The sequence below is a fragment of the Solanum verrucosum genome, unplaced genomic scaffold (assembly GCF_900185275.1).
Source record: "Solanum verrucosum unplaced genomic scaffold, falcon-dt-bn FXZP01000049.1, whole genome shotgun sequence".
In the NCBI taxonomy this organism is placed as follows: domain Eukaryota; kingdom Viridiplantae; phylum Streptophyta; class Magnoliopsida; order Solanales; family Solanaceae; genus Solanum; species Solanum verrucosum.
This window is the reverse complement of record NW_026020221.1, coordinates 6,708,196-6,780,284: the sequence shown is the minus strand read 5'-3', so window position 1 is coordinate 6,780,284 and position 72,089 is coordinate 6,708,196. Positions and strand designations below refer to the sequence as shown.

At 31.2% G+C, this 72,089-nt stretch overlaps 3 protein-coding genes and 1 pseudogene across 3 annotated transcripts; 3 read left to right on the top strand and 1 right to left on the bottom strand.

The window, feature by feature from the left end:
- The first annotated feature begins 35,011 nt into the window (after positions 1 to 35,011).
- LOC125831063 (uncharacterized) lies at positions 35,012 to 35,543 on the top strand. The gene has a single exon (XM_049510254.1). The coding sequence runs from the start codon at positions 35,052 to 35,054 to the stop codon at positions 35,454 to 35,456; it is 405 nt and encodes a 134-aa protein (XP_049366211.1). The 5' UTR covers positions 35,012 to 35,051; the 3' UTR covers positions 35,457 to 35,543.
- Positions 35,544 to 37,750: 2,207 nt separating this feature from the next.
- LOC125831030 (uncharacterized) lies at positions 37,751 to 53,769 on the bottom strand. Its single transcript, XM_049510220.1, has 14 exons — positions 53,257 to 53,769; positions 52,413 to 52,489; positions 51,784 to 51,942; positions 49,225 to 49,438; positions 48,812 to 48,898; positions 48,584 to 48,723; positions 47,820 to 47,900; positions 46,124 to 46,188; positions 44,322 to 44,497; positions 42,050 to 42,180; positions 41,884 to 41,971; positions 40,084 to 40,297; positions 39,724 to 39,830; positions 37,751 to 38,709 (listed from the first exon to the last, which is right to left on the bottom strand). The coding sequence occupies exons 1-14, from the start codon at positions 53,422 to 53,424 to the stop codon at positions 38,203 to 38,205; spliced, it is 2,214 nt and encodes a 737-aa protein (XP_049366177.1). The 5' UTR covers positions 53,425 to 53,769; the 3' UTR covers positions 37,751 to 38,202.
- Positions 53,770 to 57,510: 3,741 nt separating this feature from the next.
- On the top strand, positions 57,511 to 58,507 carry LOC125831062 (histone H3.3-like; annotated as a pseudogene).
- A 3,465-nt stretch (positions 58,508 to 61,972) lies between these two features.
- LOC125831037 (uncharacterized) lies at positions 61,973 to 63,761 on the top strand. The gene has a single exon (XM_049510227.1). It carries the CDS (start codon positions 61,973 to 61,975, stop codon positions 63,731 to 63,733), a length of 1,761 nt encoding a protein of 586 aa, XP_049366184.1. The 3' UTR covers positions 63,734 to 63,761.
- The last annotated feature ends 8,328 nt before the right edge of the window (positions 63,762 to 72,089 follow it).

The window sequence follows — 72,089 nt, the reverse complement described above, 5'->3', positions numbered from 1 at the left end:
TGTGATAAGATTCGTAATTATTTGAAAGTATAGGTAGAACTAATATATATGGTATAAATATATGTCTAATAAGGTAATTTCCCTTTTTCACAATTTAAATAAAAAACATCTAATTGTTTATTGGAAGTTAAGACATTCAAATGAAATACACCACTTAATGTGAGCATCTAAATCAAATATTTTGACAAAATTTAAGGGGTTAGATTATATATTAAGCCCAAAAGGAAAGAATATCTAGTGAACTCAGACTAAGCACTTTATCTCTCGATGAGAGACTTCATATATTAAAATTTAATCGAATTTTGATAGAAATATTAAATACAAAACACTCCGTAGGAAACTAAAAATTATAGACATCATTGAGAAACTCAATAGGTAAGTTGTAGGAAGATTGTAAGTGCATAATTATGTTTAAATGTTTACGATTTCAATTTCTTCTTTTTATCGTACTTAGATATAGTCAGAAGTGGAGCTAGCTAGAGAACGGAAGGAGTTCATTTGAATTACCTTTTGTCTCAAAATTGCTATAGACAAAGTGTAGTTTTGGATGAGAGGAATATTAACCCTAGTGTTGAAATTTACCAAAAAGAAAGATCCCCATTTGTTTTCTTCTCCTATATCAAGGCATACTTGTTAAGGTTTTTAGAGATGGTAACCCCCCCCCCCTTCAAACCCATGCACCCACACAAGCGTGGTGTGGGGGGGGGATGTGGTGTGGGGTCCAACTGAATTAAATTGAATGAAACTGATTTATTTTTTTAAAGGATAGGTGTGTGTAGAGTCTCTTGTTTACACACTTTGATTGGTGACAGCTAAACTACTACATTTGCAATATGCATTATATATCACCTGCTACCAATATGAATAATGATTGAGTGGTGAGATTGTTTAACTCTTAATCAGAAAATTTGAGTTTGAGCTTTGTGGTATATATAGAAAAAATCTTGTTGGGAGCGTCACTCCATAGGAGCTTCAATGCAGATTCGCTCCAAACAATTGAGTGAGAAACCAAAATAAAATAAAATATATATATACATCACCTACTACAAAATTAAAATAAAATAAAAAAGAAGAAGAAGAAGAAAGATTAAAAAAAATACTACAAAAAAGATTAATAAAATAGTTGGACACTTGTAACACTTTGGATTTAATTCAAAATTTTAAACCTTCAAAATGCACTCTTTCGTTTTCAGTCTAGATGACACCATTATTATCTTGAAACATTAACGTTTGACATTATTTTATTAATAACGTTACTTTATAGTACCGTTTAAGTTTTAAACTTTTTTAAAAATTCTTCTATAATATTAAACTTTATTGTTATCGTAATATTTAATCAAACATAAAATGAAATAAAAAGAATAGTCAATCATCAATTCTATAATGTTTCATTCTCCATTATCTAGTAAGCATGTGAAAATTAGAATTTCTTGTAGAAGGATGTTTAATTAACCACACTTTAATTTATATGGCTAACTACGTCATTATGAAGTGCGATCTCTTCACTTTCAACTATATATATATCTCGAATTTAATTTTGAGAATGAAAAAAATCTTGATAGGAAGCATTTTCACTTTAACGGATTCTATACATCATAAACTTGAATTAGTCGAACCAATGAATGCAGATAATTTAATCCAAATAGAATATATATCCCCACTTAAAAGAGAATATCATTGTTTCTTCCTACTTCTTAGGTAATGTTTACATAGGTTTGCTTTAGTAGTATGGTCTCTACCTCCACTTAATTAAAAGGTGCAATTAATTAAGAAAATCCACCACTTAATCAACTTTTAGTATGAATATCTTTAATACTTTAGATTCATTAATACTATAGCTAACACTTAAAGGTGGCATGCTCCACTTTGTTCCCTCCATATATGCTTAATACTATGTTGGAAATTTTATAACATAAAGAAAATGCATATAAATGTTATTATAGACTTTATTAATTTTAATTATAATGATATTAATTCAATTATTTAAATATAAATATTATCAGTACTAAATATCTCTGAGTTTTTGAAAACACATTTTTAACTTTTCCTTTTGAAGATTTTGAAATCTTTTAAAATTTAAAAACTCTAATAGGGGGGATTTGTTTTTGGGAAAAGACAAAATTAAGGATCAAAGTAGCTAGGGAAATGGGAATCAAATAATTAGGCTTTTGTTTCATAAAGCTAGTGAGGTTTGGCTTTATTGGTTTTTAATTTTTATAGGGATTTATAAAACTTTGTCAAGCTCCAAGCACAAGAGAACGGCGTTCTGTATAACCTAAAGTTATTTTTTGCAATTTAAAATTGTTTAATATATTAAGATCAAGTTGAAAAAACGTAATTGAAAATCAAAAGAATCCAGCTTTTGAGGATATAACAATATTAAAATAATAATAATAATAATAAAGTTGTGCTATAATAATTTTTTTTTAAAATATAAGATGAAGAAATATGACTTTAACGTGTACGATTACTTGTTAGTTTGTGGTTGTCAAAGGGTTAGTAGTGGTGCGGCGCACCTTGAGTATATCAATCTAATGATGATACAAAAGAATAAAAAAATAATACTTATATATATGTATAATATAAATATAATATGTAACAACTAACAACCATAAAAGAATACAGGCTTACAATATAAATTTGAAGAAAAAAAATTCAAATATTTGTTTGGTTATACGTTGTAATTGGTGTTGACACTCGCTTTGGGTCTCGGACTAATCAAAATTCACCTAGTATAAGATCTATGGAATGGAAATTTTTTTTTTAATAGAATGAACCATATTCATCTCACAATAATTTTTGATAGTTAATAACACATTGACATTTTCATCAGGTGTCCAACTTTTGAAAGAAAATTCAAATAATTGTTTGGTTATATATCATGATCAGTGTTAGTACTTAGTACTCATCACTTCAAGTCTGGACTAATCTAAATTTGCACTGTATTTCAAGATTTTTTTTCGTTCATATAAATTAAACATGGGACTTTGCGTTAAGGGTGTAAAAATCATATTTATTAACCCACGACCTTTGATGTTAAGTAACACATATATATGAATAATAAAAATAAAGGATAGAAGCTTAAAATATATATTCTAAAGTTTTTCTACCTAATCAAATTGAGAACAATAAAATTTACAAGCTAAGTACTAGCTTTTTGATAATGACTTAGGCATGGACGGATTAAGTGAGTTAAATAATTTATCTTGAAACTTTATCAACGAAAGTAACCTATCACCAAATTCACTTAAATTCAAGATATATAACTTATTATATTTTATATTTTAATTTTAAATTCAAATCTTTTAAAGGTATAAATGACTTTGAATTGAAATAAAAAAGAAAATTGTGTTATATAATTGAATTGAAACTCAAAGGAAAATTAAAATTACAAGTATGCATATGAGATAACTTTTACACAATGAAGTTATTTTCAAAATTTAATTACAAATAGTTGTTTTGACTTATCGGCTTAGAATTTTTATGGAAAATAGAAAAGGTTACCCCTTCGTTTTTCATTCATTAGTAGACTAGGTCAAATTTCCATCTCAATATGAAAAAGTAAAATAAATTTGTTCTTATCGACATAAATCTTGAATAATCGAATTTCAATATAGATATCATATGTCGAATGAGTGTTTCAAATTTTCATCTCAAATTTTTAAAAAGGAAGATAATCCATATACAGCACGAACCTGGATTAATCGAATTCTTATGCAGATATCGAACATCAATGAAAAACAAAAAGGCGAAAGGGTATTTTTGGTCATTTTTTCGAGTATTAAAATATAGGACCGTGATTCTCGTGAGCGGTGGAAGTCAACAAGTAAACGTATAGAACCAAACAAACAGGTCACTATACGACGTCGGATAGCGACAGTGATTGTTTACAATTGAATACGACGTCGCCGTGCAAGACAAAAACCATAAAGACATAAATAAATACATTTCCTCTGGTTCATTTTATGTGATATCATTTAATTTGATACGATATTAAAAGAAAAATACTTTAAAATATTATAATTTAAAGAAATTCTTAAATATTTATCTGAATATAAATCATTTTACTAATGATGATTTTAAAAAAATTTGAATTATTTCTAATTATAATAAAATGACTGTTTTGATAGGGAGGGAGAGTAATATTCTTTTGTGAGTGGAATTGTCAAACAAACACACCCATCACTCCACTTTTTTGACACAACATTTTTTTTGGGACCAAAATTATAACTTTGACGTTGATTATATTGACACGTAGCTTCCTATTTCTTGTTCAAATAAATAAAAAAAAAAAAGAAAGAATGGGTTTTCCCCTTTCTTGATAGGGAAAGAAGGTTAAAATAATTCATTTGTATTTTTTTTCTTATTATTTGGTCTTTGATATTCGCTAGATATGGATTAATTTGAATTTGCACGACATAATTATATTCGAGTGTAATATTCTCTATTAAGAAATTTTTATACTTTAGGTTCAAACTCAAGAGTATTATTATCCACTATATCATATTTTTTAAGATTTGATTTTAATTTTATTGATTCATTTTTACACGATTGGTAATGTTTTCTGTTCATATTTGGTTCTTTTGCTTCCTATTTAAATAGAACTTTTCATACTTAAAAGCTCCAATTCAAGAGCAATATCATCCACTGTATCATATTTTTTGGTGACTTTTTTAAAATTTTATTGATTCATCTTTACACGTTTGGTAATATTTCTTATTCATATTTGGTTCTTTTGTTTCCTATTCAAAGTTTGATATTTAGTTTTGGATTTGATTAATTTTAATGTTTCGTTTTGGATTTAATTAATTTTAATTTGTGAGAAGTATTTTACAACACTTCTAATTTCTGTGCAAATTATTAGTTTCTTTCCTGAACTATTGACAACCTTAAAAACACCTATTTACTTGACTAATTGAAATTAAATACTTTCGATTTTGTAATGTCAATAAAATACACTCTAAATTTTTGTCAAGTTTAGGGGTGTTTTCTACACTTCTCTCGGCTTTTTATTAAGAATCACATGCTCCTACAAGAGTTTGAGACCGCTTGTTATTTCATGTGGCATATCGGGAATATACCAGGGATTTATCTAAGTTTAGTTAGTCAAATAGATGGGCGTTTTTAAAACTATCAATAATTTAAGGATGAAACTAATAATTTGCGTCAAATTCAAAAGTGTTTTTAATATTTCTCAATTTTAATTTTGTAATGACCTGGACCCGAAAGGTCATTTTTGATAATTTTGAATAGTCATTTAACAATAGTTAATTAATTTGCGGGTAATTTATTTATTATTAATAATAATGAGCCAAATCTGAAATATTAAAATAAGTTACTAGGATTTATTACTTTTAATACATACTATCTTATTTAGTAAAAATAATAAGAAAGGAGTCTAGCAATAATTAACCTACGGCTTCAACATGGAGGCAGTTTGGTGCCGCAAGAAAATTGTTTCGTGCTTGAGGTAAACCTCAAGTTCAACTTTTATTATTTGTAGTAATTCTAGGATAGATAGTATACATTAGTATAATTATATATCTTTGAGAGAAAGTCTAAATTTTAGTTATTGTTGTTGGAAATTTCGGCCAGAAATAATGGTAAGTATATTATATTTATGAATTATGTAATGGTGGTATCATTTAATGAAGCTAATGATCTAATGATGGGTTAATCACTTTGAGACTACATTTTTGATAAATTTTTGAATAATATAGGCAAGTTTGTGCATATTGACTCGTTACTGTTATTATTATTATTATTATTATTATTATTATTATAATTGAATGTGAAACGAGTTGAAAGTTTGATTGTTGTAAATTAACTTCTGCCACCTTATGTACGTATGTTTGGAATTGGAAAGGAATGCATCAGCAGCCAATCATTATGTAATGATGGCCACATGATTGTTAATTAATTATGATAATCAACTGATGGTTTTGGTTTTGAATTTTATGTTGTATGTTGTAGTTAAGTTTAGTGGTTATGACATTAATTTTTGGTTTCACAATTTTCTTATAGTTATCAAATTATGATTCAAGTTTGATATATTGAGATATGTAATTAAATATCGGGTGTATTATATTATATGAAAACTATTAGAGTTGTAGTGTTTGGAGAAGTTATGACTTAACCCTAGACTTTGTTATAGATTGAGTGAGTTTTTGGGTCAAGGCTAGACACATATGGGTGTTGTTAGTTTTGAAATCTTATTGTGAATATTTGTTTGAATAGATTGCATTCATTTGGAAGTCAAACGAAAGGGGAAGACTCAACTCCCGGAGTGAATTGTTGATTAATTGAGGCAAGTGGATTTCTAAACCCTTGTTAAGTGTATGTAATTCGTGTATTTCTTTGTAATATGTGTTTGGGGATAATGAGACTTGGTGATGGGTTGATTTGTCCACATTGATTAATTTTAATGATGAAAAAGGGGTAATAAAAGGCAATGTGATTAATTGTTTATGTGTGATTGTGTTCTTTATTGAACCCGTATACTTGTTATAGCTGAGGTGATTACATTTCATATTGATATTTGATTGAGATCATCATCCCCTTTATTTGAAATTATATTGTGCACATGCATTGACATGAGATTGAGTATAAATTGGGCACGTGGAGATCGTCCGTGCTGGGGATGGTGAGATGTTAAGATTATAATTTGGGCATGTGGAGATCATTCGTGTGGAATTTGTTTGATTTATGATAGTGCGTTGAGATCGTCCGCACAGACACGTGGAGATCGTCCGTGTCGGTATATGGACCTCGCGAGTCCCCCATGGGTCATGAACTCTCTATGTATTTTCGAGGAGTATCATGTATATACAGTTGAGAGAGTACTTGGTATTTTGAGGCATATCATTTCATGGTGTCATATTGCATTGCATCCCATGACATCCTTCATTCTTGATGATTATGTATTTTATTTGTGATTGAAAAGTACTTGATATTTGATTACCTCTATTTGATGAACTTGATCTTGTGTGCTGCTGATATTTGTGAGTGTCTTTTTGTGGAAGTTGTGATTGATGAATATTGAGTTTGTTGTTGAGGATATGTAATTTGTTAAAGTGATTGTTGTTGAGTTGGGTGCTATGTAACTGTGAACTGTTAGGTTGGGCTGGTTTTATGCAGGTTGTAGTTGTGGAGGTTCGGTTGTTGTGTAAGGAGTACCCGTATTCTATCCCCTTAGCTTGTGTTTAGAAGTTTACTTGCTGAGTACCGTGTGGTTTGGTACTCACCCCTTGCTACTACATTTTTTTGTAGGTTACTAGCCCGAACTTTTGTGATATTTTCTCTTCTCCTTGTCTGAGGCTTCTTGTGGAGGTTTGTGAGGTAGTTGTTTTTCATTTAAGCGGACCTTCTTTCTCCTTAATTATGATCATGTTCTATTCTAGAATGTCATTGAACTTGTATTTTCCTTCAATTTTGTTATAACACATTAGAGGCTTGTACACGTGACAACCAGATTTTTGGGGTATTATTGAGTTGATTATAAAAATTTCCTCATTTTATTGTAAGAGTTGAGTTTTAGGCTGACTTGTCTTGGTGAGATAAGACGAGTGTCATCACGTCTACTTTTGGGTCGTGACAAATTTTCATCAAGTCATATCAATAAAAAAAAGAAATAAAAGAGGAAATGTTGTCTCTATCAAAAAAACAAAAAAAAACATGTAATCCACATGGCTCAAAACATTTAGTTAAAAATGGAGGAATTATATAAAATATTGTTTAGTTGATACCTTTTGACTGTCTTAGATTAATAATTTCCATGGTTTATATATATATATATATATATTATTATCCTTATCCTTATTTAGAAGTAAGAGTTGGAAACGACCAACACTGCATTAATACTCTTGTACAATATGCATACAATTTTGTACATTAACTTTTGACTGCATTAATTAGTTGTACAACGTGCAAAAAGAATTGTACATTAATAGAAGGACTAACACCAAGGACTAATATTGCAATTATTATTATTACTCATTACCTAGAAGGACTAACATTGCAATTATTATTATTACTCATTACTCCTTATTAGAATTATTATTATTACTCATTTGGCTCCTTATTAGAGTTGACACTTTAAAGCACGAACACGGCACTACCATGTTGTACACAAAGCATTTCAAATTGTACTATAAAATTAATTGTGTCTCATTAATTGTACACGTGCCTTTCTACATATACAACAACCTACATGAAGAATTAATTTTCTGACAATTTTGGTTATATTTTTCTTTAAAATAATTATTGCCTCGATTTTTATTTTTATTTTTAACATTTATTTTTAATTTTAAAAGATTGGAAATTTTATGTTAAAAATTTAAATAATAGAAAAAAAGATTTATTTAACTTTTATCATCATCAATACTACTAATTTATTTGACGTTTTTTCTTAATCTTCATCTCATCATTAATGTTATTTATATATTTTTCTTAAATCACTTATTTTTTCCTTTTTAACACTTTTATATTTTATTTTACTCTTATTTAGAAATGGGAGTTTGGAGGACCAACATTGCACTAAAGAGTTGGACTAAAAGCTATAGAAATTGTACATTGAGGCCCACTAAAAAGATCAACTAAAGTAACTTCATCTACTTCTATTTTTTCTACACATATTTTTCTTTAATAAAATAATTATTGCCTCCATTTTTATTTTTATTTTTACCATTTATTTTTAATTTAAAAACATTGGAAATTTTATGTTAAAAATTTAAATAATAGAAAAAATGATTTATTTAACTTTTATCATCATCAATACTACTAATTTATTTGACGTTTTTTCTTAATCTTCATCTCATCATTAATGTTATTTATATAATTTTCTTAAATCACTTATTTTTTCTTTTTTAACTCTTTTATATATATAAAAGTTGGATATGTAAATGATGATGTCACATTTCTTAGAAGCTAAGATTACTATTTATCTAATTTCTCCAAAAAAAATTTAAAAAAATGAAGATATCATACGCAAATTTATGGTTAAACTTAAACTATTTGATTCTCGAGAAATAAAAAGTCTCACATAAAATGGGACAGACGAAGGATAACTCTCAATTAAATTTATTTCACTTTTTATTTTCCATTTTTAACATAATTTTTCAAGTTGGATTTCTAGGAATTCTATAGTAGACCCATTTAAATTTTACTTTTTTGTTTTAAATTAGAGAACTTGGCCGCACTTCGCGTGATCATTTAAATTAAATATTTTTGATGAATTTTATATTTACTTTTTGTTTAATCGTAATATTATTATTTGTCTTAATAATATGAAGATTGTGAAAAATAATAAAGCTTCACAAATTTTACATCTATTAAATGAGGAAGAATATATTTTTTATCAAATAAGTTAAAATATATTTGCTAATAACAAATTCTTCCATTGCATGAAGTTCATCCTTTAATATATAATATATTTCGGTCTACCATTCTCCTTAAATGTCTAAGAAATATCTCATAATGTCAAATAACAATGTAGTACTCCCTCTGTCCCTAATTACTTGTCCACTTTTAAATTTACACATTTATTAAGAAATCAATTAATGACATAGTGAGTTTACCATTTTACCCCTATTAATTATGAAGTAGATGAAAAGTTCTGCAATTTTCAAAGTAATTAGTCATTTAATTGAGGGTATAATAGGTAAAAAAATATTCTTTCTTGATTTGTCAAAATGAACAAGTAATTAGAGACAACTATAAAAGGAAAAGTAAACAAGTAATTAGGGACAGAGGGAGTACTAAACAAATGCATCAACAAATGAAATTTATATTAAAAATATATTGAATAATGACGTAATGATACCTTAATAGAATTTCCTATCCATTTAAAAAAAAAACCTTCACCCTTTCAATTTCGTTATATCTTCTTATTTAGTAGAAGAATCATCATTTATTATATTCTACTCCACCTTAATTTGTACCATCAGAGTTTTAAGAATAAACATTAAATTTTAAATCGAAATAAAAATTCATTGAAAAATGACAGAAAAAGTAATAATAGTATATGAAAATTAAAATAAGGTGCAAGAAAAGCCTTTTCACGATAATTTTTTGAAATATATTGACAACAATTAAAATGAAGCTGTTATTTTATCTTTAAAATTAAGTTTGATTGAATTGAATTAGTACAATGAGAAAAAATATTAAACTAATAACTTTTTCATGTTATTAAATGCATTTTATTTTTAATTGAGTAGTAGATTAAAAGTTCCGAATTAGGATATTAAAATAATATCTTACTCTCTCCTTAATTATTATGGTATTACAAACATTTATTTTCCTTAAATCGTGATTCATTTTCCATTTACAATTATATCCAATTAATTTCTAATGTATTGAATGTGGTTATGGGATATTGAAATAATATATTTATTTTTCCTTAATCATAATAAAATTATAATTTAACATTTATTTTTCTGAAATGATAATTTTGTTTTAATTCCTAGAACATGTTGTTTACTATATTGAATGTAATTATAATAAAACATATTGTATTTAGTATGACAAAAGAACTCAAAAAATGGAGAAATTAGATAAATAGTAATCTTAACTTCTAAGAAATGTCACATCATCATTTACATATCCAACTTTATATATATAAAAGAGTTAAGAAAGAAAAAATAAGTGATTAAACAAAATTATATAAATAACATTAATGATGAGATGAAGATTAAGAAAAAACATCAAAAAAATTAGTAGTATTGATGATGATAAAAGTTAAATAAATAATTTTTTCTATTATTAAAATTTTTAACATAAAATTTCCAATCTTTTAAAATTACAAATAAATGTTAAAAAAAAAATCGAGGCAATAATTATTTTAAAGAAAAATATAACCAAAATTGTCAAAAAAAATTAATAAAAATAAATAACTATCTATTCGTAAGAATGGTGTCACTACATTTTCTATTTTAACTTTATTGTTACGTATGGATAGAAACTTTTACAAGAAGAAATGATCCAAAAATTTAAAAATAATGATTCCTTAAATGGTGATTCCTTTTCCATTTACAGCTTTTCAATTAATTTTTAATGTATTATATATGGCTATGGATATTGGAATAATAATTTTATCTTTCCTTAATCATAATAAATTATATTTTAACCTTTGTTTTTGTGAAATGATAATTTTCTTTTCATTCGTACAACATATTGATTAATATATTAAATGTAATTATAATAAAACATGTTGTATTTAGTATGACAAAAGAATTCAAAAATTTTAAAAATTAAATAAATAGTAATCCTAACTTCTAAGAAATGTCACAAATATATATATATATATATATATATATATATATATATATATATATATATATATATATATATATATATTATATATATAATAAAATGATATAAACTACATTAATGATGAAATGAAGATTAAGAAAGGAAGTAAAACAAATTAATAATAATATTGATGATGATAGGAGTTAAATAAATCATTTTTATATTTTGTAAATTTTCAATATAAATTTTTCAGTCTTTTAAAATTAGAAAATGCTAAAAAATAAAACTAAAACTAAAAATTCAGGCAACAATTATTTTAAGGAAAAAATAACAAAAAATGTCAGAAACATTGATCAGAATAAATAAGTATCTATTGCTAAGAAGGTGTCACCCCACATTTTCTATTTTAGCTTTATTATTACATATAGATAGAAACTTTAAGATGAAGAATGATCCAAAAATTTTAAAAATAACAAATCAATTATGTAAAAATACATGTGTAATTCTTATAAAGTTATAATAACTAATTTCTTCAAATAAATAATTAAATCAAAGAAAAAAAAGTAATTAAGAAAATAATATAAATAACACTAATTATGAGATTAATAGCATTGATGAGGAAAGGAACTAAATACGATCATCTTTTTAAATTCTTTTTTAAGAAAATATATATAAACTTTAATTAAAGATAAATAAGAAAAAAAAAATTAATTAAAGATACAAAAAATCAAGACAAAATAAAAGAAGAAAGAAATTAGAAGAATAATGAGGTTGAAAGAAATAATATCTAATTTTCTCTCTTTTCAAATCACAAAATAAATTTTTGCTTGTTCTCCTCCTAATTTGATACGAATTCCATAAATAGAATGATTTTTTCTCCAAATAATTTTTCTTACCCTTTAAAACACTAATTAGGCTTCTTATAAATTTCTCAACCACAATGAATTTTCTCTCCTTGTAGGAGGAATAAACATTTTTTCAAAAAGTCTTTTATTTTGAAAAGAATTTTTTGTTACATAATCTCTTTCTTTACATCAATGTTTTCACAAGAATCATGAGATATTCTCTCTTTCTCTTTTGTTAAAAAAGTCACATGACCTAGAAATTTGATGGACATCTTAGCGACAAAAGTTGATACCATATATTGATCATTATCGTCAGAAGAAGAAGAGCCAAAGTGAAGAAATTTGTTCTTATTTGTTACAAATGCTCAACTATTTTTTTTATAGGCTAAATAATTATAAACAGTTATAAAAAATGAATAGTTTTTATCTTTTCACCTTCCATTTTCATTTACTTAAATCTATATTAGTGTAATGGATGTTATAAAGGGCATAATTAATCGGGTATGACATAAATACTTTTTTTTTAAATACAAATAAAAAATACAAAACAAAGATAAAATGTCAAAAAAAGAAAAAAAAAGATGAATAGAAATACTGGTCATAGAGAAATGCCACATCAAATTGTCAATATTCAGCTTTATATATACATATATAGGTTCATGCCCTTAGATGTTATTTTATTACTTTAGCTGGCATCGACATTTTTGTAAATCTGATATCTACTTTGGAACATTTTATAATGTGGTATAGGCTGACAATTGAGATCATAAATTTAAAATAATAAAATCTAATTTATTATAATACTAATATCAATATCATATATATATCATTTAAAAAATATTATAAATTGTAATAATTAACCGCTTTTTTTAAAAAAAATCATATAACTAATTTGATTTACACTCCAAAATTCATAGGTGTCACATAATTTACACATTAATTCTTCATTACTTAATATAGTGATTATATCAATGACATATAAATTGAAATAAAAAAATACATATTTTATTTGAAAATCACGTAATAGTACTATAAGGTATAATAATTAACAACTTAACATATTTTAAAATTTTAGTTGACTCTCCGAATTCCATATGTCTCATGTAATTGAGACAGAGAAAAACATATATTGGTTTAAAATTAATAAAAATATTATAAATTATAATAATTAACAACTTAAAATTTATAAAAAAAATCCTTTAAAATTTTTTAGTTGGCTCTCCAAATTCAATCGGTATTACAATAATTAAAACATAGAAATTAACATAGATTGGACTCCTGCTGACATTTATGTTTCCTTTTTCTAATTTTTTTCTTTTATACTTTATATAAATAATTTTTTTATGTAAAAAGTATTATAAATCATAATAATTAATAGCTTAAAATATTTCAAAACATGTAAAACGTTTTTGTTAACTTTCAAAATTTCATCTATACCGCATAAATTGGGAGAAATATAGATATATAGATATTTTAAGTTGCTAATTATTGTGAGTTATAGTACGTTATATGTATTTTTCATATATATTACTCGGTCCTGATTTATGTGATACAAATGAAATTTCAAAAGTCAATGAATTTTTTATAAGTTTTTTTTTTTATATTAACTTGTTAATTATTGTAATTTCTAATATATTTACGTAAAACATACTTTAAATACAAATAATTAGCAACTTAAAATATATAAAACATACTAAAAATTTGATTAACTTCAAATTTTATATGTACCACATAAATTAAAACAGAAACAGTAACATATATTGGGCCCCGTGCTGGCACGGGGTCCCATATCTAGTATATATATATATATATATATATATATATATATATATATATATATAAATAATATTTCTTTTTTTGGTTTTAACATTATAACACAAATTTCTCATTACTGCAAAAATACACGTGAACTAAAACATGAACACGTTCATACACTAGAATAGAAAAAATAAAAATATGTTACTAATATAATTATAAGATGATTCTCTTACCAGGGAAAATTGGAAATAAGATAAGCAGATATTGAAATTAATTAACCTCAATTTCCAGTTGTTCAATATAATGTAAACACGTCAAATTATGTTGTGGTTGTTGGTTAAAATTATGCGAGGTGGCAGAATTAATTCATAAAATTATAATTCGTCTAATTCATCTAGGTTTAAGTTGATTATTGACCTGCCTATCTATTGGTTCAGCTCATTAAAAATAGGCTAATATTTGTGTAAATTTTTTTCATATTCCTCTCTATCCATATATAGGCCATGAACAAATTCATTGTATAACATCTCTGAATAACAACTATGTATAAGTTGTCCTTTTGAATGATATTTCTTTAAACCTAGATAATATGTTAGGAGGAACTTAAGTTTTACGTATTAATGGTGACGAAGATGTTCAAGACACGTTTCAAACAAATTACCAACGATTGAAAAATCATCCATGAATACCTTCATTGAGTCCTCCACCATATCTGCAAAAATTGAAAGCATACATCATTGAAATGTCGCCGGAGCATTGCATAGCCCAAACGACATCCTCTTGAACGCAAAAGTCCCATAGGGGCATGTAAACGTAGTTTTCTCTTGATCTTCCGGTGCAATGGAAATCTGATTGTATCCGGAATAGCCATCTAAAAAGCAATATCATCCACGTCCCGCAAGCCTATCAAGTATTTGGTCCATAAATGACATTGTGAAGTGATCTTTCTCGGTCCATGCGTTCACTTTCCGGTAGTCCATACATACTCGCCACCCGGTGACCGGCTGCATAGGTACAAGTTCTCCTTTTTCATTTGCAACCACTGTGATCTCCTTTTTTCGGTACACATTGTACGGGACTTACCCATTTCCTGTCTACAATAGGATATACCACTCCAGCGTCTAGCCACTTGATGATCTCTTTCTTCATCACCTCTTGCATAGGAGGATTTAGCCTTCTTTGATGCTCAACACTTAATTTGCATAAAACAAATTCAACATCTATTATATATAAACAAAAAATAAATTTTAATCATATATAAATAATATAATTTTTAACTGAAAAAAGCTCGGATGAATTCCTCAACTTATAAAAAAAAAAATCAATCCCCAGCAGGCTATTTTATTAAGTGAAAAAGTCTGCATAACTTCAAAAATAAAAAAGGAAAGTGCCTTAGGTTCAAAAGCAGAAAGAAAACCATATTCTAAAGTGAGGAGATGCCATAAATTCTTCCTTGGTAGCTCGCCAATATGATCATTGCACCAGCTCCAGCCTTATTTTGTACATCAGTCATTGTTGTTGCTTCGTATTTCTGCAGTTGTACTTTCTTGCTCTGTTTGATAGGTAATCCTCTTCCATTTTCTTGTTTTTGTTGATGGCATGTGTTCTTTTCGGATCTATAATGTTTTGATGATTGAATTTCCCCTTTAAAGATTATTTCTAGTGTAGTAATTTTGATTCTTCATTTTTGCTTTTAGATATGTTTGCTTGGCATGTATGCTTCTTCAAATGTATATGATTTTGCCTTCCACTTTATCTTCTGCACTATATGTTGTCTTTTAGTTATTTGTTCAATAGAATGCGCACTCGAAAATACTAATACCACACATCGAGCAATTATCCATCAGACTAGTATATTGCGAGAAGATTTTATGTTTGCAGGTGACCTTTGTGTTTTTCACCCTGTGAATCAACATTATTTGCATTTGTTTTTTATTAAAATGTTCAATAGATTGAGCACTCGAAAATACTAATACCACACATCAAGCAATTATCCATCAGACTAGTTTGCGAGAAGATTTTATGTTTGCAGGTGACCTTTGTGTTTTTCGCCCTGTGAATCAGCATTATTTGCATTTGTCTTTTTTATTAAAATATCTTCTTGTTCATGCAAAATTAAGCAAAGTGTTAGATAGAAATGTCCTCATGTTCATTTCTGAAAGGATTTGAACATAAAAGTTACAAACACTCCTTTCGAAATTCCAAAACTTCATCATCTGCAAGTTCTCCTTCTTAGATTTGGAATTTGAAGTTTATCATTGTTAATAATCTTTCTCTCCTCTACCTCTAATTGGTGAAAATTGGTTATCTATAGGCTTCATATACCAGACTTTATTCATACATAGTATGATAATTTTAAAAATATTTATACATTAAGTTAGTAAAAGAAAAAAGGTACGCATATAACTTCATATACAATCTTTTGCATTAGAATTTGTAGGTCTATTTTGACTTGATACATCATTTATATTTGACTATTTTTCAAAGTTTAGTCTAAGTCATTAGGTGATTGTTTTATGATATATCCTCCTTTATATCATTGAACTATGAATTCTATATTATTTTTTCTAAAATAGCTTCAAATAAGTCCAATTGAGTAGATTCATGCAAAGCAAGATCTACGTGAAGAACCTGTGGGCTATAGGCTACCTGATAAGGGCATTTCAATAAAATTAGTGGTCTAAAATTAAATTATAATAAGAGATATTAAATATATAAATATATACATAAACACAATAAATATTTAGAATGATAGTTTTTGTTCTTACATATTACTTGTTTCTAGTGTAGTATTTTTAAAAGTCATAAAGTATTTAACTTCATATAGTAATATTATTATTATTTATAAAAGTAAAAATTAATTTAATTAATAAAATATTAGCCATTTGTTTGAAATGCACTACTTTGGATGTTCTTGTAAAAAAATTATTTATTAATATGAAGTTTGAGTTGTTTAATTTAAAGTCTTAAAATATTTTTGATAAAAACTAGATAGTTTTTCTTCTTTTTTTTTAACAAGCTTCAATATAATATTAACTGAAACTAAAATGATAAAACACTTTATTAAAAATTTTGGAGTCTCAAAATTTTGGGGGCATAAAGCAAACACTTTACTAGTCTTACCTTGAGTCATCCCTAGTACAAGGAGTTCATTTTTGAATGAAAAAATTACATTATATATACAAAATGAACGTTATTCATATGTATATATATTAAATGCTAAATTTCCTTAGTTTGTTCTTGATTTTTTATATTTTATTATACCTTATTAATTTTTTTTTATTTTACCACTAATAGTAAATGTTAATAATTATCCAAGTTAAGGATTCCTAATTAGGTTTTCATCTTTCTTAAGTAATCCTTACTGACTTTCAAATTGGACAAGAGGTTATTAAGAATTTGCCAAGTTGATTAAAAAGCATGATAATTATATTGGAAAGAAACATTAAGATGTTCCAAGTGTTGGGAAAAATACTACAATATCGATATTGGATTGGAATTACAAAGTAGTAAATATCTTATCATAAACACTGTGTCGTGGCAAGCCACTGCCTTAAAAGCGATTTCGGTCCGACTCCGGTACAAATCGTAGTAACCGATCGCTCCCCAAGGTTCCACAGTTACTCTCAAACACGTGCACTCGTGGCTGAAAGTTTGGAGATTGTCCAAAATCAATTGCCCAAAAATATTCTAATTAGAAAAAGCTTAAGAAAAGAAAGGAGGAAAAACTTTTTCTCTTCTTTTGATTTTTGTTGTATATCTCTTATGCTCATAAAAGGTCATGCTTATATAGATATTTCAAGAGGAGGAGTTTCAAATAGAAGAGTTAATTTTTCATTTTGAGAAATGGATTGTCAAGGTTAATGGTATTAAAGGCCATTACTTCACTTTTACAGAAACCCCCTTGTTTGTCTTTTGGAACGGATATATTTTCTCCTTTGAAACGTATTGTTATTATATCTTTGCATTAGACTTAATTAGCATAGTTAGAATTAACTCAACTATAGAATTTACTCAACACCAAGTTACTATCAAATTAAAATAGTATGTTTGAAAACACTAAACAATTGTCATTTGATTTTGGTTGTGCATAGTATTAGGAAAATATTTTTCATTCAAAAACGTTAGAAAATCATTTTTCATAATTTGACTGAAATTATGAACTTCAAATGTCAAGGTGAATTCTAAAGTGCCTAAATCATTGAGTTAATTTCTAATTTTATGTTCAGAGAATTCAAAATTTATATTTATACATATCAAAAAATTATTATATATACAATTTACAAAGCGATTCGGGTGAATCCCTCGTGACCCCTAGATCAGCTCCTGGTCGAGGATAGAATTAATATGTACACATTATCATAATAGTATCCTGATCTGGTGATAAGGTTTAATTAATGCAGAATATACCAATCTCATAAATTTGCTATTAAATTTTATTTAATATTAAACTGTAACATGTTTTAATTTGAATATCTGAATGCATGATAAAATGTTCATATTAAATACTTTTGACTCAAATTTTAGAAAAGCTTTAAGCATATTCTCAAATTTATTACGTAAATAAATTAACCAGTTATAATATTATGAGACAATACAGATATTTAGTGTTTTTTTAATAGCAGGTTGATCCTAGGATTATTCTCTGGAAATTTCTCAACACATGAACCCATGTGAAATCCAAATATGAAAACATAAGTTTAGTATCATTTCGAGATTTTATGGAATAAAGTAAAAACAAATATTCGTTACAAATTACAATATGTATATCTCGTTCACTGTCTGGTCTTTTAATATTTGATTAAATTATAAATTGTTGAGAAGAAGGAGACAACTAGATTATATGATCAGCATTGCCCTTTATTTTATTTTTATTTTTTCATAGATTCAAGTGGTAATTATAAAATATTGGTACAAAAATAAAACTAGTTGCTTGAACAATAATAGTAATAATACTAATAAAACTAGTTGTGGAATAATATTAATTAAAATCATGTGTTCACGATAATTCGAAAGATTTACTTAGTAGATTTTTCAACGCGAATTTAAATTTAGTCGAACTTCAGTTCATATATTGAGCATTGAATGAAAAAAAAAAGTAATAATTCTAAGATAGCAATTTTTCTTTGATTCTTCGCTAAACTATAAAATAGTTTAATCAAATGCCTCTTATAATTAATAGATGACTTATTTTAGTGAGTGCATCAAATTAGACATCGAAAGATATATAGAAAGATTTTTTTTCCCCATATGATGTATGATATTTGTGATGGATTTCGATTAAATGTGAATTTGTATTTGAAAATTCAACACTAGCACGCTCCGTAATAAAGATACGCACCAAACTTGAATTCAATATTTTTAATTTAAAATAAAAAATTACTTAGCAATTGATCACGATCCCTCGTTATAATACATCACTTACTAAGGTCCTCCCCTTTGTGTACTCTCTTTCTTTCTAAACTAATTAAGGGTCCTATGCCCCTAATAAAAGAACAAAAGTAATTTATTTCATTTTTCAATTTGTTAACTTTTTTTAATTATTATTACTATTATTTAACTAATTTTAATCAATTTTGTTTAACTTTATTTAGAAGAAAAGGAGAAAAAAGGGAAAATGCATTGAAATCTAGGAACATGGGAAAACAGGAAGTAAAAGGAGCCAAAAAGCTAGGACCCACCTACAATATTCTTTGGGCCAGGTCCATATCATGGCCCATCAACTCATGCAGAGGAAAAGGAGCTTTAAGTGGGCCAGCCCATTAAGATTCTTTTTCATTGTGGGACGTATGGGCCCAGTACACATGTCTAAATTTCTAATGGGCCAGGACAAAAAGGGGGCCTTATGAAAGGGACATGTCTATTGATAATTTGATAGCCCAACAAAAACTAGGGTCATTCGCACAAATATCTTTATTTTGGGATGGTGTTTAACTACCCCTCCTAAATTTGTAGTAAAAATTTCTAACATAATTATTAAAAACATCTACACTTTAAAATAATTATTAAAAATGTCAATATGTCAATATTATAGAAAATAAAGTGTATCCTAGTTTAGTTCCTAATTTATTTCACAATAATAATTCCTTTTAATCTTTGTACTTTAGCACTTTACGTAGCAAAGGTCGAAACTACTCTCACATCGAAGTAACAATAATTTTCACGGGGTAAGTATTTATATTTTCATATCATAATATAACGCAAGTAATGACGATTAATTCCTTCTGAACTAATCATGATAGAGGCAAAAGTTTACGACATAACTTAATTCCTACAGAACTTAAGCCAATAGAGTCAAAAGTTCAATTCAGAACACACAAGTTATGTCATTACAGATATTACTTAGTTCCTACGTAATTATGTTGATAGAGGCAAAAACTTTAGTTTCAGAACACAAAAGTTATTTAGTAAAAAATATAACTTAGTTCCTTATGAGAATTATTCCCCTGAAATTTAACAAATATAAAACATAGGAGCAATTATCTTTATCAATTTAATTTTTATTACTAAGAAATCTTACGAATTTATAAATAGTCACATAATTTGAATATTTGTAGTCGTTAGATATTAGCCACAACTTTTAAATTCATAACTAAGATTTATTGCCAAATAAGCATAATATTTTGGTGGCAACCAACTTATATGAATTAAATCTGAAAAAAATATCAATCAATCATATCATAAATCGAAAACCAAGTCAAGTGATGATTATTCACACGGCATTGATTGAAAACCATATAATGTATCACTCCTTTTTCTTTTTCTTATATATCCATCTGTATTTAGATGACATTTTCACTCATAAAGTTTCTTAATTAGGAATTTATGGTCATTAGCTAAGTTGCATGGACTCTTCATTTACGTTACTGTATTCATGTTGGATTTTTAAAAAATATATTGTTTTTGGAGAATCTGATACGCATCTGCAGACATTTTTGAAGATTCCAAACAACACAGGTCACCAGCATATGCTCAAGATTTTTGTATAATTGATGTGATCAGACTTATTAATTGAATTTAACTTTTAATTGAGTGATTTGCATTTGGGACTTAGGTAGTTTTAATAGTTTTGCATCATATTTCAATTGATATATTTTCTTTAACAACGCCAACTTAACATATATTCATAATATTTTTTTTAAAATTATATTGAGCTCGAACTATGTATATACACATGCAATTTGGCTTGAGGGATAGGTCTTACAAGTCAACCTCCTTCTCTCTTTGCACTAAGAGCCAACTTTTGTCTTGTTCGATTGAGGAAACTTTTGCACGCTTCCATTACCTTTTAGAATTATGAGGTTAACATCACAAATTAAATATGGGGAACCTTACGTGTTTCTTCGAGCTATAATGAAAGTTTTTGTCGTATCAATATGGGTTGTGGTGTAACATGGTGAGACTGCTTCATTCGTAATTAGAGGTTTTAAGTTTGAGCCTTGGATATGGAGAAAATCTTGTTGGGAGTGTCACTCATGAATGAATCGTCAGGGCTCCAACGCGAACTCCAGACATCAAGTGGGAAACAAAAAAAATAAAATGTTTTGTCCATGAATATAAATAGATGGCAAATTGTTGTAGGATTATTAAAGATGAAAGCTCCATTTCAATAAACATAATGGGCCAGGGAACTCATGGACGGTGCCAAACCCGACCCACAACCGACAAATTGGCTAACGATGGTTAATTGTGGGTCGGATTTAAAGAACTGATACACACTCTCGATTTTAATCATGTTTTTAGATAATTACTTTACTAATAATTATTATTTCAGAAGATCACCTTTTTTCGAGCAATAATCTTGCTTACTAATGTTAAATTACAAGTGTCCACGAGCAGTGGCGGAGCTACACTAGGAATTGGACACCCGTCGTCGGAAAATTACATCGTATATATAAGTAAAATAATACTTTAGATGGTTAAATAAGACATTTTGGACACCCTTAAACAATAATGTTTCTTAGCCTAGTGGGTTTCTGTTGCTCAGCCAAAACTGAGGCGTTTGCAACTAATTATGCCTGAATTCGATTCCCCCGATCTACACTTTTTTTTACACTTTCAAAAAGGCTCTTATTAACTTCTAAATCATAATTAATAGATCTTTTACTTTTAAAATAATATTATCTTAAATTAGAGACTTGCAGCTTAAAAAATTAAGGGAAAAAAAGTTTAGTAGCCAATTGAATTTTTAATTGATTTGACTTTTGATTTTTATGCTTTTCCTAGTAAAATTTAAATAAAATTCAAAAGTAATTATTTAATTTAAATTTAATAAGAAAATCCTATTTATTTTTTTTATTTTTTCTATAAAGCTACTAAAAGTGATAAAGACTCCATATAAAATTTCTTTTAATAAAACTCGTTTAATTCTACTTTTTATTTTTCATGTCTTATTGTTAGTCATCAGAGGTTCGTGAAATCTTGAAGCATAAAATAGATTTCATTCTAAACTAAATTTTCTCTTCATCCATTCACATCCTATTAAATAAGTATGAATATTAAAACTAAATATTATGTAGTTGATTTTAAATTTTTTGGTATATTTTTTAATTAAGAAATTAATTATTAATGTTAAGTAGTTTGATTTACAAAATTTTAGTGCACCCATTCATTAAATTATTTTTATTTACCTATTCGATTCTTGAACACCCTTTGTGAATTTTCTGGCTACGCCATTGTCCACGAGTAGAGTCTCTTTGAAGAATAATATAGTATATGCTTGATAAGATATCTAACATATCAATCCAATTTTCGTTTAGACTAAATCAAGACAAAATAAAGTAACAAAATAGATAAAGCAAATTATAACACAAATGGTAATGGTACCCACTTTGTAATGTCTCAATCAACAATTAAGGGCACCCATTTTGAATTTGACGTTGGGCCTAATTCAATTCAAAATAGGGAAAAAGGATAAATATATTTTGAACTATCATAAATTGTATGCAGATATCCTCCGTCATATTTTTGGGACATTGGTGCCCCTGTCGTCCAAAAACTAGAGCATATATACCCTTTATACTAACAGACATACATGTGTTATAATCTTATCCACCGATCCGACATTTATTACATATCGGATCGACGGATAAGATTGCGCCACGTGTCCCTATTTAGTTTTCCGTTAGAGTGAAGAGCATATATGCTCTAGTTTTTGGATGGCAGGGGCACCAATGTCCCAAAAAGTATGACGGGGTAACTGTTTACCATTTACGATAGTTCGGAGGTATATTTGTCCCTTTTCCCTTCAAAATATAAAATCATGAGATAAGTATCGTTGACCTTTATTTGTGATGTCATGATAAAAAGTAAATTTTTAGATATATAGATTCAACTTTAAAGATCAACTAATCAAGTCTAATACCATAGAGGTACATAATCGCACCTATTAATGCGGGACGGTACATTGTGAGAATTATAAGGGTAGAGGTAGACATTGCAATAATTTGTATTTTATCTTTTCATTTTTTTTATTCGGTGTTTGATACTCACTTTAGAGTCTGATTAATTTGGATTGAAAAGTTCCACTTTGTATATAAACGCTTTGAATTATAATTTGACAAATCTTTTACTATACTTGTCTATAAAGCACTATATATATAACATGATATAAAGCAAACTCCAATTATTATTTTGTTCTTTTTTCACACCAAACTCCCCACAAAAAAAAAGTCAGTTGGTTTACAATTTTATCATAAAAAGATCTAATAAAAGGTTGACAAAAAATTCAAATGAAAATGGAAAAAATTGGTTAGCTAGGATGAAATTGGATTGCGTTAGGTTGAAAAGGCCCATGGGCTTTCTGGTCCAAAGGGTATCAAAGCCCATCAAATTTTGGGCTGTCCAATTGAGTAATTTGGGCAAATGAAAACTTGTTATAACTTAACCACAAATTAAGGAAAATCAATCATTTTAGTATCATCCGGACCACTTTAATTATCGTCCTTATTTAAAATAGACGGTTCAAAATATTCGTCAATTTAGAAAATCAAAATATAATTGAGTGCATTCTTCTCATTTATGCCCTTATGAATAATTATTCTTGGAAATAATAACCACCGACTAATTAGCAAAGAAAACCTAAATGAAGAGCACATATCCATACTCTAACATTGTAATTATTTTACTTATTAGAAAATTAATAAAGTTTTATATTATTTTTTTCGTATTACTCTTAGTATTAAATAACTACATAATAGTAGTCAAATTTAGAGTTTCACAGCATCATTAATATTAAAGATAGTTTAGTAACATACATATCTAATGATGTTTTTATTGATTATAAGGGGTGTGACAAGTCAACTGGATCAAGTAATATAAAAGAGAGACTAATAATCGATATAGTTCTTTTTCGTTTATTACAAGGAATAAATATAGATGTACTTAGCTTCTACGTTATATACAAAGAATCGTCTGGTTTCGATTGCTATTTTCTTCACATGTGTGGTACTAAAATAACACACTGCGAAAATATATATCTTGGAACTTGGAATTGTAAGAAATTATATTCCAAGAAATCTTTCTAGGAAATAACACAATACATTCATGGAACTTGTAAACCAAAAGGCAAAGTGGCATGAGTTTTGCTTGCCTTTTCAATTAATCTATGATCACTCACTATCACTATTGGTACGACATATGTCTTTTAAGTTAAAGTCATTTGACCACAATGATTAGAATAATGAATTACTCACTTATCAATAGGGAAGAATTAATATGTGCAAGAAAATATTTCAAATTTAAGTCCAAGGATGTTTACCTCTACTCTCATCTCTTATATTCCCTCTGTTCCAATTTATATGACTTATTTTCCCTTTTAATCCGTTTAAAAAAGAATGACGCATTTCTATATTAAGTCCATTTTATCCTTAATGAAATGATTTATAGTTACACAATTTTCTATCAATCATTTTAGATCACAAGTTTTAAAAATCTTCCTTCATTTCTTAAACTCTATGTTTAGTCAAAGTACCTCATATAAAATGAAACAGAGAGAATAATATTTTCTAAATTATATACATATCCTTTTAATAAAGAAATTATGACTGTCGATTAATTCTAATTTGCATTGTGCTTAAGTCAATTAAACTATTAAAGTGTACGTAGAACACTTTCTATTGAGATATTTTCTATAACCAAAGTTGATCACCTCTAATTAATTTAGGACTTTTTAAGTTATAAACATTTTTAATTTGATTATTATTTCCACTATTTTGCCCCTGATAGTATCTTTTATAGTTCTTAGTACCATTGCTAAAGCAAAATCCTTATTTCACCAAGAAAAAAATTAGTGACAAGACAATTTATATATCACTAAACAACAAATATTTGTTGCTAATTTTAATCATTCTTTAGCAAATTCTATTCAAAAGTGTGGTCTAGTGGTCAAGAAGTGGTTGAGAACCCGAAGGCTAGGTATCCCGTGGAATTAATTGAGGTGTGCGAAAGCTGACTCGACCAGATACAATTTAATTACCACAAATAAAAAACAAATAAAAAGTGTCCACCAACACATCAACTACTTATATATTATCATTTCAATACTCATCATATACACAAATACTTAATTACTTATTCATAAAATTAATTATTTGAGCAAGTGAATTATATCATCTACTTTCAATTACGTAAGGTAAATGTGCTGTTTGCCACTTAAGTAATTATATCATCTGACTAATTGACTTCTTTCTGAAGTGTCTTAATCTCAAACCTAAATATAATTAATATCCCAATTAAGTAACGCAATAGAACTTTAAATAATTAAAAAGGAGGTCCAAGTGCATGTGAACTTTATATATAAGAAAGAAACTTATCACACAAATTATTTTCTCTTTAATTATTCTCTATCTGTATTGCACCAACACCATTAAATACCTTTTGACCAAATTTTGGAAAATAAAAAAGTGGGCTACTCAACTATTTTATAATTTTAAAAATATTTTTTAGTTTGAATATATCTTTTACAATTTTATTTTTTTGAACAATACTTCTATCTAAATAAATAGTCTATATTTATAATTAAATTAAGCACTAATTAATAATTTTAGTGCTTGATATTTATTAACTACTATGTTTTATCAGCTAATCAAAATGGATTTTAAATAATTAATTTATGCAAAGGCTACAGTTGGATCGATCATAAAAAGGGTAGCAAAAGCCGGTCGTGACCTTTATGACTCATCTTTGAACCACCTTCTCCAAATTTGACCTAATTTTTGGTGGTGGATTCAGAATTCAGAATTCAGAATTCAAAATTTATGAATTGTTATATTAATTTTAAATTAATATAAATTAATATTTTATTTATTTTAGTTTGTTTACCATATTTTACTTCTTAATCTATTTTAGAAAAGAATGTTTTCTTTAGTTTCAACTTTCAAAGTTTTTTTTACTTTTTAAATTTGTGTCATGTCAGAAATAGACAAATAAATTGAAAAGAATAAAGTAATAATATTTATAATTAAATATTTTAATATTTATGCAAGATTTTTGAACTTGAGACTTCAGGGTTCAAAAATTCAGCACTAGGTGATTCTTCAAATCTGTTCTAATCATGGTGAACAGAGTTACTTGATACTGCATGTTGTTGGTGGGAGATGACAAATATATTGTCGAATTAGTCAAGGTACGCGAAAGTTAATCCGAACACTACGATCATAAAACTAAATTCACGTAAACTCATATATTATAGAGTAGATTCATCCCACTACGTGCGTACCCATCCCCTAACCCCTAACATCCGCACCATCTATATGTCACTACAAATAACCATATATGTCTTTATCGTTTATATATAATTCCCCCTCACATGCAATTTTTTGGCCAGTAGTCATTCATTACTTATTATGTGACTAGAACAACTATAAGCTAGCTAGGCCAAAGACGATATCTTTCAACCAATCAAAAAATATGAATTTTACTTATAAGTCAGAAGTCATATGTAAAAAACATTCCGATCATAAACAAAATCTTGGAGTTTGTTCTTGTTGTCTTAGAGAAAGACTCATGAATCTTTCTACTAATGCAACAACATCAACAATTTCTTCTTCTTCATGTACCTATTCTTCTTCTTTTTCTTCTTCATCTTGTGATCATTCTCCTCGTGGCGGTGTCGGTCATCGACGGATGAATTCCGACGTTGTGGGACCCTTCTCTTTTGTTAGCATCATTAGTTTGAAGAAGAGTAAATCAATTGCTTTTGTTGCAACAAGAGAAAAGAAGAAGAAGAAGAATGAAGGGTTTTGGTCAAAGCTAATAAGGTCAACGGGTAACAAGACCAAAAGGGTTTTTGTGAATTGATATCTTCTATTTAAAAAAAAATCAATTTATATACGTTGATCGTATAAATAAAATTTTATATTGTCAATCGATTTCTTATCAGTTAGATATGAGTCTGAACTTCATAATAAATCTTTTTTTTTATTTGCGATGATGAATCTAAGCTTATTAGATATTGCCTTTTAACCGATCTTAAATTTGACCAATTGGATAGATCAATTTTTTTTTAATAATAATAATGGACCGTTTGCTCATATTTTCACATGAATATGAATTAATTGGAAGTCATATTCAATTAATTAGTTTTTTTTATAATAATAATAGACCGTTTAATAATATGATCCTTTTTTTTTAGGGTGTGAACAAGAAAAAGAAACGTCAACGATAACTTTAATCATCTTTTGTATATTAGAAAGTTGTACTTACTATACAAAAAAGTGCATTCTATTTTAATGTTGATTTTTAAATAATATGATAATGTAAAACATTATTTATAATATCAGCATGTAATAGTTAAACTCTTCTAGAAAAGATTAGGCAATGTGTTAGCTATTGGTTTTCCGAAGCTGTTGTTGATCACTAGGGGATTGAACTGTTACATTCAATGTCTAGATGATAATCTACTAGAACTAAAATACATTAATACAAATAAATTGATTAATCCAACAAAACTGAATCTTGAATTAAATTCATATTTATTGAGCGTAAATACTAATTTATTTACATTAACCCACAACATTTTAAATTTGAAAAATTATTAAGATTATTTTATAATGCCTATTTTACTAATTTAACACAATGTGAATATAACTTGGAGGTTGGAAATCTTCCAAGAAATTTTTCTAGGAAATAGTATTTAGAAGTTGGAACCTCTCCAATGCATTCATGGAACTTGAACCTCAATCAACCAAAAGCCAAAGTGGCATGAACTTTAAATCTTGGATAGTGTTACAAAGAAAAGTACACACAAAAAGAATAACTTAAATTTATAATTCCCGTTGTTTCGATTTGTTTGTCTTACTCTTTTTAAGTCTATTTCAAAATGAATGTTTCTTTCCTTTTTGACAACTCATAAATTTCAATTTTTCATAAGGCATATTAATTAACACCACAAGATTAAATGATATTTGATATATTCTACTCCCTCCGTCCATTACTTGTCAATACTCATTAAAGAGTAATACATAGAATTGCAATTTTACTATATCACCATTATATTTAAATACTTCCTCTGTCCAACAATACTATCCACTATTGACTTTGCACACATCTTATGAAACTACAAATAGAAGGGTAATTTACTATATCACCCTTTGAGTATAATAAATACAATATCTTAAAAAATGTAATAGGGAAATGACTATAATTAATGATAAGGGTAAATTAGGAACTAAGTGTAAAATTATTCATTGATTTCATTAAGTGGACAAGTATTGTTGGACATCTCAAAATAATATAGTGGACAACTAATGTTGGACAGAGAGAGTATAATAAATTCAATGCTTTTAGAAATGACTATAATTAATAATAAAGATAAATTATAAATTATCTCTTGATTTCTAAATTAAATTAGACAAAGTAAAAAGTGAACATATATTTTTAGTATATATATATATATATATATATATATATATATATATATATATATATATATATAGTATTGGAGAAGTAATAGTGAAAAAGAATAAAGTACACCATTCAAAAGTTTTCTTTATTAACTTTATAACATTATTCATTAAATCACTATTCATTCAAGTGAATCTTTATCCCCCGTTTATAAAAAGCATTTAAGTGCATGAATATATTTTAGAAGTGAAAATTATAAAAGTATACTACTTAAGACTTTATTTAACAAAATATCAATGTACTTCTGTTTAATTACAAACATAGTTTTTAAATTACATACATAAAATAATTAATTTTTGTATTTAAGTTTATTTATTTTTACAGATTTTCCTCTCTCATGCCTTTTGAATTACGTGCATTTAACGTGGAGATTAATTAGGGATATTAAATTTTTCCAATATTATCTTTCCTATTACAGTTCCATATTTACACGTTTCATTGATTATTATAGGGATCATATTTATTTTTTTCCTTTTTTGATATTTTTTTTATTTTACCAATAAAATCGGTGTTGTTATCAATAGGAGAGTTATAGTTCCTAGGAAAGTTTTACCATTTTTGTTTTTTGCCAAACGTCTAAGCCCTTCCATATTCTTCTGTTCAAAAATTTTAACCCTTCCATCTTCTTCTTTTCACATTCTTTGTTGAACAATTTTCACTACAGTTCATTTCTATACTATCCGATTCACCATAGTTTCGCCATGGAAGACTCCGAGTTTGATTTATAATAAAACATTTCAACATAATTTGTGTGTGATTGGTATAGATTGTATAACAATGTGTGAGATTGGTGTGTAATATCAACATGTCAGACACTATATACCAACATTATTACATATTATATCTTAAGTAGTTGTAAAAAGATTCGATGTATGTTGTTGGTATATAATAACAACATTTCATTCAAACCAAAATCTTTTACTTTAAGTAGTGGTTTTCAGATTCAATATTTTAGGTTGGTATATGTTACCAAAATATCAGCCAATATATTTACCCATTTTTATCATTATTTGTGTTTAAACAACTATATCAATTGTGTATGTTATGGGTATTATATAGTATAACCAATCATTATTTTAAACATTTTTTAGCATTTTCAATGTTTTGGTATATATTACCAGAATATCAGCCAATATATTTATCCATTTTTATCATTATTTGTGCTTAAACAACTATACCAATTGTGTGCGTTCTGGGTATTATATAGTACAACCAACCAATATTTTAATTTTTTTTTAGCATTATTCAAATATCATATCAAATTATTACGTTAATGATGTCTATTATAAATCAAACACTCACTTTAACTAGCTTTAATTTTATTCAATGTTCTTTTTTCACCATAAGTACATCAATTGTGCTAGATTTATTTGTATGTTACACTAATATTCACTCATAAGTTATAGCATTTTTTTTTTAACATGTTGTCAATTATCTAAGTCACCCAGAATGCAATATTGTATGACAAACACGAGAATACCAAACATGTATGCCAAACAAGAGAATACCAAAGAAATGTCAATTCAAGAGTAACCAAAGTTGGATAGAAGTGCATTTATCAGTTTTAAAAAATTCTGAACTGTTGGAAGAAAACATCAACAATAATAATTGAAAATAATACAACAATGTTAATTCTGATAAGCAAATTTGAGGCAAGTCTTCTTGTTATGCCCTGATGTACCACATTTACTACAAGTGACTTTACTCTTGTATTTTCTTTCGTTGAATCCCTTCTTTCGATCGTTACTTGGTGGTCTGTCTGGTTGTTTTCTTGCAATTGGTGGTAGCATTACCTCTTCAAAATATGCGATGAAATATTCCAAGTGCTTTCGCAAGGCAATGGTTCTATTCGAATTGCATAAGTATCTTGAAAATTCTTATTACTATAATAGGAGGAATAATAATCTTCGCGATGTTTGTTTCTGTATCTGATAGTTGCAACTGCATATGTACACCATCATTATGTACTAAAAAAACACCACTATGAATGACACCAAAAAAATCAAAATCGCACCAAATAAAAACGATACATTACACCAAATACCTTATCAATCTAAAATATTCAACCAACATAGAATTAATTTGCAAACCATCATTATGTACCAAAAAACACCACTCTGAATGACACCAATAATAACTTAATTACACCAAACTGGTAGACCATTATGTTCACAAATTAAAAACTACCATTTTCACCAAATAACTTAACGATATTTTTTACCAATTAACTTACCAAAAACCATAATCAATAAAACTGATTTCTACTCCTAACTTACAAACCATACAAAACAAACCAAAGAAAAAATACCCCAGAAACAAAAAAAAAACTTTGAATTGTTGAATAACAACAACAACCTATTTTGAAATTATGGTATTATATATTAGACCAATAAATACACCAACTCATACATCAGAGTATTATATTGGTGTCATTTACCACATCACATACCTAAATCAATTTGTGATAATTCACACAATCAGTTAAACCATACAATGTATTACACCAATCAATGTACCAAAAGTAATCTGACATTTAATCCAAACATACACCAACACATTGATCAAAGTTAATTTACCACCAATTTATAGAAACAAATATACCAGATTAAGTACATGATCACATATGACCAATTTTTTAATTATTATCTACACCAATTCGGATAAATACAATACACCAAAAAATTAATCAATTTTTTTTTTGGAAGTTATATTTTATATACCAAATAATACAACTAAATACACAAAAATATGTACCTGAAATTTAACTTTAAGTTGGTATGTGTACACCCTATCACATACCAAAAGAAACTATTGATAAAATCTGTTAACATTCGGCATGCAACATACCAATTAACCTAATTTTTTTTATAAAAAACTTATTTGACTCATCATATTACAATCAAAATCATATGATGTTGTTGTATTACACCAAAAACGTTAATATAAAACAACGGATAAATACCAAAAAGAATTAAAACACAGATTATGTGAAAATCCTAATAATATTCCACAAACAATTGCTAAATCTTAATATCTATTTAATAATTAAACATTTTACAGTTGCACCAGAATATTAACCAAAATCTTATGAATGTATATTCCACCAAATTCGACAAAACCAAAGGAATTACTACCAAAAAGATTACCTGATGAGTCACAACGCCCGCTGTGATAAATTAAAATTGAAAAATTATTGGTCTGCATATTTGATCGTCGATCTTAGTTTGGAAGAGAAGTTTTATTTTTGTAGAAAACCTTTCTTTATGGGATATGATATATAACAAATTGGAGTAAGTCAAGGAAAGTAAAATAATTAGAGAACTTTAAGGGATATGGATAATTGTGGCTGAAAACGTTTTTTTTTTTTTTAATAAGAATTCCATTTTTTTTTTAAAAATATTGTTATTCAATTGAAAAAAAGTAATGCTATATTCGTGTAATTAAAGTTATTAAGTTGTATACTTAAGTTTTTTCCCATTTTAAAATCCAAGAATGTTTATTGTCCACCAGCAGAGGGAGCAAATGTGCATATTAAATCATATTCATTCCAAAATAATTTTTAAAATGAAGAAAAAAAAACCTCTAATGGAAGCTTCCAAGCTAAAGGCAACAATAATCTCATTATTCATGCATACAATGATTAAATAAAAAAGCATAAGGAATCATATGAATGAAAAACTAAAAATATTTTGGTCGTTTGTTCACAAGACAATCTCACGTGCACATAATGTAATATAATTCTACCAAAAGAAACAGACAAATTTGTCAAACTAACTATGATGAATGGAAAGAATTTCACGGAGTAGTTTAACTCATCACTATTTCATAAGGGCGTTGAGAATTATTTTTTTCTTCATTCGCTCTGTCTTGATTTCAATTCTATTACGTAAGTGGGCCAGCTAGTCTGGATAAAATCTCTAGACTCTTTATACGGTTTGAATAATTCTTATTCTTTTAACCTTTAGTTTTTAGGATGTACATGAGTTAAGTCCAACATTTTAATATAGAATCAGACTCATTCAATGTGGACCTTCAAGGGATCGATTGAAGGAGTGAAAATACCTCGATCTCAGATTGATTGAAGATTGGTGAAAATACCTTCAATTCATGAATGTGCACGTTTCTGATTCGAAAGGCGGCGTGAGTGGAGTTAGGGGTGATGAACGAGATTCCTAAACTCTTTATAAGACTTGGACAATTTTTTTCCAACAGAACATTAAATTTACAGTACCGTACATGGTAGGTTCTAATCATCAATTACATTTACTAGCTAGAAATGATGATAAAATGAGTAAATGTATAGTAAAAGAAATCATATTACGAATTTAAATTAAATTGTTTGCGTTGATAATTGACACACATTGTATTTAAATGTATGGCTTTTGATCACTTTGATGAGTGCAAGATCAATTAGTCTAACACGCATGGATATTAATAAAATGGATGAATGCAGAGATATGGAATCATAATTTGAAATTTATGCGTTTGAAATTATAATTTATATATATTTAACAAAATATTTTATATAAATAAAAGATTTAGATCAAAACTTATGAGTTCAATTCCAAACTTCTAATTATATTCTAACTCCGCCCCTAATTTCCTAAATGAATGTTTCCAAAAGTTTACCACATATGTGAAGGTAATATTAGCGGAATGATTTTGAGAAGTAAATTAATAATTAGGCATCTATGACCGTTACAATATAACAATCAATAGAGAATACCAAATTACCAATTTGATTTGACCTTCTCCTAACATTAAAATTTATAGGTCATATCGATATGGTGAGATAAATAGGATTTGTTCATCATTAATCAATTCGAATTCAAGAACTAATTCTATCTATAAGGTCTAACCGATCACCAACATAAAGTAAAGGAAAAATATATAATTGAACTTTGTTTATAATAATGTTGTCTTAACTCTTAATCTCAAACCTAATATTATTAAGGTCCACCAACATCATTAATGACCTCCATTTGACCAAAAGTTTGATAAAAGAAAAAAATATTGAAAACGCGGATCCACTAAATTACTCCCTCTGTCCCTAATTACTTGTCAATTTTTAAATTGACACACCTATTAAGAAAACATTTATTGATATAGCAAGTTTATCATTTTACCCATATTAATTATGAAGTGGATAAATTAAAAATTTAAGATTTTAAAGAAGTTTTATCTTTTTCAAAATAATTAATTAAGGGTATAATAGTTTAAAAAATTGTATTTTCTTGATTTGCCAAAATGAATAAGTAATTAGGGACAACTAAAACAGAAAAAGTGGACAAGTAATTAGGGACAGAGAAAGTAACATGTAGTCCCTTTTTTTCTATCTTTATGTTTCCATTTGCGGTAAATATTTTTAGTCTGAATATATCATTGAATTACTAGAGACACTCATTTAGGGGGTGATTGAATTGTTGTAGCAGTGATATATCTCATAAGGGAAATCGATCTTCTCAGTCTCTCTTCGATGTAGCAAGTGTGATATCTCAACGGGGTGATAGAAAATATCACTCAATTAATCATTTTCTTAATCGAGTTCGTTACATTGAACTTATCTAATATAATTTTTGAGATATTATATAAGAGCGATTTACTCAATGCAAGCTCAAAAGATAGTAATTACTGATTTTCTTTGAAGTTTCATGAAAATGAAATACAAAAAGAATATTTCATGGAGACGTAACTATTTGAGTGATGATAAAATCAGTAGAAAAGTCGGTAACGCCGTGCCCCACATTGTCCCTATACTCTTAATTATTCTTCCTAAAAACAACTCACAAATTCCTATTTTCACACTGCTCAATACAACACACCTTCTTCATGACTTTTCCTCAAAAATAATTAAAGGGCGCGGGACATAAATAATTTATTCTGAACTCAATAAACAATTTAGTGGCGGAGTCAGGAATTTCACAAAAACACGAGCACTTCCTCATTCTAAGGAGGTGAAACCACTGAGCTATAACAACTTGTTATGTTAAGGGTGTCCAAAATATGTTATTTAATCATTTATGGATTTTTTTTCCGACAAAGGGTGTCTAATTGGACACTGACCACCATGTGGCTATGCCACTGAACGAATCAAATTATAAATTTAAAATTATGAATCCACTTTGTTTGACACACGCTCTACTTGACTAGTACTTTCCCCTAACATCCACTCACTCACACGCACACATATATATTTCATATCTTTATATACCCCTCACATGCAATTTGGTCATTAGTCATTTCATTACAAGCTAGTCCAATACAATACAACATATCTTATAATTAAACCAATCAAAAATGGTTTTTATTGAACCACAAGTTATATGCAAGAAGCATCAAGATCATAAGCAAAATCCTGGAGTTTGTTCTTGTTGTCTTAGAGAAAGACTCATTAAGCTTTCTACTAATTCAACAACAACAATAATGGCAACTTCTTCATCATGTACCTACTCTTCTTTATCTTCATCTACATCTTCTTCCACTTGTGGTTCTCCACGTCGCCATCGTCGGATCAATTCCGACGTTGTGGGCCCCTTCTCTTTCGTTGGCACCGGCGCCGGAGGAGGTTTGAAGAAGAGTAGATCCATAGCTTTTGTTGCAAGATCATGTGGATTATTGAATGAGCAAAAGAAGAAAGAAGGGTTTTGGTCAAAGCTAATAAAGTCAACGGGTAAAAGATCCAAAAGAGTTCTTGTACATTGATCATAGATTTAACTTATATATGTTGACAGTGTAAAATATTTTGATATAATTGGTAAATTTTTACCAAATGTGATAAGTTTGATATTATTATCGATCTCTAACAAGGTATCTATCTATACTTGCTATAAAAGGTTATATATAATTGACTTTTATATATAAGTGGTCTGATATTTTTTTTTAAAAAGGTTAGGTGATGAGTTAGGTAAGTACTTAATTTCTACTTAGTAATGATTTTGGAATTTAGGGTTATTATTTGCACGTGCACTATATCAAGGGAGGTTAATCCAAAATTTGCAAAGATTAGTTGTAGGATTAGTGTCTTTTTATAGCAATAACCAATATGGCATGATATTTAAACAAGTCCAAAGTCAAAAATAGGAACAAAATGAAGGGTAAAGAAGGAAAAGCATCATTAGAATAAAAGGCAAAATTCATCTATCAAGCGACGGAGTATCAGAAAATTCCATTAGGTACTAGCTATTTAGCGATAGATTCCCAACGAAATACATCATAGCTAATTAAATCTATTTTAATTTTTTTTAGTAAAGAGTATTCCTTGGACCATAGGTGTAAAAGTAAATTATGAACTATTGAAATGTGGAAATTAAGAATCACTTACCTAACTTTCTTGTTTTTTAGTTTTGGTGTCTATTCTACTTGTTTAATTTTTATAAGTATCAAATGACGGTCAATGCACGAAATTGCCAAGAAAATTCAAGTAATAGTTGGGAGGAATTAATTATCATCCACTTGGGTCATTAACTTGAAAGTGGAATATTTAATAGAAAATTTTATTTGTTTTCGGTGTTTATCCATCAAATTATATTAACCTATCATGATAATTGTTTTTCGTATTTTAGCCTATATTAGTATGGTTTACTTCTCTCTCTATATAAATATATAACCCCCATTGTAATAACTAATAATAACTTGAGGGAGGTGTTTGGTAGTATGAAAATGTTTTCCACGAGTGAACAAATTTTGAAAAATGTTATTCGAAAAAATAAGTGATTCTCTTATTTGTTTTTGTATTCGGTATATGTGAATGAAAATATTATCTCAAAAACATTTATATATATTCTGATCAAACACTAACAGGGTGAGGTAAGGTTTGATAGTAACGTGTCGGGTGGAGTTAAGGTAAGATGATAATGAGTGTAGAATGCAAATTGTGGACTTGGTTTTTCTAGTTCAACTATAGAAGTCATTTTTCTCATTTTTAAGATGCCTATCTTTATAGAGAATATTTTTCAAATATTTTGACTAATCAAATATGAAAAATTAAAAAATATTTTCTGAAAAATATTTTTCTACGTACAAAACACACCCTTAGTATATTTTTGGTGGTACAAAATAAAATTTAGCTAAGATATATAGTCTTCTTCCTTATTTCACTACACAGCTTGCTCACTGTCATCATTTTTCTTTTTAAAGCAAGGTAAATCTGTGGTCAAAAGTCCGGAGGCGGAGCCAGAATAAGAAATTTGGACTTTTGAGGTTCTAAATTTTAGAATAGAAGAGAAAAATATTGCAAAACATGTTTCCTTTTTAATAGTGGAGTCCAAACCCACAACACTAGCGTGAAAAACATTTTCACTCACCACCCATTTCTTACTATTTAACTGTTAATCAATTTTGTTAAGGGGGTCACAAGTTAATATACATATATAGTTATTTAATTTTCTAATACAAATACAGGATCTACAAAAAAGCTAGTGGGTTCGTTCAAATCCATGAACTCCCACGTAGCTCCACCTCAAAACAAAGTTAAGAAACCTTACGTGGAGAAGTTATATTCTTGTATGTACAGTCAAAATTAAATGATATGTATTGTCACATTCATATTTTAAATTAAACAAGGTTTTAAAACTGAAATAGTTGGGAAAATAAATTGAAACCAGAACAATTATAACTCAAAGTAGTAATACTCAACACACCTTTTTGGTCCTAAAAGGTTGGCCAAAATTGTCCAAGGAAAGTTTGATTTCTGTCAAATAAATGCAATGCATAATTTTGGATGTACCCAAATTTTGTATGGACTTCATCCACTACAACAACATACCAAGTGCAAGCCTACGGGATCTGAGGAAGGTAGAGTGTACACAGACCTTACCGCTACCTCATAGACGTTCATCCACTAAATCCAATAATCCACATATTATAGAAAAAAAACTTCTCATCATATAATATTCATGGGGTATGTTCTCTATAAAAAAAATTACAAAACCACATCAAGCTGTGATTGCAATTTCAACCTTTTACTAGTCTATCAAAATTAACAGCAGGTGTTTTCATGCTTAAGGAAGTATCCATGGAATTTATATCTTACCTTTTCTATCAGTAGTCAATGTGACGGACCAAAATTTTATATAATCATTCTAATGGATTATGTAATCGACATCCCGACTCTAAAGACACAAACCCTCAAAAATTAGCAGTACATGAATTATACAAGAATCGACTTATATAAAAACCGAATTCACTGACCTACAGGATTTCTCTTCATCACTGTGGATTGAGTTTGTATTTCAGCTTTCCTATGACCTAGACTTGTGCCATCACTTCCTGACCAGTTGCTTGGCCCTTATCTTTGCATACACAGCACTTCAACTACATGTCAGCTGTAAAGAATGAGTAAGCAGCTGATACTTTTTCAGAGACCTGTACACCTTCTTGGCTCTTTCCTTCCTGATTTCTACAGTTATTGACAAGTATATTCCATTCTAATAGAAAGCAATTTACAGCATCACCTCCTGGGCCTTCTCTCATGATTGTCATCATCACCGTAATTTTCACTCTCCGTAGCAGGGCGTTTTAATTTCTGGAATATCTCATCAAGAGATTCGGATGAGGAGGCACGAGAAACGTTTGTATCCTCAGTTTGACGTAAGGGAACAAATTCACCAACTTGGCGTAGTGGAATTAACCTTTTTGCTTCAATGTTTGTTTTGAAATTCTGGAAACCTGATTTCATTGATGCCCATCTACCAGCCAAACCTGATGGAGCTGCTACTGCACTGCCAGATTGAGAGCTGGCAGAATCAAGTAAAGAGACCTTAGTAGAGCCTATATCCTCCTCCATTGGCTTCACATGAGATGGTAGCTTGCCCTGTTCCCTCAAGGCAGCATATTTGCTGCTAATGGCTTCCTTGCTCCCTGAATACCGACGGGCCTCATCTTTCAAAGGTTTTGAAGAACTTCCTCGGTCCTTGCTTGATTCCATGAATGCCTTTGATTCAAAATCATTTGTATGCTGAAAAATTGAAGTGAATGTAACTAGGCTGAAGCATGAAAGTTAATGAGATATGACTAGATAACTTGAAAAGACATGGTCACAGACATTGCTGATTAGAATAAATTTTACATGCAAAGAAAATAAAATTTACATGCAATTCTCCTCATGAGAATCGCACAAACCAGTTTAATTCAACACTGAAAAAACAGAACTAACTAATAAACCTAAAGGATGTAGTGATGAACCAAAGGCGGATCCACGATTGAACTTAATGAGTTCGAGTTTTCAAAATTCTATCATAACCTATTTGATTTACTGGGTTGGAAATACATTGTTTATACTTATTTGGTGGACATTTTTAACAAATACAAGGTTTGAGCCTGAGCCAAAGCCATGAACTATAACTTCTACACTAAAGCCGCCCCTATGATGAACACTCAAGGAAAGAAACAAATGAGAGGCAGCATTCGGTCTACACAAAAAGGAAAAGGAAAAGGAAGTGATACAACGATAATATTGTTGCCTTTTCTGCATTTGGGAAGCAGGAAATATATGGGGGGAAAGCAATTTAAGGGTTTCCCTTCAGAGAATTTCTTCCAATTAAGTTCCTGCTCAAGTTAATAATATTCTGAACGAAAGCTGAAAACACTCTTCTTTTTTTTATATAATCGTGGTGTCCGGGCCAGCTTGCGCGCACCTTGACTAATTCCACGGGATACATGTCACCTCCCACCAACAACGAGTACCAGGTAACTTTGTCCACCAAAACTAGGACAAATTGGGAAGAAAGCACGCAGTGTTTTTGTCTCTGCTGTTATTTGAACCCGAGACCCCATGGTTCTCAACCCACTTCATGGACCGCTAGGCCATACCCTTGGGTGCGACACTGTCATCTATTCAAAACCCTTCATTTTCCATTCAACTTATGTATGAAAGGAAATATCACCTCTCTTCTTTTCCTTGTAAAAATTTCTAGATGCATATTTTAGAGCTACTCAATATCCAAATATAGCTTAAAGGTAGATCACATACTATGGTATTGCCATCAGACTCCAGATCCACTGTCATATTGTTGAAATTCCTTGCCAATGGCAAAACATGTTCACCAAGTTTGCGTCCTTGTTCAAGCCAGCTTCGTTCTGCAAAGATTAAGGATAGGTGCATCAAAATTTGCAACATATACTCAGTTCACTGGTGAAACAACTACTGCAACTCAATAGCAAAACAGAAGGTGTTACTTCCATATCAACACTAACACTACAATATCCAGATGAATAAAACACTAAAGCGATACGGCCCAGTTCCAGCTGCTCAGTGGGCCAACAAGCTTGCATTCCAATAAAAGACTAAAGAAAAGCAACAGAGAAAAATGATATTTAGTGACCTGCCTACCTTTCTGCAAGATCAGTAACCCTGATGGATCAAAACCATCCATATCATCTGTCTCTGACTGAAATCTAAATATCTTCCAGTTCCCAAAAAATCTGATTATCCGATCAAAGAAATTGCTTGCAACTAGCAACGTATATACAACCATAATAAGTGGATAAATTTTGTTGAATCCTTGACCAAAGAAAGGAACAGCCTTGTCAACAGTTCCCATTCGCTGCAATAAAAAATAAAGCATTTATGACTTGATAAGGAGATCATGTGTCACGGAATGCCTAAAGAATAAATGCAGATGTTTATTGACAAATCTAACCCCATACAGATTTTTGACGAAAGAATACCATCTGGTAGAGAATACTCCCCCATCATACTGTCTTTGGCAAGGACAAAGACCCCATTTGGACTGGGCTGAATTTAAGTAGCTTTAAAGCACTAAGCACTGAAAAGCACTTTTTTAAGTGCTAGAGCTGAATATGAATAAGTTATATGTTTGGAAAAAACACTTGAAATGAAACTAAGCAGGTGATATGCTTGGTACAGAAGTGTTAAAGCTGGTAAAATGACTGAACTACCCTTTAAACTTTTAAAACTAAAAATGAGCTTATTATTGCAATATTTTAAAATTTAAATCAGCTCAAACACAAATTTATTTGTGTTTCAATCTAAAATTGATTGTATTACATTATTTTTATCAAACATAGATTATTTATTGAAATAACACATAATAAATGATATTTTGATTAAAGTTTGCAAGTAAAATATGAAATTCCTCCACAGTTTTGATTTCAGTTCTGATTTAAAATAATTTTTCAAGTATATAGTGTGAAACTAAATAGTGGGGCAATCTATGCTTAATTAATTTATTTTGAGGACACAATATGGATATACAGTAGGAATACACTTGTGAAATGATTCATATAGCCCATAGGTGATTGAAGTTAGGTTTATTTTAAGTTTGTCGATCACAAGCAACATCATGCTCCTACATGAAACAGTCGGTGGGCAGAAAAATCTGATAGACAAAGGTTCGACAACATCAACAAAAGAAGAAAGGGAGAGGAGATGGAAGGACATTTTAGAGATATAAATAAGTTGTAATGGTAATAACTAAAATGTTAGGTCAAACCTCAAGTGTTTTTTAAGCCAAAAAGCAATAAGTTGGGTAGACCAACTTATGGCTTTTGGCTTGTTTTTAGTTTTTGGCTTAAAAGCACTTGACTTTTAAGCACTCCTGTTATTAGCCAAACATCAAAACAAGCTAAATATGCTTTTAAGCTGGTTCGACCAGCTTTTAAGCCAATCCAAACACTCTCAAAATCCTTTACCTTGCCAGAATGAAGTCCCTTCACTTAGTTAGACTCTTTTAGAATAATTTACAACTCAACTACACTTTCTCTTTTATACCTTTTCTTTGGCATTATTGTTAATAGGTGAGATTCAGAAGGTTTGCACGATACCATCTTGATGAAACTCAAAGGAGAAGACTATGCAATTGTGGTAAAGTAGAGATGAAGGAGAAGACTATGCAATTGTGGTAAAGTAGACATGGGTTTTTTCGATACCATATTCACATTGTTACAACCAGCATTAATCAAGCGTCAGCTAAAAGGAAAACCACGCAAATCTTAGTATCAATAAGCATCATTTAGCTATTATTCTAGACCACCAAATAAAGAGATTGGAAAAGTGAAGAATGCATGCCGACTCAATAAAAGACGCAGCGAGAACTGCAGTTTTCTTCTTCAAGAATTGTTCACCATCAGTTTTCATAGATAATAAAACTGAGGTTGGTCATAAACTCACCTTCTCAAAAATGGTTTTCTTGTTTTCGCCTAGACTGATAAGGTTAAGGAAATTGTACGAAATTGGAGGTGCATAACGGGCAATCATCCTGGCAGAAACATTGAGGAAACACTAAATTAATACAGGAAACCAAATTGCTTTCACTGCAAGAAGATTACGAACTTACGAGCAAATCATTAACAAGCTCACAGAACTTGTTTGTCTCGGTGTCAATGAGTAAAACATATACATTCCAGCTTTGAACAGCGAATAGTAAGTGCAGACACACATATACATAAGTGGCAGAAAAGCAAACACCTGCAAAATAAGGACAGATTGGTTTGAAACCTGCAGATTGTATTTATCTTTCAGCATGCATAAGAAGACATACACGGGTAGAAAAACATAGAACATTGACAAAATTCACTTGAAGTCTGAAGAATCAAGACACCATCCATGTTGCTGTCTTAGCACAGAACCTAGAGCTTATCTCAAAACGAATAGTTCTGGATACAACTAGAAGAGAAGATCATCAATACATGAGAGCCAACAGAAGAAACCAAATAAAATATGGTTTAACAGAAGAAGGGAGTGGGGCTTTTCTGAAAGTAATACAAGCCCTATCTACAGCTTTTTTATCCAAACATTTTAGCTTTTTATTTTGAGGTTGAACCATTTTTTATTTTTTTTTATGACAAGGGAAACCCGCAGCCGCTACCCTTTGGGTGCGCACAGGGTAAAACCCCCGCTCCTATGCAATAGCTCGCAAACCACATAGGAGAGGTAACCCGCACTAGGCAAGCCTGGTGCGACGAGCTCGACCCAGAAGGCAAACCCCTTGCTTTCGCTGGCAAGGGGTTTTGAACTTGAGACCTCCAACATGGAAGTCCCAAGTCCAAACCACTGGGCCACCCCGAAGGGTATTTTTGAGGTTGAACCATTACTTCATGTCATCTACTGCTTTAACTTCATCCTAGGTAATAATATTTTGATTGTAATAATTTTATTTTGACAATCCCGTGGCCCCAGAACACATTCTACGGATCACAAATAGTGTAGGACAGAGCTTACAGAGAATATCATTGTAACTGAAACGGTTGCAAGCAATCCTCTGGGGTTCCATGTTACTAATCAACACCAGGTACTCCAAAATTGAGTGTCGAATACAAACTTTAAGAGTTAGAGATGGCATTTTGGATCATCTGAGGAGGTCAAAACTAAAAGAGGTAAGCCTGGAAATGCAGTTGAACCCAATTTCCTTTTTTAACCAAAGCACAATCATGTCGAAACAAGAGGTGATATCCAGGTCCCATGAAACAGATTTAGTATTAAACAAAGGAATGACAAAAGAAAACATGCATCTACATTCAGTTCCAAAGCAATGGGTATAAGTATTTTTTTTATGACGAGGGAACCCACAGCCACTACCCTTTGGGTGCTCGCAACATGAACCCCGCTCCTGTGCAATAGCTCGCAAGCCACACAAGAGAGGTAAGCCACACTATACAAGCCCCATGCGACGAGCTCGACCTAGAAGGTCAGCCCCAATTGTCGCAGGCAAGAGGTTTCGAACATAGACCTCCATTATGGATGTCCCTAGCCAAACCATTTGAGCCACCCCGAAGGATCACAGTGGGTATAAATATGGAGCAAAATTATTAATAATACAAAGGCATTAACAGGATACATCTTAACTTAGTTCCCACATTAGCAACAAAAACTGACAATTTGATTTTCTTTTTTAAAAAGGAATCATCCTACACGCTGGGTCAGCTTCTATATCTTTTGGGTTATGAGTCTTCCAACATTTCTCTTCATTTTTCTTTTAAGAAATTAAGCAATCCATTTCCAGCCTGACAACTCCTATGAACAAGACTTGCTTTTACTTTCATGGGTGGGGTGATAAAAGGATTTGGCAGGTTGAAAAAGAGAAAAGGACTGAGAATTGCCACCACTACCTACGAATATCAAGAAATGTCGTAGTTTTAAAGTGTCCAAGTAACAAGATTACAAGACAGTCACCAAAGCAAGAAAAACTCTAATGCCCCCACTGTGCATCCTTATGTCCACGAACTGTACAACTAATCAAAAACGCATACAAAATAACCACTAGAAAGGCACCATAGGAGCTCTTTTTGATATACACAAAAAGGAGCACCAAGAACAAGGGCGATTAGAAATGACTATATTATCAAGTTCTTACAACCTCCTAACAAGCAAAGTGCTCCCCCTTAAAAAATTTAGTAGAATCTCATTAAATAATGATACAAGCATTGCAAAAGCAATCAGCCTATATCAATAAACTGTAAGAAATATGACTTATGAAGCAGTTAACCCAACCAAAAATTTCAAGGTAGCACGATTAGCATGTCATGCCCCCTGATTATCCAATAAATAATGCTAGAAACATCCCTGACCAAGTGAGAACTTCCATATAAGAACAAATCATCTGGAAATACCTGAACAAGAACCTCTTGATCTCCAACAGACTTTATAAGAATGGAAAATAGAGACAAATCAACTCCCCTTGGCAAAAGAGTTGCTTCTGCTAATAGAATAGCAACAGACATGCAACAAAGAATTACAGCTGAGACTTTCTTCAATTGCTTCCTCAGGACACATCGCCAGATTAATTCTGGAAAAGAATGTCAACTTTTATTCCAAAAGTGGAGAAACCAAATACAAGCAGATCTTATATGACAAATCTAATGCATCAAAAAATAAAATACTCGAGTACACATTAGCCAGCTATGAACTAGAGAATAAACAACCCACTAAGACGCCAGCAAATTTAGTTGGATAACCAACACCTTGGATTCAGGAAAGTAATTGTTTATAATTGACACACTTCGCAAGGCATGTGTCTGGATCAATATTGTCAAAGGTGCGCTTAAGGCCGGAAGCAAGGCTCAAAAACATGCTAAGCGCTTCGCCTCGCTCAATGTGCTCTTCAGTGTCGTCATCAAGGTTCTAAGGCACTTTTCCTTGCAAACGAGCCTCCTCCGACACTAAACAATTGATATTTCACTTTATCGTAAAAAAATAAATCAATTTTTTGTTCATATGTTTGTCATTCATACATATAATTACCAGTCTTGGACTAAACGCTACATATTTGTATTTTTTCTCCCTTTGAGATTTTTTTAGAGTCCATGTTTTATTTGTGCTTTGCGCTTAAAGCCCCAATGGACCTTAGAGCTTTTTTTGCACTTTTTGCTTTTGATTACACTAGTCTGGATCCTTCTTTACATGTGAGTTAGATGTATCCAAACATAAGGACGTCATTAATCATATTGTCCTAAATCCTGATAACTTTGACAAAAGACAGACCAATGATCAAATAAAAAACTAAACCATGAACCATCACTCTTATTGACTAATTAGTACTCTATTAACTGGAGTATAATTGCATATTTAGTTAACATGGTGAAACACACTGAAATCACTTCCTAGTGCTTTTATAGCATACTTAAAACCAATTTACTCCGTTTGGGATAACGCACTCCCAGTTTCCCACCAACTTTGTAAGACCGGTCCTTGGTTCTTCAAAGTATTTATCTTGATTAACAAGCAATCTTGTTGGCCCCAAGACTTTGGTCTAGTTGTACAACATATTATGTGTCACAGTCGAGCCCTGCCGCTGGCAAAAACCCGGTGTATTTTTTCTTTGGTGACCTTTATTCACAAAAATCTGGTATTTAAGTGAAGGGAAGAGGACAGGTTCATTATCCACCGAGTTGCAAGCCATCCACCAGTGCCCTCGGGGATTTCTCCGTCATTAAAGAAACAATGCAACAATGGAAATATGCCCCCTCCATGTGTTGTTGGATTCATTTAGCACAAACCAAACTAAGGAGTCCTGAATTGAACCTCAAGCTTACTGGAACAGTTTGGCAGTTCTGAAATCATGAAAGACGACATATATCAACATTGAAACCTATTCCTTCGTGCTTGGCACAATGCTCGAGTCTATAACCTCTATAACCAACATTTTTTTCAGTGTTTGTTATTATCTGACCCACAAAGGGACTCAGATGTCTTCTGCTCTCCTCCTCAACTGGTTCTCTTGGTAAAACATTATCTACTTCATCCAGAGAAACCCAACCAGAAAGAAAATCCAATTATAGTATATGACGCCATCATCAAAAACTCAATTATAGTTATGCAGCGTTGATTTGGAATGCTATAAGTGATTATGCTCCTATTTTAAATCCATCTGCGTCAGATATATAAACTAGAGAATATGACCCTTGAAAAATACCTGTTGTGTCAAAGAAGGAACCCAATGTTCCAGCCCTTTCAGATCTCAAGGTTGAAACAAATTTCCTGCATAAATTTTTACACTAGAGTAAAAATCTAGCAGCAAAGGACTAAATTTAGATCATATTACTGCATATAATTGGGAGTTTCAAACTCTTGCTCAAAAATGTTAAGGACTCAAAATGAAGAAGGTAGCTAAAGCAGAAGAATAGGGAAACGAAAAGAGAGTAATAAAGGCAAAAACAAAAAAGGCTAGAAAATGCCAAAAGAAATTCATTCACGACAATAGACTTTCCCCTTATCAAAACAGGTCCCTCCTTTTTAAATCCTATCTTCAAAACTCCAATATAGCTGTATAAACGAGAAGTGAAGTTCACAACTAACAAATAACACAAAACTACCTAATATATAAAAACTTATATCATAGTTCAATTTAACATTTTTTATTTTTAAAATGTGTTTAACTCCACTGCCCCTGTCCCCGGGTTCCTTCATCAAGCTGAGAAAGTCCAACATCCTATCTGTTGTATTAACATCCTCTAGTCTACACCCAAAAGCAAAAAAAGATATACATCTATCAATAATTTCTTCTTTGTTTTGTTCAACCCCCACCCCCACAAAAAAAATCTTTCTTCTTCTTCCTTGTGTTTGATTTCAATGGTTGAGTTGTGGTAGCAGAAGATTGGTGGTGTTAATGGGAGAGAAGGACGAGGGTCAGTGGTGATGGCTACTTTTGTTACAGAAACGGTGGTGGTGCAGAAAGTGAAAACCAGATCAAAAAAGGAATGAAAAAGAAAAAAAATGAAAACAAATAAATTTAAAAATATTTTTAATGGCAGAAATGCTGTAAAAAGATAAAAATTTTAAGCTTTCTTTCAAGCTCACAAGCTATAGGGGTGTAGAACACACTCTCCATGCCAGTTGGGATAAAAGGGGGCTCTTATTACCCACTTCAAACGAGTTCTGGGGGTACCTGCATAGTTTAAGGTCGTAACTGAAAAAAGAGTACTTTGGGGGATATTTACGTATTACCCCTAATTGCTTTAGCAATTGCACCAATAACTAGGTGTAGATGCATCATTTTTTAATTCCAGACAATCTTCCTACAAAAGAAATGTTGGAGAAGCACAGTAAAGAAGAAGTAGCAAAAGAATAGGACTTGCATGCCAACAACAACAACAAAGCTGCCTCAGTTGAAAGCTAGCAGAAGAGGATGATTTGCTCACCAGAAGAAGAAAACTCATTGTGAAATGAAAGAAAGCAAATCGAAAGACACAGATAAACAGAAATAGTAAAAGAAGAGAAGTTTTCTCATTTTTCTTCTTTTTTTCCAATCTTGTTTCAAAAAAGTGATCGCTCCCTGCTGCTGTACACCTCACTATCCAAAGTGTGCACTTCTTTCAAGTCGCACTGTTTTACTCATGACAAAACCCATTGCTCCATGTCACTTTTCATAACAATATTGAAAATTTTGTATACTATAGTTTCTAAATGTATCTCCTTTGTACTTCAGACATACAAAAGAGATATTTAGGTTGAAACTCTGGCCTGAATATTTTCCTGGTTTCTATTGGGGATCAGAGGAAAAGCAGGTTGTTAAAACAGAAGTGGCAGATCAATATAGAACAACTATTCATTTAAAAATAATAATAATGTATAGAACAACTACCAGAATTCAGTAGAATAATAACACATACCAACCAGTTGCATTGCGCTGCTCATAATTCTTTATAGTATCCTCCAGTTCAAGAGCCTCTGTTACATACGTCAAATACTCACTGCATGTTAGAAGATAAAGTTATCAGTTGTTCCCTGGAGAAGATAATGAGACCTCAACAATATGTAATAGGAGCTAGTGAAGGGCATAAATAACCAGGACAAAGTGGTTAGTCACGAGCGTCAAAAGTATAATTCTAGCTTCATTCAGGAGCTTAAAGAACAGTATCCATCTTTAGGCCATGATGTTTAAGATGTTAAAGGGAAAGATCTGTAAACAAACAGTACCAAAGGTGAAAGCCATGACAAAAGAACAGCTTTCCACAAACATCTGTACTAATGGGGCAGGCATTGTGAACTCCAAAAATCTATAAAAACAGAAGACCATTTTTAAGTCTAGTACTAATAGGCGGAGGTAACAGACGCTTGTTAAAGTAGGAACTAGTAGATATCATCAAAAAGGATCTGTGTTTTTCAACATTCTACGTGACCAGGTAGATTATTATTATTTTCTTGAGAAGGATATGTGGCCTGGTAAATTGGCATACTACAAATCTTTAAGGAATAAGGAGACCTGGATCTGACCTACTCTTGAACTAGTGGATAAAAAAATTCACTGTGCGGGAATCTTTTCCTTATGAATAAATAGTTTAGAAGAATAGGTTCACATGGACAACTAGTGCAAGAAGGCGCAATAAAGTTGGTGTATCGGAAGTAGCAACTTGACATGCGGCATTGGTTTTACCTTTTGTATCTATAGTACTCCTCTCGAGCTATACGAAGATTACGCCTAAGCTTTGCCATTGATTTATCATCTGTATCATAATCCATGTCATTTTCTCCCAACTGACCCCCTTGTGGTTTGAAAGATGGATCCTCCCTGAACTGTAAATGAAATGAAATATCACACATGTATTTAGAAAAGAAAGAGGAGAAGTGGTATAGGTCAGAGGAAATGGAAAAGGAGCAATACCATTTGAACTAACATATTATCAATAACATCCATATAACGCCTCAAAGGATCACGCTTGGACATCTGCTTTGATGTAGCCTGAGCAACCTGATTAAGTTCACCATGTCCAGTAACTCATAAGTGCAGGTGAAGAGAACCAATTAAACTGATGTAATTTATTTCCTACTCCCATTGAATATTCAATGAGCAAAACATAACTTACTAGGCACACATAAGAGTAAAACAAAAATCTTTTACAATAAAAAGTTGCAAATTCGTTGGCATTCTGTGAACATTAATAAAAAAATGGGCAATCTCAACTACATGTCAAATCATAGCTGACCCAAGTACAGAAATAACCACAAATCCACAGAACAAGGTAGCAACTAGCAAGTATATTCTGAACTAAATTGAAAAATCTAAGCAAGACTTACCACAATAGCATTTGATAATTCTTGATGGGCATCATCAAGCTTCACAGCCATTTTTGCAATTTTATGAGAAAGCACCTTCTGACGAGTAGTCCAATCGGCATTTTTCCACATGCTCTTTGGAATTTCGCTCATACCAAAACCAAGAAGAAAAGCACCAGTCACAAGTCCAAAAGTATTTGAGCATGCCATGGCAAAACCCAGTGCATTACCATCCCTGCCATTGAAAATATGGACACAGGAAATCATCTACTAAAATAATCATAAAACAGAAGATACAATGGTTGAGTTGCTTCTTCAACACACTGATAAGATTCAGTCTCTAATCCTTCAAAAAATTAAGCAACAGTCTATACAATTTGGAATCTATTTGTTCAAAAATCGATGTGAGGAGATGATAAGCTATGATAAAGCCTATGAAGGACAAAGCCATTAGGTCTAGTTTGGAGAGAGTAATTAGGATTGGATAAACAGTCCGTGTCTCCTTTTACTTCCACTTCCTGTCACCCTACTTTTTCGTGTCTCCCTAAACACATCAACTTTAGTTGCTACTCCTCTATTCTCTTAACATTCATATAATTAGGATTGGATAAACAGCCCGTGTCTCCTTTTACTTCCACTTCCTGTCACCCTACTTTTTCGTGTCTCCCTAAACACATCAACTTTAGTTGCTACTACATTCATTCTCTTTATTACATCATTCAAATGAAGCCTCAATAAAGAAAACAGTGCACATAAACCAATGTACTACTTCAGTCAGGACTAAGGACAACAACTTCATTCAAGAATTGGTAAAGTGACGAAAGAACAGAAAACTTCAATTTGGATTAGAAGAAAATGGATTAGAGTGAGAAACTGCTGGGCGTAAACTGCACTGGCTTCGAGGAACAAATCCTAGACCACTTGTTGAGATGGAAAAGAAAAGGGCTGAAACCTGGAGGTATCTAATTCCACTATCAAACAGACTCAAAACTCAAAAGGGAGTAAATAATTGAAGATATGGAGCTCCTCATCAACTACTGAAATAGGACAGGAAGAACGAAGATAGGAAACAGAGTAGTGAAATTTTGTCACAAAGATGAAAATGTTAAGTTAGAACATAAGACATTTAAAAGACTTTTCCAAACCTAGGACTGTTAAATTCTTTATTGAAAAATGGAAGACTGATTTGTTTGTTGTACAAGAAACTAAGAAGGCTAGATGGCAGGATAGAGGGCTGAGTCAAATCCAAGCAATGTAGATGAGGAATGGATTGTCTTGAGGGACAATATTCTGTTCCATGCTTGTTTGAAAAAACACATACAAGATACAATTGGCAACTAAAAGGAATTCCTTCATCAAAAAAAAAAAAAGAAGAAGAAGAGGAATTAATTTCAAAAAAAAAAAAAAAAAGAAGAGGAATTCATGCACCAGATAACAAGAAAAGTAGGAAGGAGGTATGGATAAACAAGCAGGAATAAGAGGAATAGGAAAGGATCTTGTGTTATGTGTGATAACTTCAATGTGACAAGATACACACATGAAAGAAGCAACAATTGGAGATAGTCAAGGAGTATGGCAGATTTTTTTCATTCAAGATTTGGAACTGGCTGATCCTCCTCAAAATGGGGGAGAATTTACATGGTCAAGAGGCAAGTCACACATAGCATCAAAAATAGATAAGTTCTTATTCTCGACTAACGTGACGAAAATTTCAGATAAATAAACAATGTTTGCTTCCAAAAGTAGTGTTGGGCCATAGCCTTGTAATGTTGTATTGTGGGCAGTGGTAGAGTAGTAGGACATACTTTAAATTTGAAAATATGTGGGTGGAACATGAAGGTATTATAAATGTGGTACGAAGTTAATGGAATGATTTTGAAGTAACAAGGAGAATGGATTTCAAACTGCCCAGGAAAATCAAAATGTTAAAAAGAAAGCTGATTGAATGGAATGCGCACATCTTTGGCAACATAGAGAGGAAGCACTGGAAAAACTTCTTGGAATGAAAAGCATGAGAAAAATTCTCAGAGACAGAATCCAGAGTTGGTGCAAAAAGCATACTTGATTATGGACACTGAAGGGATAACAATGAGGAAACTTCTTGGAGACAGAAATTCAGGTTCCTTTGGTTAAATTGGTTACAACTTTGTGACAAGAACTAATTAAGATTTAAGACTGTCATATGTTAAGGAAAATAAATTTTAATTTAGCAACCAGAAACAAGTTTTACAGTTGTGTTCTATAATTTTCCAAGTGAATTATACATTCTCAAGTCTCAACGACTAATTAAGACTCTCATATGTTAAGCACTGAACAGATAAGCTAAATATGGATCCCTTTCCATCGAAATATATCTTCTGAAAACAATGATGATACTCACCACCCCAAAAATAGTGTTCATGCAGTTGGAACAGCAGTCGATTGCTAGATCAATCCGATCTAAGTTTGGTCAATGAACAAGAGGTCAATCTCTTTCATTCAATCCAAATATCTAAACCGAGTGCAGCTCAAAAGAGATCCGTGGTAAAGGAACCCATGTCTATGATTAACTATTAAAATGTTAATAGAAAAAGAACGCACCAACTTTTCTGCATAGTAATGAGGAGAATAAGTCCAAGAAGACCGACTATCCCCAAGATGGCATAGAACACCAAGTTGGCGTGTATGCTAGTCGTCAATCGCTCTACAAGTGTAAAGTCTCCAGCATCTTCAAAACCTTGAATGAGGGGAACAACGAGCCTATTCGACAAAATAAATAGATGTGTGTTAGGAAACACACGTCATAGAAATGACAAAACGGAGATCACTCCCAAGAGAAAACTGGCAAATATAATATTTGAGTAGGAACCAGCCAGTTAATAGTGAAAGAGTGTTGCCTACCTAAGACACAAACATTAACACACAGCACTCTGTAACAAAGAACAATACAAAAGGTTAAGTGAGGCGATCTATGTTCTATGGAATTCAAATTTCATTTTAGACAAGCTACCCAAGTAACATTGTTTGGGAAGATTACAGTATGTGATACCAAGTAGTCAATCAATCAACACATAAGTTAGGGACGGTTATATTGCAATAACTGGTAGTGTAGATAATTGATTGTCCACACAGACTGAAATAAAGAGCATTCGTAAACATATATGAAATGGCACAAAAAGTTTAAGCATTTGCTAGCTCAGCAGATCAACATCCAGAAGCGAACAGATTACCATGTGAGTAGGAATGTACTCCAGTAAGACCAGCTCCAAAAGAATGATATGCCTCCATTATCACTCCCAACTATTGTCTGAATAAAAAGACTAAAAATCAGCATAAGTAAACATCATATACTTTTGTATGAACATTTACATCAAAGAAAACATATTTACCAATCATTAATTTCACTAAACTTCATAATATTCCTGACATTGTTAGATACACAGAGAAAAGTCATACACTAGAAGGTGGTCAAATATGTTCTTTCAAACCCCAGCTAACGCAGGACACCAGACAACCAGGATCACATTAGACATGCAACTAGTTCTAGTTTCATGAACAAACTTGTTCAGTCACCATCAACATGCACAACATACAGAAATATAAAAAAAAAAATGTCTTCTAAAATGAACCACAATGACTCGAGGTTATTCCTTAAACTACTATTAAAATTAGAATTAAAACTGTATGCAAAACATTTGATGAGAAAGACCATTCATCATAACCCTCAGTGACTTGAAAGGGCTACCTGTTCCACACACACAACCCCCCTCCTCCACCACTCCGTTGGACCTACTTCATTCTAATACTCAAAATTCATCTTTTAAGACAAAATATTAGCCATTAATCCCAACTAATCCATATCGCCCATGTAATTCAGTAGCTTCTATTGTATTCTAATTCATTTGCTAATTCCACATGAATTTCGAGATATTCTAGTCTTTCAATATATCTGCTTGACTGCTTTGATGTCTGCAAAACATTATAATTTTTTTAAAACAATGTAATAACTCAGGTCAGCAAAAATTATAAATTTGAACTAATATAACATATTAAAGAAGAATGATAGAAATGTACCGTCCAAATATCGGCAGGCACAAGGATAATAATGGAGATAGAGCAAAACCAGGTATAGCCAACTGTGAAGAACACGTAACGAGGCACTTCTGGACCAGAAAAGTACTTTAGAGTCCAAATCACCATGCCTAGGGTTAAAGGCAATGAGATCAGATAAAACACCCACATTTTTTCGTTTTTCTTTAACAAATTCTGTATAATGAAATCGGAATTGGTATGAACTGGTCGGAAAAGTGATCGGAGACGATCAGAGGAAGTGATCGGTGACGGCGACCACGAGTTTCTGTACTTCTTCTCCTTCCGATCGTCTGCGATTTCTAATTTAGCGAAGAAGTAAAGCGGTACTATCTAACGTGCGCCAATTGACTTTTCTTTACGTTTGGTTTAAGTTTTTCTAACGTGAGCGCGGTGTGACGTGCGCGTCTTTCTTGAACAAACTTTTGGCAGATGTTGGATTTGGTTTTTAGTGCTTTGTAGATTCACAAAGCACAATTTGGGAGTATCCTATTGAGAAGTTGCTTCTTAATAATAAAATATTAAAATAAAGTATTCCCACAAATAGCTATATTTAAAAAAATATTTTTTTTTTTACATGATTTCAACAAAAATCGTAATCTAAAATATATTGGATAATCTAAGTATATCATTGTGCTTTCCCTTGACAACTATTGTATTGATATATGACTTTCAAAAAAGTTTTTGTTTGCTCCATGCCTCTATTCCCTTGGCGGTAGATAGACTATTGTTGTTTTTTATTTGCTATTGAAAACTTAGGAAAGTCCGATTAGGAGAATATTTATCTTAGGATGGACTTATTACTTACATACTTTCAGTTATCTGCCTCTAGAATAGATAACTGATACATGAAAGGTGCATCCTTCGTGATCCTTTCGTATTAGAAAAAAACTATCTCAATGCTCTAATATGCACATCGAATATAAATTGTTTTGTCTCACCACATTTGAATCCAACTCATATAATACTTAATTGGCTAACAACACAATTATTGAAATATGCTATAGCTAAGTGGTCAATAGCCTACTGTCACGGACTTAGAGTCTTACTAAAGCTCCGTGCGGCACTTGACAACTTACTTACGAATCTTTCACGATCTTGTAAGCTCAAGTAAGCCCTTTAAGACTAGATCGCTAAGAGAATGCTTAAGGAAAGACTTAGAAAGAACAAAGAGAGAGAGTTTGGAAGAAGGCTTTTGTATTAAGCTTGGAAGATTGCTTTACACTTGCTTGGTTTCTTGCTTGGATGGTTGGATGGTTGGTGCCTTGCAAATGAGGGGCACCTCTATTTATACTTCCTCCTAGGGACTAAAGTACAATTTTAGATTACTTTCTAAGTCCCTAAACTTATTTACACTTTGGTCCCTCCCTAGAATCTTCTACTAATTCTAGGAAATTCTAAAGTTTTCCAAGAAAATATCTAGTCCCTCTTCTAGAATTCTCTACACATTCTAGAGAATTCTTTCTTGGAAACTATCTAGGACCTTCCATTGTCTTATAAGTTTATTCTAGAGAATTCTAGGGAATTCTCTAGCCTTCTTGAATAATCTAAAAGGTTCTAGAGTCTTCCGGAAACCTCTCCATAACTCTAGACCCTTCCGCCCCTATCCGGACGCCAAATTTAGCTGTGATGTGGCGGGACGTGACACTACGCCAAAGTGCCAAACTTTTTCATAGATTTGAGCTCTCGTGGAAAATCAAATATTATTAAGCTTTGTTTGTTTGTTTGTTTTGAAAAATGTGACCCCCTTTGTTTTATCTTATTCCTTGTGTTTAACTTCTTCTTTTGATAGAAAAGATAAGACTTATATTACTTTAGGTAATTGGTACATGGAAGCCAAAAGTTTGTCAACACTATACACGATAGTTTTAAGTACTATATATCTATCCTATTGTTGGTACTACATATTCTACTACTACTAGTTGTTGATAAGTTTTCACAAATGTTAAGATTATAAAAAGAAGATGATCATGTTTCATGACTTAACATGACATAGTAAGTGGTTTCAAATTCTTGTACGAGCATGATGCTCTTAATAAAAAACTGAGAGAAGTGTAGGAAACACTCTTAAACTTGACAAAAATTCAAGGATGTATTTCACTCATGTTGCTAGATCGGGGATTGTATTTAAGTTCAGTTAGTCAAGTAACGGGTATTTGTCTTTAATTCAAGAATGAAACTAATAATTCATGCCGAATTAACGAGTATTTTCAGTACTTCTCTTAATAATCATCAATAAGCAAGATTAAGAGCATGAAATCAAATCTAATAGTGACATGACCACCAAGGGTTGTTGACTATAAGTATTCATTCATCCTTAACCAGAAGTCTCGAGCTTGAGTCCTCTTGGGTATAGAGTCGTCTTTATTAGAGAGGATTTACCCCTCAATATATGTCGACACGAATTCAAATTTAATCGAGTTTCAATGTGGATATTAGACACCGAGGGAAGAAAAGAGTAATTTTAGGAATAGCAAAGATAAAAATCCTATTAACGCTCTATAGCTACAATTTTGCGATTTGCGTTCCATAGTCAAATTATGTTTGCTATAGAGCATCTGATTTCACAAATTGCAGTGATTTGTATAAAAATTGTGGCGATTCATATGAAAAATGCGTTTGTATATGTATATGTTCTTTGTGTTAGGCTAGAATGGCTAGCGACATTGGAAGAGAGAGGAGAGAGGCGAGCGAGAGAGAGCAGAGATTGGAGAGAAGTGAATTGTATATGTATATCGCTTAGATAATTGTATATATGTAACTATTATGTATATGTATCAATGATTGTGTTTGTATATCTGCATAAAATTTGAATTCGTATACAATTGAATCGAGTTAAAACATTTGTATTTGTATATCAAATCTCTCTCTCGCTTTATACAAATACAAATTATACATTGTATTTTGTATAATTTGTGTTTGTATAAAGTAAAAGAGAGAGAGAGAGAGAGAGAGAGAGAGAGAGAGAAAGGCAAAAGAGATTTGGGCAGGGGAAGATTTGTATTTGTATAATTATAAGTGTATAGGACGGAGATATATATATTTGTATTTGTATATACAGTTTCTCTTACTTTATACAAACACAAACACAATTTAACATTTATGTTTGTATAAAGTGAGAGAGGCAAGAGATGACTGAAAAGAGGAGAGTGTCGAGCGAGATTACAAAGAGAGGGGAGAGAAACGAATAACAAGAAATTTGCTGCGAATTAGAATTAAATGAAATTATAGTTATAATATTTATTTTGAATTAATCACTATTTTCCTAAAAAAGAATCTAATAATGATCAAAGCAAAATTATCACCAGGGTCTAATCAAAGTTGAAACTCTCCATAATTTCAACCAATGAGAACCAAGTATTAAGGGTTCTCAATCCGGCACGCCTCCCAAAGTCACATCATAGCCGTCAATCACTTTCAAAAAACACAGTTAACACATTTAATAACCATAGATAATAGATTATAAAAGCACACGGATAATCATTCTGAGCCGTCAGATACATTTTGACACACGATCCCCACAATCCCTAAAGCCCTTATATATAATCTTTCACCTGCAAATTCAGCAGAATTTTTCTTCAATCACAAAAGCTAAAGAGGAGAAGGAGGAGGAGAAACAGTTTTTTCTAAGAGGTAATTTTTTATTATTATTTTGCTGCATATATTTATGAATTTGTTTTGTTTGTGTGTTTGAAGATCACGATTGATTTTGTCTTTTTTTTTTGGAAATTTTATGGCTAGGGTTTCTGATTATCTCTTGAACCAGTCCCTTCTGTGGTAGTGGAATTCTTTTTGTGGCAGAAAGCTAGGATTTTGAGGAATGTTGTTGAATATTTAGGGATTTAACTGCTCTTGTAGTTTGATTCGGTGTGCACTGTGTTATTTTAGGGTTTCAGGATAAAAGACATTCATTTTTGCTAATAATAGAATGTTAGTGTTGGAGGCGATAGATTGGGTGCAAATTTGAACATATTTTTTGGGTGTAGGGGGTGGGGGGGGATGAAGCAATCTTAGGTTCTGCATATTTGTAGAATTCGTATTCCTAGTTAATGATAAGCTTTGAATGGTTGTGTATTTGCTTCAATTTAGTGTAAAGTTGAAATCTTTCAGTAGGATTTCTTCTTAATTTTTGTGAATTGGTTGGTATGTGTCTTGTATTATTGCAAAATTGAGTTATTTTTGGGGGGTTTCAACTCAAAATTGAGTCTTTTTCTCATGTTATATTTTTGTTCTTATGAGAATTGTGGGTTGTGATTTTTAGATGGCTCGTACCAAGCAAACTGCTCGTAAGTCTACAGGAGGAAAGGCTCCCAGGAAGCAACTTGCCACTAAGGTGTCTTTTGCGTTTAGTTTTGTTCTTGGTTTTGAACTACTTTTGTATGTATTAGTTTTTAACTTGCTTTGTATGTGTATTAGGCTGCACGTAAGTCTGCTCCTACTACTGGTGGTGTGAAGAAGCCACACAAATACCGACCTGGTACTGTTGCTCTTCGGTAAGTATAGATGGCGTAGTGTAATTCAGTATTGCATATGTTCTCTTTAGTCTTTAAAGTACATCATACTTGAACATGCTATTGTGTGAATGTTGTTGATTGGGATTTTGCATTATGCAGTGAAATCCGTAAGTACCAAAAAAGTACTGAGCTCTTGATCAGGAAGCTTCCATTCCAGAGGCTTGTTCGTGAAATTGCCCAGGACTTCAAGGTAAATTTTTGTTCGTTCATGTCTATTTAGTTCTAAATTGGTACTGTTATGTTGATGGTGGTGGTCCTGAATCCGGATTGATTCGTCTTTGTGCATTGGTTTGCTTTCAGATTGATTTGCGTTTCCAGAGTCATGCGGTGCTAGCTCTGTAAGAGGCTGCTGAGGCCTATTTGGTGGGTCTATTTGAGGACACTAACCTTTGTGCCATTCATGCCAAGCGTGTGACAATCATGCCCAAGGACATTCAGCTTGCCAGACGAATTAGGGGCGAGCGTGCTTAGTTTGATTACTGAAGTAGTAGCTTTGTTTGTCGTATTTTTACTCTTTTCTTGTTAGACAAAGACAATTAATGAAGTCAGTAGTAGGGTAATGTGCTTCTAAGTTTGTTTTGGTAGCTGGAAGTGTGTTGTAATTTTGTTGTCGTTCTGTTTTGGGTAGGTGGAAAATATGGTATATTTTGTTTGGATTGTCACACCACTGGTGTTTAACAATGTTCAGTATTTTCATCTAACGGCTAGTCCAAATTGTTGTAGATATTATCGATTATATCATGTTGTCCACATAATTTGGATGAAGGCTTTGATTTGGTAGTGAAAACTATGGACTTAAGCTTCATCTTTTGTTGCCACTATTCTGAGATATTTGCATGTGAAAATCAATTGAATTTACAGAATTTGGTTAGAAGCTGGATCCACAGAAGAGAACTGTATCCTACAATTAATATATAATCAAGTCTGCAAGTACATCGTTTCTACTTCTTCTTTCGACTACATCTATCTCATAACCACTCAACAAAGTTGGAGAATATGAACATGTAAGTTGTGATTTGGTGTGATAAAACATGGGACATATCTTATCCTAGAGGAGATAATCTAACTCACCATTTATACTTCAGTGTGATGAGATAAGTGACCCTAAGTGTGTAACTACTCTGTTGGCTCTTTGATAGAGTAACTCTTTAAAATGCTAAAGCAGTATCCTCATTCGAAAAGCAATGAAATCGAAATCTACCATGGTTGCTGTAAGTTAGTGGTCAAAACATATTTGAGGTTTTTATTCTTTGAGTGTCATGCTCATGCCCTTTATTCGTTCCGACTCTAAAAAAGACACTTTTTAGATACTACGGACCAAAATAAATCATCTCTAAAAACACAAGTGTGTTTTGGTTATGGATGAAGTGCCTGTTTTAATCTGTGTTTTTTAGAAAGGGTACCTTTTAGTTTATAGCGTTCAAAAAGCTTCTGTTTTAGGGCTGGACTCCCCTATGCCCTAACTATCCGTGTTCCCTCAATTCTCACTATTAACTAAATTCAGCGGCGTGTGAGGTTTTGACATTATCTTTTTAAATTAACGTACTACTAGAAGAAAATAATAATTTCTACACACCGAAAACGTAGTTAAATTTGCCAAATGTATCGTATACACAATGCTATAAAACATTATGGGTGTGTTTGGTATGAAGGAAAACATTTTCCGAAAAATATTTTCCAATTTTCTCATGTTTGGTTGGGTTAAATGTTTTCCAAATCAACTCATTTTCCTCAAATTGAAGGAAAATGACTTTCCTTCAAAACTCAAAGAAAACATTTTCCAAAACTCTCTTCCAACTTCAAACTACAATTACTTTTTGTTGAAAAAATCAATTAATTTTGTCTCTAACCTCCAACCAACCCCCCCCCCCCCCCGCCCAATAAATAAATTTAAAGCTTGTTTTTAAATTCAATTTTTTTACCCATCCTCACCCCTACCCTACCCCCACCCCTTCCCAAAAAAATATTAAAAATTATTTTTAAAAGATATTATTAATTTCAATTTTTTATTTTTTACCCCCACCCACTACCCTCGCCCCCCTATCAATTTTTTTATTGTTTTTAAAAAATATTTTCAACTTCAATTTTTTATTTTTTTATCCCGATCCTCGATCACCTACGCCCCCTCCCCTGCTTCCCCCCCCCCCCCCCTAAAAAAAATTGAGTTTGTTTTTAAAAAATATTTTCAACTTCAAAATTTTATTTTTTCACCCCTACACTCGATCCCTCCCAACCCACCCCACCCTTAATAGCCCCCCCCCCCCCCCAAAAAAAAATAATTTAAGTTTATTTTTAAAAAATATTTTCAACTTCAAAATTTCATTTTTTCACCCTACCCTTGACCTCCCCCCCCACCCACCTCCTACGCATAATTTCATTTTTTCACCCCTGCCCTCGACCCCCCACCCACCCCACCCCTACCAGCCCCCCCTCCCAAAAAAAAATTAAGTTTGTTTTAAAAAATATTTTCAATTTCAAAATTTCATTTTTCCACCCCTACCCTCGACCCCCACTCATCCCCCTACCAGCCCTTCCCCCCCCCCCCCCCCACTACCACCACCCCAAAAAATAATTTTAAGTTTGTTTTTCAAAAATATTTTCAATTTCAAAATTTCATTTTTTTCACCCCTACCCAGCCCCCACCCCACCCACCCCCTACCAGCACCCCCCAATCCCCTTCCACCCTAAAAAAAAAAATTAAGTTTGTTTTTAAAAAATATTTTCAACTTCAAAATTTTATTTTTTCACCCCAACCTTCGACCCCTTCACCCCCTACCAGCACCCCACCCCACCCACCTCTTATCAGCCCCCACCCCCCAAAAAAAAAATTAAGTTTGTTTTTAAAAAACATTTTCGACTTCAAAATTTCAATTTTTCACCTCAACCCACTCCCTACCACACCCCCCAAAAAAATTTAAGTTTGTTTTTAAAAAATATTTTCAATTTCAAAAATTATTTTCTACCCTAGTAAAAATAAAAGATATTTCTCAGAAAAAAAATCATTCATAAATCAAACACTAAAAATCTTTTCCGAAAAATATTTTCTACTCACCAACCAAACATGAGAAAATAAGTCAAAAATCAACTTATTTTCCAGGAAAAAATTTCCCTTCATACCAAGCACACCCTATGTTATCGTAAATCTCTTCTAGAATGTCAAATCAACAATTTTTTTTAAAGGTCCCCTTCCTTTTCTATTTATCTCAAATCTTCCTAACAAACCTCCTTCAACTTCGGACTTTGTCAAAAACTAGAATGTTCTCTCCCACAAAAAAAAAAAATTCTTATAGGGATTCCAACACATAACACACAATTTTTTTATCTAAATCTTTTGGCCACAATGTTTTGACTCACTTTTATTGGCTCACAATGTTTTTCCTAGTGTCATGTGTGTCTACACTATATATTTATCTTTGAAATTCTGAGGTTTTTATCTGGTTTCTTTTTTCTTTTTTTTTCTTGGTTCTTTGAGTTTTCATAAGAATAAAGATTTGATCTTTAGAATATTTCTAAAGATTTGTACATTTGGGGTCTATTTATTTTGGACTGGACACCAGAAAAAACCCCTTAAAAGTTAGAACCATTTATGCTTTATTTTCTTGTTCTTGAAAGAAATCCCTCGTAGGTTGGCCATATATCCAAGGTATAATTTTTTCATCCTTCATATTCTTCTGTTGTATTTTTATCTTGGGGTTTATTGTTGTGGTCGTACTTGGACCTTCTTTCTTACCATGATAGTAGCATTATTCTCGTAGTTTCTTGTTTTTTGGTTTGTTTTTGTGTTTTCGTTATTGTATTATTTTGTTGTTGTTATTGTTCTTTCCTCTGCTAGACTCGTTTTCACATTATTTTGTTGTTGTTAATGCTCTCATTTATGTTTTCCTATTTTCAAACTGTTTGGAAATGCTTTATTTTAAGATGAAAGTCAATCAAAAATAACCTATTTATCTTGACGAGGTAAGGTAAAGTCTGCGGACACTCTACCCTCTCCAGTCTCTATCTAAGGGATTATGTTGAATATGTTGTTGTTGTTGTTTGGATTATTATATTTTAACATTGGTTTTTCTCTTTTGGAAAGTGACTTTTTGGTGTTTATATGGATATTGGCTTTTGTCTAAAACTTTGCAACTTCTAATTATTTGTGATTGTTTTTGCTTGTAGAAATTGATCATCAAATGCTAGATCAAATGGGAAAATTTGAGGAGGAGGTTAAGCAGATGAAAGAGGTAGCTCATGAAGCTCAGACAATGGATTTAGTATACAATTTCAAGAAAAGGGTTCATGAACTAGAAGCTGAAGTAGCGAATAGACGATTAACGGAGTCTAGAATATTCGATTCATTGGCCTCACAGGCAAGGGAATTTGAGCTAACTAAGATTGAACTTGAAGAATCCAAAGTTGAGATATCTTTACTTCATGAAGAGATTGAATCACTAGTGTCTTCATCCGAGAAAAATAATTGGCGTTGTGATGGTTCTTGTAGCGAAAAGATTGCTTTAGAGAAGGAACTTGGATGCCTCAGGTTTGAACTTGGATTAGCGAAGGCGAATTTGGCTATGATCCAAGAAAGAGAGAGGTTTGCTTCATCAAAAGCTAATGCATTGAGTGATGAGATACATTTGGTTAGAAATGAACTTAAATTTGCAACTTATGCAGAAGAAAAAAGCCAAAAGGCCTTGGATGATTTAGCGTTAGCATTGAAAGAAATTGCTGCTGAAGCTTATGAGGCCAAGGAGAAACTCAGTGCTTCTCAATTAGAACTCGAACAAGTAAAAGATGAGGCAAGACAATTGAAACATATGGTTAGAAATGCCGAGGCTAGGTATCAAAAGCTTTTGAATGAGGCGAAAAAGGAAACTGAACTACATAGAGAAACAACAGACAGATTAAGACTGGAGTTTGATGAGTCGCGTTTGGCTGAAAATGAGACGAGGTACATCACTTGTATAAAGAAAGCTGAAGAAGAAAAAAAGCTAGCTCAGGATGAGGCTGCTACACTCGCGGAGTCTCTTAAAGCAGCTGAGCGTATTACTAGAGCAGCAAAAAGAGAAGTTTACAAATTGAAGGGCATATTGAAACAGGCTATAAATGAAGCGGACGCTGCAAATACTGTTGCTGGTCTAACTAGAGATGAAAACATTCAACTCAAGGATTCTAAAGTTGAAAATGAGGAATCAATTCGTTTTCTTACTCAAGAGAACGAACGACTTGGGATTAATGAAGTTGCAGCTCAAGAAAACGTTAAGAAGTTAAAAAGGTTTCTCTCTTCGTCAGCACTCAAAACCAAGGATAAGGAGCAAGAAGAGGAACATAATGAGGATCCCCATATCAAGAAAACTTCCAGCAGTGTAAATTTGCAACAAGAACAAGGAAATTTAGAAGCCAAAATCCAAGATGAGAATCTCAAAAAGGCCAAGGCACTTAAGGACACAATATTTGAGATAAATGAATCACCAAAATCAAAGCTCCATATACCAAAACAAGTATCTCATCATCGGAGAGCATCCTCGTTTGCCTTCTCAGATGATAAAGGAACACTAAAAACAAAAGACTTGAGCATGTCTTTGAGCAAATCTTCGTCATCACTCAATACCAAGGATAAGGAACAAGAAGAGAAACGATATGAGAAACTCCAAGTTCCGAAAAAGCTCAAGTTGCAACAAGAACAAGAAGATTTGAAAGAGAAAATCCAAGATAAGGATCCTGAAAAGGCTGAGACACTTGAGAGGTCAATAATTGAATCACCAAAACCTGAGGCAGATCCCCATACACCAAAAAAGGTTCCTCATCATCGGATATCATCCTCGTCTTCCTCCTCAGATGATAGAGGATCACTAAAATCAGAAGACTCTGCTAATGATAGAAGTCCTATCAGGAAGAAAAGAACGTTGTTTCGAAAAGTTAGTGATCTCATAAGGAGGAAAAGTTTTCATAAAACCATCCACTGAATAGGCCTTTGTTCTGTATATACATCTTGAAATTGTATAGTTATTTTCAGCTTTTGAAGTTTTCACTCTACTACACAATGCTTCATTTTTTTGTATCAGAGAATACAGGAAACTGTGCAGCCTAACAAATATGAGTTTAAGTTATTCCCATTAATAGTGTAAGTTGTTCGGACTCTCCGAAAATGTTGCCATACTCGTGTCAGATCCTCCAAAAATATATTACCTTTGAAGGATTTGACACACACTTGATGACAATTTTGAATGGTCGAGTAACATAGATCAGGTTAAGTAAGGGTAACATAGTTGCCTAAAATATAAAATACTTTAATAATTTGCTATACACAATCAAATTGTATTGATAGTGTAAAATATTTTTTACTTGGTTTAGTTTGTCAGTTGAATCCTCCTACTCACCAGTTTGCCAAATGAACACTTAAACTTGACGAAACATAATATTTTAAACCCTTTTCTCACTTGATTAGTGAAAGTGTAGTACACGTAGCTACACATGGAACTTTTTAGTGACACATCATAATTTTTCAAAATATTTAATGATACATCAGAAAATAATTATTAAAAGGGATAAATAATATTTTTAAAAAGGTACAGTTCCTCCTTTCCCCAATTTCCCACTTCATCATCTACTCCATTTCCACTCCTTATCCACAAAAAAATCGCATTCTACTCCTACCTTTTCCATTGTTTTCAAACTTAAAAAAAAATTCAAACACAAAAATTCATTAGCCATTAGGTTTACTTGAAGATCTGTTCTATTTATTTTGAATCAATAAATTCAAATATCAAAGAAATTTCAAATTAAAAAAAGTTTGTTTGTGAATAATCCAAGAAATATAATAGATCTTGAAAATTTTATATAAGAACATAAAAATGAAGAATGGATTAATCAGATGTATATTTTTAAGTAACTTTTGTTTATAAAAAGTTCATGGTAATGGCAATAGTGATGGGAAGTGTTGATCGAAGAAGACGATGAATAGAATGAGGTGGGTACTAAAAAAAAAAGAATGGTAGATGAATGGGTGAGTACTCAACTGAAGAAGAAGAAAAGAGAAGGGGTGTGCTGGGGGACGGAAGACGAAGAAAGAAGGGGTGGGTAGGGCTGAAGAAGAAGAGATTATTTTTTTTAAAATAAAAAATAAAATAAATATTACTACTATTATTTTCTTGTGTATTTTTAAAATTTTAAAAAGGAAAAAATGATAAATATACCCCCAAACTAACGTAAATGATATCTAAATACCCTTCGTTATACTTTTAGAACACTGATGACCTTATCGTCCAAATTTTGGGTTGTATATACCCTTTGATTTAACGGAGAGGCACGTGTCATAATCTTAATGGTCTATACAAAATTTATTCTTCATTGTTCCATCAACCAACTGCAACCAATTACCACCCCCACGCCGAAACTTCAAGACACTGCCGCAACTCATCTTTTCCGACAAAGCTCCACAAACCAAATCACTTCTAATTGCTACTAAACTCATCCTCCCTCGCTCCACACACCAAATCACTTCTAATTGCTAATTAACTCAGCCTCCCTCACTCTGGCGAAATTAGCGATACAACAACCTTTCGGCCACCATAAAACTTGACCATCTTGAACCCGTCTCTCCTTCATCGATGTCCCAGTAACACCGACGAACATAACCAACAAACTTCAAATGGATTTGTAATCACAAAAGTTTTTTTTCTTCAAATTTATAAACAATTGGGTGTTGTCGATTTTTAGTAGTTGGTGATGATTTAGTAATCAAAACCTCTCACTAATACCTCACGAGTTCAAAATAAATCGATAAGTCTCTTTGTCATTTCTCCCATCTTCCCCCTATCCTTCTCAAAATCAAACATACAATTATTGTCTCACTTTTGTGCTACATTCATCAGGTTTATCGATTGCACAAGAAAAGAACATATATACTTAGGGATTTCTCGGTTATAATATGGGTGTGGGTCGTTTTGTTTGTGGAGCTTCCGCAAGAGAAGAATGGTGTGGTGGAGTTTCTATGTTGATCTATTTCTTGGGGGTGTTTGGATGGTGGAACAATGAAGAAAGGGAAAATGGGTTTATTTGGGTATGGGTCTTTTTTTTTTGGGTTATACTTATCTGGGTGGGACTTTTAAATTATGGATAAAAAATTAATAAATTTTGGATAGGTTGTTAAGATTATGACACGTGTCTCTCCGTTAGTTCAAAGGATATATACAACCCAACATTTGGACGGTAAGGACATTGGTGTCCTAAAAGTATAACGAAGGGTATTTAAATACCATGTACGATAATTCGGAGATATATTTGTCCTTTTTCCCTTTTAAAAATAAAATTATTGTATTCCCTTGCTGCAAAATGTGTGTAATCACGCAATTATCCAACTCATCCATTTTTATGTCACATAAGTTTGGTCAATAGTCAAAGGGGTTCAAAAAATAGAGTTTTATCAAGTTTAACTACTCATTTGGCAAAATAATGAGTAAAATGGTCCAACTGACAAACGCAACCAAGTACATGGGTCTCCTAGGTCATTCTGCCTATTCTTTATACTATGAGTATGTATGACTTAAAAGTTTAAATCCTTTTGATAACTATCATGGCCACAAAAAATATTTTAACAACAAGCTATGATGGAGTCAACAAAATTGTACGTACACTCTATCCTCTTCGTACCCCACAAACCTGAAAACTAGATGTATCTATCAAGCAAAACAAGAATTAATATAAAAAATTATTTACTAATAATAATAAAATGACCAAAATTGCTTTAACTCCAGATTCAAAATTAGAAAGGCCCAATAATTTTCTATGAAGTAATATTCTCTACACATACTAGAAATGTGACCATGGAAAATTTCTATTCATCTCGAGATTTCGATCTGTTGGTGGCGAGAGAGCAGATCCAAGGCTGAGGTCGAGGTTAGATCTCAGTTCACTGCCCTGAAATAGGTCAGAAAATTTATCTCTGTTGTTAATTTCAATTTTTTTCGAATAAAAAATGTGATTTTTTGAGATAATAACTATATCCGATAAATCAACATTATGAATCTTTGAATTCAAGCAGTCATTCGATGCTAATAGATTCTGTTAGAAACCATGCTTTAAGGACTCTCTTGTTTGTGCCTAAAATTAGGGTTTAGGCTGCTAATTTAAATTAACTGGACTTGTATTGATGATTTAGGCTGAGTTTTGGATATGTCTATCGTATCAACGATATATAAAAATGAATTTGGTCCAACACTATTAAGCAGGATAGAGTTTAGGTTTGTCGTGCCGTAATTTAACTATCTCTAGAAAAATCACTTTTTGAAATGTTCTAAGTATAAAACAATTTGAGAAAAATACTTAGAAAAGAGTCGCCACTTAATTTTTAAAGAAATTAAGAAAACTTATAATTTTCAAAGATTTAAACAGAAAAAATCATTTGAAAATACCAAAGAAGGTTCGGGGTTCAATTTACACTTCGAGAAGAGTTTAAACATTCGAAGTGCCCGCTAACATGCGGTTGACCTACTATTTGACTAAAATATATTTTGACTATTTTTAGGAAAATGGTTTAACATTAAAAGAAAATATGATAATTTACAATATTCAATTAACTCTGAAGAATAGTTAAATAACGAACATTTTATATTTCATTTTTACTTTTTAGAGGATGAGATCCAAAATGAAACATTTGAATTAAATTACAAGTGATTAGAATATTAATATAAAACTAGATTAATTAGAATTTATTTAATTTTTAAACCAATTTAATAAATTGAAACATGAAAATCATTTCTTATTAATTGACTAAATCTTTTGAGAAAATGACTAAGTATTTATAATAATATTTTACATTATTAGATTAACTTTGAAAAAATAGTTTAAACAAAGAGCAAATTTTTTATTTTTTAAGAAAATGGGACCCTAATTGAAACATTTGAATTAGAGACAAGTAATTAGAATTTTAAAGAAACTAAATTAATTGGTTTCCATTTGAGTCATTTTTGATTTATGAAAAAAGAAAAAAAAACTGTTTTAAACTAAATAAAAATTTTGTTTGACTAAAGATTATAAATGAAAATGCGAGAGTTGATAAAATGAGATTTGTTAGAAATAAAACAACACAGAGAAATAGTTTATTTTTTTGGGAATTCGATTAAGTTAATTAATAATTCTAAAGTTAGAGTTAATGATAATAAAAACAAACAATAAATAAAAACAATTAAATAATTTAAAAGTAAAGGAGAAATGAATTTGGGCCCTTTTTGGGCCAAATTCTCTGCCACTATTGGGCCTAACCCAATTCCCGTTTTATATACACTTGATGTATATCAGTGTATATCGGCGTGTGTATAGGTGTTTTTCATGTATATCTTGCTTCCAAACACCCGTTTTTCACATCATCTTTGTATTTTAGCATTTTTTGTCCTGTGTTTGTTGTACCAAACTTGTATATCACCGTATACAGCTGTATACAACGTGTATACAACCCATCTTAAAACTTTTCGGGCACCTGAAATCTGAACTTCCAGCCCATGTTTTTGCATCTTATCATATTTGTGGTAATCAGGCTGACTCAAACGATGAAAAGAAATTTGAGCCTCTATGGCTCAACTTGATAATGCAAGGAAAGGCAAGTCCATCACGGACTCGGAAGGGATTCATACAACAAACAAAAGAAACAAAATTAGCATAAATAAGGGAAAAATGTATTTTTTGACAAGCAATATATTAATACCCATATTGGTAACAATCAAAATGTGAGCTTATCAACTCTCTTTTTTACAGAAATAGTAGCAACATATGAATAGGGATGTTAATTGAACTATTCAATATTACTACAATAAGGCATAAAAAATTGAGTACTTTAGTAGGAAAGGTTAAAAACACTTCGAATTAACTAACATGCTAAAACAAATATTCATCTCTGTGTATTAGACCCCAAGAAACACCCCAATTAGTTTTCAAAGTATTTTCAGCTTGAGGAACAAATACAAGGTAACTATTAGATTCAAAAATAAAAATAAAATTTAGTCAATAAGCAGAGACATGCATGAATTATTAAAGCAGGAACTAAACACTTAACATGAATCATTTGTTGTTGTCAACTGAAAGGGAATTAAGTCAAAAATATCATGTAAACAATACTAGATAAGCAAGGTGCTAAGTTGAAGCATATCATTGTATGTTCTAGGGGGGCATTTGAACAATCTCTAATGTAATATAATTTTTTTTTTTTTACCCATTTCAATAAATTCTCTAAGCATAAATATGTTACAAAAAGATATAAATTCAATCAATTAGAGTGTAATAGACTAACAAGCATATATTTATATATATTCACAACAGCCAACAAAATGCATAAAGGAGAAGAAACTCAACTTAACACACATTTGCTAGTTGCTAGGCCTTAAATATCTAAACAACATAGTACTTATAAGGATGACTTGTAGGGATTCATTTAGACGAATATTTAGGCAAGACTTCATCTTCAAAGGAACTCATAATGAATATGACAACCAACATATAACTTAAATAAATAAATAAAAGTTCTAGGCAAATGACTCATACTAAAGATGCACAAGAAAACAAGTTGTCATTTTAGCAACAATATTCCTGCTTTGGTCATATCTGGAGAAAACAACAATCACATAGAACTAACATTGATCAAAACAAAAAAAAAAACGAAATCTTTAGACACCATAATCAAAATATTGAATTAATTTTAAACTATGCATTATACACAAACAAAGCAAAACATAAAGGTCCAATTACAATATACAAATACTCTAAACCCCGCTTGATCATATAAGCAACATAAGAAAGTAGAGAAACGGAATATTACCTCTTTCTGAGCAGCGAGACTGAAATGACGGGTTAGAAGCGATTCCACCACCACCAATGAAGTCCGGTGGTTTCGAAAGGAAAACTTATAACTCAAAAATCAAAACTCTTTTTTTTTTTTTTACTATAGTAACCAATTTTTCATGAAGCTTTTTTCTGTCTCTTTTTTTTTCTTTTTCCTCATAATTGTGACCCAAAGAGATGAATATACAGACGGAAATTAGTGTGAAACGAATGTAATTTGAATTTTGAATTGCTCTTTTCGAAGCAACAGTGGAGAGATTCAAAAATCTCTGAAAAGGGGAAGTGAGGGTAGTTGGACGTTGCAAGCGAGGAGGACGACAACTTTTCTCCGGATTTGCCGGATTGATGCGACTGGGCGCTGGATTTTCGGGATTCTTGGCGTGAAGAAGAAACGCGATGGGGTCGGTTTGGTTTCGTGAAAGAAGAAGAAGACGCAGGGGCGGGTAGGGTCGGTTTGGTATGTATTGTGGCTGTATGTATTGTATTGTTGGATATTTTTGTTAAGAGTGTTGGAGGGTTGATGGGCCTCTTTGTATTGAAGGGTTTTGGGCTTGGTATTAAAAAGAATGTATGGGTTATTAATTGGGTCAATGAAATCGGCCCAATTTGGTTGAAAGGTGAGCTGAAGATTGAAGTTTGGAGTTTTGAAATTGGCCAAATGTATTGTAATTGTAGCCCATTAAAATTTTAAAAGTAGCCAAATTGAGTTGATTCAGCGAATTCGGCTAAAATTAAAATAGAATGAATTAAATTAATTAATTAACGAGCTTCTTAATCTTAACAAAATATAATAATTACTTCCATTATAAAATATTTAATTACAAACTAATTAACTCGAAATTATGACTATAACTTAAAGTAAACTAATAAAATATTTAACTAAGAATGTAAAATCTTTGTGATGATTTTCAAATATTTATAAAACACCGTGATTGTGAAAATATACATATTTATTATTTAAAATTATTAAAAATTATAAAATTACTCTAACAACAACTTGAACGTATTTTGAATTTCATAAGATTCATTAATTCAAAATTACAACCATCACTAATAAAATATTAAAAATAAAAAAAAAACTTTTTGAGATGATTTTTGAATAATCATAAAATATACTAATTATATACATAATTATGTAAAACATACATATTATCTAAAAATTATGAAAAGTGACAAAACTATTAAAAGTCTTGCAAACTATATTATTATTTTATGGAAATTTTATAAAACTAATTATTTTTAAATCGTTTGAAATTGGAGAAGCTCAAAATGATTAATTTATATTGTGGAGGGTCAAAATTGGGTGTCAACAACTGTCCCTCGTTTGACTTTAATTGATGAAAGAAATTCGAGACAAACGAAATTGACAAATCCAGTTTTGACCGAACACATCTTCATCCTTTTGGAAAGGTATTTTGGTACAAGCTTTAGGAATTATGGCCGAATCCTGAAATTGGGTTTCCTACATATCTCAGGTTATATGAGAATTCAGGCAACTTGTAGTTCTATACGCTTGATTTGACGCACGATTTTGAAAGAATTCAAAAGCTATCCTGATACCGTATTATGAAAGGACCAGAATGCTTGAGAATAAGATTTAAGAGTGAATGTTGTAACGCAGCCGAGTTTTCAACATTGATTCCGCCTACGTATCCCTCAACTTAGGGAATCAGGCTGTTTGTAGTTCGACTCGATCGATTCAAAAGGAAATCTATTATGCAAGATAACTTTTGGTTCTAGAAGAGTGATAAGTAAGTCGAGTATGAAAAAGATGATTGCAATCTCTTAGCCATGAATGTGGTGCACTTCAAACCCATAATTAAGAACTTACACAGACATAATTTTTGAAGCTCTTGGTGCATTGTCACTCGGATTAGAAAGTTGCATCCGGTGGAGACTAAAATTTCCCGGATGCGAAACTGAAACCGACAAACCCAATGATAAACCCACATGCCTTCTGATAGGGGTGTGGTTTGATTGCGGTGAAAGTCGCTCCTTTGCTCGCGTCCTAAGAGTTTGACATGCCTCTTCGGACTACGTCCCAGTTCGCTACTAAGAAAAAGTTCCACGTTGTGCTGCATCCTTTTTTATGTCGTCTGCACCTGTGGTTTGTTTTGGAGAATTCATCCTTTCGGATGCTCTCAACAAAGACTGAGATAAAACTCATTAGCATAAAAAAACAATTCAAATGGGAGACAATGTCTTTTACCGTGTTGACACTTAATTGTTCTCCTTGAACATTTGACGTAAACTCTATCGGGTTTGACGTGAAGCAAATAAAGCTTGTATTTTGTATTTCTAATATAATTTTCAATGTACTCTTCTTTTGATGACGAAGTAATAAAATATGCAGATGTAATATGTTGATAGTTCTCTTGATGTCGTACTTGCAAGAAAAATGGTGCAGTTGATGTTGATTCTCTTTTGATGGGCGAATCTTTCTCGCGATGCGTGAATATTTTTCCCTTGATGCGTGAATCTCTTTTCGCG

What these genes read in the sequence shown, in the direction of transcription:
- LOC125831030 (XM_049510220.1), bottom strand. Translation starts at nt 53,424, where the DNA reads ATGTGGGTGTTTTATCTGATCTCATTGCCTTTAACCCTAGGCATGGTG. An exon ending in GTTACTGATCTTGCAGAAAG is followed by an intron (nt 39,831 to 40,083) that starts GTAGGCAGGTCA and finishes TAATCTTTGCAG; the next exon opens with AACGAAGCTGGCTTGAACAA. An exon ending in AGTCTGATGGCAATACCATA is followed by an intron (nt 38,710 to 39,723) that starts GTATGTGATCTA and finishes TCAATTTTTCAG; the next exon opens with CATACAAATGATTTTGAATC.
- LOC125831037 (XM_049510227.1), top strand. Translation starts at nt 61,973, where the DNA reads ATGGGAAAATTTGAGGAGGAGGTTAAGCAGATGAAAGAGGTAGCTCAT.
- LOC125831063 (XM_049510254.1), top strand. Translation starts at nt 35,052, where the DNA reads ATGGTTTTTATTGAACCACAAGTTATATGCAAGAAGCATCAAGATCAT.